Below are 72,089 nucleotides of genomic sequence, written 5' to 3'. Positions count from 1 at the left end.
TTATTTGGTAAAACCCCTGTTTGGTCTCCTGCTGCTTCTGCTGTGTGTTGGGGAAGCTGATGTGGTGGGGTGTGAGGGAGATGATGGCATCAAGAACCTTGGGAAGGAAGGTGGAGAATGAGGGCTGTGAGACCCCAGCAACCAGGGCACCAGTAGTTTGAAATGAGCCACTTGCCAACATGTGCAGGACAGCTAGCAGCTTGGTCTCCAGTGGAATAATGTGGGGTGCTGCAGGCTGGCTGTTAACTGTGGCTCAATTTGGCACAGCAGCTGCTCTATGGCTTGCCAGTTGAGTCTGTACCTCTGGATGATATCCTGTTCCCTGAGGCCCAGGAGGGTTGTCCTGGTCCTGAATAGCCTCTCTGGCCCTCTGCATTGACTTTGGGGTCTACGTTGGTGGGGTGGTAGCTGCTGCGGTTGGTTTTGTGCTCTGCATCATCTGGCATGCTGCAAGAGTAGCACCTCCATGTCGTCCTTCTTGAGCAATGATGTTACTTGTGTGAGTTTTTCTTAAGTAGTGGTGTGTTTGCCCCATTTTAATGCCTTCTCTGATCCAGGAGTTAAAATTTGATGCAAATTGGGCTTTGAGTCATTTTTCGGGTCCGCTTCCCAGCCGTGCGTCATTTTTGCCTGGTTGGATAAATATGGTGCAATAGTGTTTAAGTCCTTTTTGGACGGGAACGCATACCCTGCATCTCATTGACGCAAGGTGGTTTCACACATCCACAAAATGATGCAAACTCTGAAATTATGATGCTAGACGGGTCTAGCATCTAAATATAAATATAGTGTTCAGTTTGCGCCGGATTAGCGTAAAAAATAAAGACCCTAATCCGGCATCAAAGGGAGTATAAATATGGGCCTAAATCTTCTTCCAGTTCTCATCATTGACTCATATAAAATGTCACTGATAAATTGTGAATTGTTAATGTTCTAATTTGCATTTTCTCCCTGTCAAAACACACCTTCAAGGTCTATTGCAGAGGGTCCAGTAGCAAAGTGGGAAGCTTTAAAACTATTTATTGTGAATTTCCCCTCTAACATTGCTGACTGCCTTCCTTGCACTTTTTAGTTTTTGACTGCATGGCACATGCTTGCGCAATGTGCTTGCGAAGTATTTTGTTACTAAAAAAATATATATTAAAGGGGGCTCAGATCACCCATTACTTACCTCTACTTACCATTGGCTGGCTTCCACGTCACAATACTTATGATTGTCTGGCTCCCAGATTGTCTGGTTCTCATTAACTTTTTATACCATTGGCTGGCTCCCATGTGGGTCTCCTTTCCTTGCTCCTGATTGGTCAGCGCTCCTCCAGGCCTCGGCTTCGTGCGCCTGGGCTTGGAGTCTTCATCCATGCAGTGGCACTTGCACAAAGTACTCCTTCTGGTGGTCAGTGTCCTTCCTCTGACTACATTCTTCCCCAATTCCCCAAGGTACTTTTTTCACTTTAACAGATGCACTCTATGAATACATGTGTCCGCCGAAGCCCGCTAGATATGTGTTTCCTGACTTTCTTCTTCCACCCCGTTTGTCCAAACCTCCCTGATCCACCTCTGTTGTGTTGCTTCCCTGTGAGCCCTACTCCCCTCTCGCTCTGTACACCATCAATAAAGCACCCTCTGGCCGTCCTGTCACCCACCACCCCTCCACCTGCAGCTCACAGGAACGCTTTGTCGTGGCTCCCTCGTTTAAACATGTTGCACAGGAGCACAAGCTGCTGTATAACATGACTTAAAGTAAATAAAAACAATGGCGATGGCGAGCTCAATGCTTGCCATGCCATAGCACTTTGCTTTTATATTTCTTTTGTAAGATTCATTGTTTATAGTTCTTGTGTACCGTTAGTAATCTGGGTCTTCTGCAAACATTATATAAGAACGGCATTTAACTCTTCCCCTGGCATTGATAGTGGTTAATATATGGGGCCTCTGCCTGCTTCTTGCCCCTGACCTAGAAAGCAGGTATGTGTGGCGGCACTATTCTAAGCTTTCTGATTGGCTGAGCCTGTGTATGCTTTCAATACCAGTGCCAAATATATACAAATGGGCTGACAGCCTGAAAAAATTACGTGGATCCGCTACTACATGGGGTGAGAATGTGATCACGTTTGTAAACATGTTCTGTGCCAAGATAATCGACCCACCTAACAGTTATAACAAATAAAGTAATTTCCTGCTGCGTGCCATACTCTGAAAGTCAACTGAGACATGGTTCCAATCGTATCACAGTTTGAAGTGGATGTATGCAATTAAAACACTTATAGCTTTCACTAGCAGGAAACAATGTCATTAATATCTTGAACATGGGGTGTTTAACATTGCTGTTCTCACACATTTATCGCTTCACATGCAGCACCAAGATGCCAGATAGAAGGCACTTCTATTTTTGGCAACAGTATAGAAAACAAACTAAACAGACATGTATACCCTAGATAGCAAGAATGGGCCCAGTTCACGAAGGCTTTTGCACTTTTAAGTGCTGAGTGGCCAGAACCCGACATCTGCAAATGTCATAGTGGTTGGATTAGTGGACTTTAATGATTGCAAATTGCAATTGTACTGGTAGAGAATACACTTAGTCATTTTGACCAGTTCACAAATTGCAGCTATCGCAAATTACCCAACACTGTTTTATTCCTGTAGTTTTTCAAACATTAGGTGACACACAGCAAGGATTGGCAAAACCGATAGCCGTGGCTTTTATTATGAGTTCAGATTAAAACATTTAAAAAGCATGCTGTATTAAAAACCAAGCAAAACAAATGTTTGTTTTCTTTGCAGAACGTATCTATGGGATAGTGACTTCGTGAGTGATGATTAGGTGTACTGCTGTAATGTTAAATAGTCCCTCATTCATCACAAATCAAGTACTCCATAGGAGGAAAAATATATACAATAGCAAACCTGGAGCAACAGACCACTCTGTGTATATTTTGAAGGACTGTGTCTGCCAGATAGCTGCTTTGTCTAACTAGACTTGAAATTACCTCGCTGCAAAGATACCAGAATGGAAAAGGGGAACTGGAAACTGCACCCTTAGCACAAGAATAGTTGGTCTCGGTTTCCATTTTCACTTTTCTCTGAACTCATTCTGATAGGCGAGCCCTTGAGTCAACTCACTTCAGGAGCTCATATTTATCATTTAATGTGCAATTTGGTACATTTGTATTAGGTTTCACTTGTAAAGAAAAAAAACATTGGCAAAGCCAATAGATTTAACCTATGCGAGAACTATTAGCTTTGCCACTTTTTTAAGACATTGTACACAGCAGCACCACAGCTGCTGTTTAATATGGCTTAAAGTTTAAAAAAAGCTAAAATGACGCAATCAATGTTGGCTGCGTTATAGAGCTTTTTGTTCTTAACAAGCGTCACCTCATTTCCAATTGGCATGTGTATGCGGAATTGCACCCCTTCCCCCCTCCCAACTACACTTCTTATGCTCCCGTCTGGCTGCAGCAGCACACAGTGCTGTAAAGCTTCAAATACCTTCAGCAACTGCCTGTCACCCTGCACTGAAATACTGTATTTGTTCGACATTTCCCTTCTCGGGGTGACCATATGCAAAATGTGCAGCATCTTTAATAAAAAAGAAACATTGACAGTAGGTATCCAACAGGCGGAACCTATTGGCTTTGCCAATGCTTCTTTTTTCTTTTACTTTTGACACTGATAATAATTCTGATGGTAATAGTAGCTCTGTTATCCCTTTGTAACCATTTTGCGGTAATCCCACGATTTTCATGCAACTGTAAAAGTAAACCTAGTAGTCATCCTATTTTAGGGCCTTGTTTTAAAGTATATTTTACACTATGAGGCGAATTATCCCTTTCATCTCAAATACCCCTAGTATTTACTTCCCCATTTCTCCAGGCACAGTGAAATAAAAACAGAAATCGTACTGAATATATTTGTGTAGCATCTGTGCATTATGGTGGCACATCGGTTCTAATATTCTCTCCGGAGAGGCTGCATTCCAAAAAGAAAAAACATACATTATTCAACAGACAAGACCAGAATGACTCAGTTCATTAAAAAGCAATGGACTAAAGAGAATTACAGAAAATAAATAGAATACATTTAAACTGAACTATTAATGAATGCGTGATCACGCAAGGTGTGAATAACGATCCCACATGCCGCGTTCTGCAACTTGTTTCCACGAGCTGCGCCGCATTATTCATGTCGGCGCCATAACATATTTTAACACAGTGGTCTGTATTCAGATCTGACGGTGAAAGGCCCCTGTGCTTTATGCAGCCACAGCATTTGAAATGACATTCTTTTATGCTATAAGACAAAACAAACGCATGCGTCCTTTATTCAGTCACTAGTAATTACGTCTTTGTCTGAAAGCTTTTCATAATCCATGTGCATCCTGTAACTTCTGTTAGTTCCTTGAATCCCTCCAGACATTAAACCATGACAGGAACTAATGTAGACCTATCCGTTGCTTTATTCAAACACGCAATGACATTTGGCAGTTCATACCAGAATGAGTTTAGCGGAAGACTTGAAATGCATCCAGTCGATTTACGTTTTTATGACCTAAGTGATCTTGTAATATTTGACACAATCGCTTCTTAAGAGGTAAGGTAGCCCACAAGATGCACCACTGCTTTTTGTCAAAAATCTTGAAATATTGATCATTATTGATTGTTTGATCCAAGGATTAAGACAATAATCCTGGAGTTCGCCTTAAAAACTGTTACAGTTGTGGTTTCCCAAGAGTAGTTAGGATGTTCTGGTGCGAATTCCCAATTGCACATAGAGCATGACAGAGTTTGGCGGAAACAAAAGCGTGACGAATATCTTGTCCGCTTATTACAATTGCATTATATCCTACAACACTCGTAATACTGCCGACGGGATAATCTTCACATTTGTGGCAGAGTAACCCATCCCTCATACTGGAAATCATGGATATTCTGGAGCATTATTGCCTGTGTAAATCTACGTTCTAAACATTTGTGTGTAAGTGTGCAAACCGAAAGTAACTTCACTTGATAACTTTTCATTTCGGAAACATATTTTCCCCAATACTAGAACTTTTCTCTGTCACACTGGCCGATTTTGGGGATATTCACTCCCCATTTTCATCAGAGATATGGTTTTACTGCTGCAGTTAACAGGAAAAAATCTCCAGGTGTATCAATATTGCAAGTTTGTCCTAGAAACGTTTCTGTTTTGTTACTAACTCAAGAAATTGAGGGTGTTCACTGAATTTCCAAGAGCCCCTGCTTTGAGAGCAGATTAATTCCTACCTAATATTACACCATAGTACTCAAAACTGGGTTGTGAGTGGCGCAACACAGAAGTTGGTGCCCTGTCATGGAACGGGGTGAGGCTAGCATCTTGAGGCTAGCATCTTGTACTTCAGATCAAAGCTGAGAAGACAGAGTGGGCTGTCTACAGGAAACAGATTTGTGAACTCTTTGGCGAGGGACCTTGCTAAAGGACATAATGCTCCGTAGTGATCAGTGAACTGGAGAGGTAAGGTAAGACACACATCTCCCCCAGTTTCCTTGAAGGATCCTGTTTGATGGAGGATGCTGTTGCACCACTTTCATTTGGCAGATGACATAATATAGAGATGCTTGGCATGCCTTGGGCCAGCTGGTCATTCCTTGCTTGCAAGTAAACAATCTGGGTGGGAGGACTTCAGAGTGAATTGGCCACAACGGATTCAGTGGGACTAAGGCAACAGCCAGTGAGTGTAAACAGTAATCCATAAGAGGACCAAAAATAGATCACAGAAGAAGGTGCCAATCCATTCAACTGGACTGGATTACGGCAACACACTCTACGCAGGAATCAACAAACAATTCACCCGCAAATTGCAAAACATCTAGAACGCCTCCACAAGATTAATCCTCAACCTACCCTGACACTGCCACATCCCACAAGACCTATGCACACTGCACTGGCTCCCCATTGAGAAAAGAATCCCTTACAAAATCCTCACCTACGCACACAAATCCCTCCACAACACAGGATCTGCCTACCTTAACCAGCGACTCAACTACCACGTACCCAACAGGATCCCTACGCTCAGTACAAAGCATCAGGAAAACCAGAACAGGAGGATGCTCCTTCTCCTTCCTCCCCCTCCACCACCTGGAACGCCCTACCCATCCACATCAGACAAACCACCTCCCTCCCCTGCTCCAGGAAGGAACTGAAGACATGGCTTTTTTTAATCCACCTCTGGTACATGCTACACCACCCCACCCAGCGCCTTGAGACCCTAACAAGTGAGTGTGAGAAAGTAGCCTCTTTCTAGCCTTGTTACCCCCACTTTTGGCCTGTTTGTGAGTATGTGTCAGAGTGTTTTCACTGTCTCACTGGGATCCTGCTAGCCACGGCCCAGTGCTCATAGTGAAAACCCTATGTTTTCAGTATGTTTGTTATGTGTCACTGGGACCCTGCTAGTCAGGACCCCAGTGCTCATAAGTTTGTGACCTATATATATGTGTTCCCTGTGTGATGCCTAACTGTCTCACTGAGGCTCTGCTAACCAGAAACTCCGTGGTTATGCTCTCTCTTTACAAATTGTCACTAACAGGCTAGTGACCAATTATACCAATTCACATTGGCATACTGGAACACCCTTATAATTCCCTAGTATATGGTACTGAGGTACCCAGGGTATTGGGGTTCCAGGAGATACCTATGGGCTGCAGCATTTCTTTTGCCACCCATAGGGAGCTCTGACAATTCTTACACAGGCCTGCCACTGCAGCCTGAGTGAAATAACATCCACGTTATTTCACAGCCATTTACCACTGCACTTAAGTAACTTATAGGTCACCTATATGTCTAACCTTTACCTGGTAAAGGTTGGGTGCTAAGTTACTTAGTGTGTGGGCACCCTGGCACTAGCCAAGGTGCCCCCACATTGTTAAGGGCAAATTCCCCGGACTTTGTGAGTGCGGGGACACCATTACACGCGTGCACTATACATAGGTCACTACCTATGTATAGTGTCACAATGGTAACTCCGAACATGGCCATGTAACATGTCTAAGATCATGGAATTGTCACCCCAATGCCATTCTGGCATTGGGGAGACAATTCCATGATCCCCCGAGTATCTAGCACAGACCCGGGTACTGCCAAACAACCTTTCCCGGGGTTTCACTGCAGCTGCTGCTGCTGCCAACCCCTCAGACAGGTTTCTGCCCTCCTGGGGTCCAGCCAGGCTTGGCCCAGGAAGGCAGAACAAAGGACTTCCTCAGAGAGAGGGTATTACACACTCTCCCTTTGGAAAAAGGTGTCAGGGCTGGGGAGGAGTAGCCTCCCCCAGCCTCTGGAAATGCTTTGATGGGCACAGATGGTGCCCATCTCTGCATAAGCCAGTCTTCACCGGTTCAGGATCCCCCAGCCCTGCTCTGGTGCGAAACTAGACAAAGGAAAGGGGAGTGACCACTCCCCTGGCCTGCACCTCCCAGGGGAGGTCCCCAGAGCTCCTCCAGTGTGCTCCAGACCTCTGCCATCTTGGAAACAGAGGTGCTGCTGGCACACTGGACTGCTCTGAGTGGCCAGTGCCAGCAGGTGATGTCAGAGACCCCTTCTGATAGGCTCTTACCTGTGTTGCTAGCCTATCCGCCTTCCTAGGTAGCCAAACCTCCTTTTCTGGCTATTTAGGGTCTCTGCTTTGGGGAATTCTTTAGATAACGAATGCAAGAGCTCATAAAAGTTCCTCTGCATCTCTCTCTTCACCTTCTGCCAAGGAATCGACCGCTGACTGCTCTGGACGCCTGCAAAACCGCAACAAAGTAGCAAAGATGGCTACTGCAACCTTGTATCGCTGATCCAGCCGCCTTCTCGACTGCTTTCCTGGTGGTGCATGCTGTAGGGGTAGTCTGCCTCCTCTCTGCACTAGCAGCTCCGAAGAAATCTCCAGTGGGTCGACGGAATCTTCCCCCTGCAACCGCAGGCACCAAAAGACTGCATCACCGGTCCTCTGGGTCCCCTCTCAGCACGACGAGCGTGGTCCCTGGAACTCAGCAACTCTGTCCAAGTGACTCCCACAGTCCAGTGACTCTTCAGTCCAAGTTTGGTGGAGGTAAGTCCTTGCCTCCCCACGCTAGACTGCATTGCTGGGTACCGCGTGATTTGCAGCTGCTCCGGCTCCTGTGCACTCTTCCAGGATTTCCTTTGTGCACAGCCAAGCCTGGGTCCCCGACACTCTAACCTGCAGTGCACGACCTCCTGAGTTGTCCTCCGGCGTCGTGGGACCTTCTTTTGTGACTTCGGGTGAGCTCCGCTTCACTCCTCTTCGTAGTGCCTGTTCCGGCACTTCTGCGGGTGCTGCCTGCTTCTGAGGGCTCCTTGTCTTGCTGGGCAACCCCTCTGTCTCTCACGCAATTGGCGACATCCTGGTCCCTTCTGAGCCACAGCAGCATTCAAAAACCCTAACCGCGACCCTTGCAGCTAGCAAGGCTTGTTTGCGGTCTTTCTGCATGGGAACACCTCTGCAAGCTTCGTCACGACGTGGGACATCCATCCTCCAAAGGGGAAGTTCCTAGTCCTCTTCGTTCTTGCAGAATCCACAGCTTCTACCATCCGGTGGCAGCTTCTTTGCAGCCTCAGCTGGCATTTCCTGGGCATCTGCCCACTCACGACTTGAGTGTGACTCTTGGATTTGGTCCCCTTGTTCCACAGGTACTCTCATCTGGAAATCCATTGTTGTTGCATTGCTGGTGTTGGTCTTCCTTGCAGAATTCCCCTATCACGACTTCTGTGCTCTCTGGGGAACTTAGGTGCACTTTACACCTACTTTTCAGGGTCTTGGGGTGGGCTATTTTTCTAACCCTCATTGTTTTCTTACAGTCCCAGCGACCCTCTACAAGCTCACATAGGTTTGGGGTCCATTCGTGGTTCGCATTCCACTTTTGGAGTATCTGGTTTGTGTTGCCCCTATACCTATGTGCTCTCATTGCAATCTATTGTAACTGTACATTGCTTGCATTGCTTTCTATTGCTATTACTGCATATTTTTGGTATTGTGTACATATATCTTGTGTATATTTGCTATCCTCATACTGAGGGTACTCACTGAGATACTTTTGGCATATTGTCATAAAAATAAAGTACCTTTATTTTTAGTATATCTGTGTATTGTGTTTTCTCATGATATTGTGCATATGACACCAGTGGTATAGTAGGAGCTTTGCATGTCTCCTAGTTCAGTCTAAGCTGCTCTGCTAAGCTACCTTTTCTATCAGCCTAAGCTGCTAGACACCTCTTCTACACTAATAAGGGATACCTAGACCTGGTGCAGAGTGTAAGCACCCCTTGGTACCCACTAAAAACCAGGCCAGCCTCCTACAGTGAGTAGCTGCACTTTATAAACTGATTGATTGATTGATTCAACTTGTTTACACACCAATGTCCCCAAACTGCATTTATAAGACTCAGAGTACATATAAAAGGCAGACCCACCAGATCCACTCACAAACCTGAACTCAAATAATCAACAATATGACATGACGGAGAGCATCCAAAAAAAGACACACTAAATGGGAAATTCAAGTGGTTACTAATTAGCTCCCAAACAACCAGGCACATTAATGATAAAACTCAACAGAGAAGGCAAGCAATCGCTTAGACTAACACTCAAGCGTCACACACAAACACTCCAAGACATACCAACAACTGGATAGACAGACACATTAGACAATAGATTAACATTAAACCAGAACTAAGAAGAGACAAACACTGCACAGGACAACAACTAAGCAGGCAATAAAGTCGGTTCACCCAAAGTGGGATGCATCACAACCAACCCTCCATGTACACTGAAAAAGAGGCAGCCCTCAACAAACACACATTAAGTAGCAGAACATGCCATGAATCCTAATGGATCACAACCCAGGCAAAATGTTCCTAACTCATAAGGCAGCATAAGTAGCTGCCTTCCATTATTCTACACCAGAAACATGTTACATGGGTGGAATGTAAGTGTTACCACATACTTACCCATGCTTTTTGGAGCATTCCCAGAATAACAAAGAAAAGTAAACCTTGGAATGCATCAAAATTGTGCAACTTCTCATTAGAGGTACAACAAGGGGAAATATCTTTATTTCTCCTTGTTTTTTTCTTCTTTTCTTCTTTGTAAGTGTTCTGCATTCTGCAAAGTGAAAAGAATTCTCTAAGGATTGTTTTTGTGCCACATGGTCTCCCTTCCTGCACAAAACAATCCTTCCTGCAACACAGGAACACTTACACCATGGCACAAGGGTGCCTGCATTGGCACTAGGCAGCACACAATACACCATTGCAGAGAGCAGGATTGTGCCGTATGTTAGTAAATATGGCATATTCCTGCTCTCTCTATTTGACACGGTGCAGCAAGTTGTCTTGCTGCATTGCACTGCATCAAATATTGGTAAAACTGGAAGTTAAGATATCTCATAACACAGATGCAGCTGAATTCACAAGATATCAGAGACAACATGTCAAACCACTACACCAATCGACTGACATCAGGACTGACACTATAGCAACAGAACTACATCCAGACTAGATTACAGATACAATGACTACACAACCCCAGCCCGAAAAAAGCCCACACCATTATAGACAAGACCAACAAAAATGAGTAAAGAACCAGAAATCAAACAAACTAATCCTCCCCTCACACCATGCTCATCACATACAGGAACACAACATACCACTACGTCTCAAAACCACCTCATGAATTCTTCTACCTATACGATCAATGGCATCACAATACATGTGGAAGAAACATACTGAAGTGAATGATGAATTAATCCACATGAAATGAAGCTCGGATGGCAGAGATTGAGAATGGTGTGAAGTTTATTCAAGTTACAGTTCAGGCAAAAGGAAACTTCATCCACAACAGCAAAATCTGCCCTCAAACGACCATCTCAGTCAGCCTGGAATGTTAACACATTCCGAACCACTGAAACAGTGAAAAGAGGGGGGAAAGGAACATACCACCAAATACAATATAAATTTACCAGCAGAGAATACAATAGGTAAACAACTATTAATAAAAATAATACACAATGCCACACTACCCCCTTCCCCAAGGAAAACCCTCAAAAAACAGACACAACACAGGAAAACAGAGAAAATGAACAGTAAATAAATAAAAACGCTATTTAGTCTTGAGTTTAACAACTCTGTTCAAATTCCAAATACGTCCATCATCAACCTTGATGGCTCCTTTGAACACTTTAATGACCTGGAAAATCGTACTGTAATGAGATTGTCCACTGCTTATTCTACCAGGCAATTTTTATTTTAACAGAATCACCCACAGCCACAACAACTTCCTTCACAGATTTGCGAATATCATATGTGTGTTTCCTCTTTTCTAGCACAAGTTTCTCTTTTGTCAAGGCAATGTTTTTTAGATTTTCACAATACTTCAAATCTTTAACATACTCCTTGATCCACGGCCGACTAATCTTTGTGTGTGGAACTCTGTTTCTAAACAAAACGAAAGGAGATTGATCAGTAATGGAGTGAGGAGTATACCTATAATTTTACACCTTAGTCCTGATAGCATCCATCGAGCTCACTTCCATTTGCTTAGCCAATTGGATTGTTTCTTTCAACGTCCTGTTGAAATGCTCAACCATACCATTAGATTCTGGATGGTACAAAAGTACAAATCACACTTTTTACGCACAATATCTCTTGATACCAAAAAATTACACATTAATTTAGATGTAAATTGAACCCCCTTTTCCGTCAAAAAACACTGGGGATTCCCTTCAGTAAGAAACTTAATGATCGTCAAGGCCGTAACATCGGAAGTAATAAAAACCTCAAGCCAATGGGATTTGACATCCATCAAGACTACAACATACTTGGGAGAAGAACCACAGCTTACAGGACCCATAGGGGGTCATTCCGACAGGCCGGCGGTGCCCCGCAGGGCATTCTGACCGCGGCGGTAAAGCTGCGGTCAGACCGGCAACACTGGCCGTCTCCCGCAAGTGTACCGCCGCCCCTTTGAATCCTCCAAGGCGGCGCAGCTAGCTGCGCCGCCGAGGGGATTCCGACCCCCCCTACCGCCATCCAGTTCCCGGCGGTCCGCCCGCCGGGAACCGGATGGCGGTAGGGGGGGTCGCGGGGCCCCTGGGGGCCCCTGCAGTGCCCATGCCACTGGCATGGGCACTGCAGGGGCCCCCGTTTGAGGGCCCCTACGTGTATTTCACTGTCTGCTTGGCAGACAGTGAAATACGCGACGGGTGCAACAGCACCCGTCGCACCTTCCCACTCCGCCGGCTCGATTACGAGCCGGCTTCATCGTGGGAAGGACGGTTTCCCCTGGGCTGGCGGGCGGCCTTTTGGAGGCCGCCCGCCAGCCCAGGGGAAACCTCAAAATACCCACTGCGGTCTTCCGACCGCGGTACGGTATTTTGGCGGCTCCCGCCGGGCGCGCGGTGACCGCGCCCGGCGGGAGTCAGAATGACCCCCATAATGTCTAAAGAAACCTCTTCCCATACTTCTTTGGGAACTTACCTCATTTCCATGGGATGCGTCTTTCTCTTCAAAGTCTTATCAGAAATTTTGCACTCCACACAGTCTCGAACCCTCCTTTCCAGAGCCAAATCCATACCTGCCCACCAATACACAATCCTCAACCTCTCCTTGGTCTTGCAAATGCCATGATTACCTGAATGCACAAGGGACACCAAGCGTTCATGCAGACCAGAAGGAGATATTAATCAACCAGCTCTCAACACTAAACCATTCTCTACGCAGAGTTCATTCCAGACTTTCTTGTAAAAACACAACTCCATTCTCATGACACAACAAATCATTGCCAGATAACAGCAAATCCTTAATTTTTACCAATTCCTCATCCTTGTTCAATTCTTCCAACCATTCTTTTTCCAAAGTGCAACCACCAGTCACACTACAAACTTTGACATCATCATCAACTCACCACGAACCCAGATCATCATTCTTTTTCCAGCTCACCGATCTCAACTTAGATAAAAATCAGCAGTTTTTTTTCTCACAAGAATACAATAGATAAACAACTATTAATAAAAATAATACACAATGCCACACATACCATCACAACATTCCACAAAGCCAACGAGATTACCAAACACCTGATATCTTCCCAGACACAAAAAGAGGAACCACCAATATAGTAGAATCACCCAACTTAGCATGTGTGCAAAGTCCCCAAAGGAACTTTCCCAACACAAACATAACCAAAATATACAGACCATCTCTAAATAAAAGTTAGCACAACCATTATGACTCTGTACCACACATAAATACCTTGAAGACCTCTTCAATTGCTTACCCACCTGAAACACATATCCATCCTGTCACCTGCAGAGACACAACAATAGAAGTTCCCAATACAACATCACAAGATACCCCACAGATAACAAAATTCAGATCACAATTAAAATCTAACACTAAATACCTCATCCCAAGACCACACACAAAATCGCACACTAATACATATCCTTCAGCGAAGAGAATTAAATCATTAAAATCACATCATGGCTAAACTCAACAACTCACCCGAACACCATGCAAGGAAACAAATACACAGTGTTAACCCCCTACATAACCAAGGAACATACCTACACACCCATACATCACAGGCTTCATAAATGCCTACACAACCCAAACAGCATATGCAATAACCCGGACAAAATCACTACATCATCACCCACACACCTTAAGCTGCATGTAATCCTTCACCCTCTAAGGAGATCAAAGCCTTATTCAACAACTTAAACAACAACAGGAAGGTCTACAACAATACGATCACACCTTGGAAAGAGAAAATAGATAATCTAATTCCCATCAAGAACCAAAAAGATCACAAACTACCCATGCATACAATCCCCTCCACAACAACTCTACAGACTAAGCAGGGACAATAACAGAATCTCACAACAAAAACGAATTCCTCAACATAAACCTAGAAAGAAACAAATACACAACGTCACCCCAAGGCAGACACTACACTGGTATGAGACACAAACAGGTTCATATGGGAAAAAAAACTAATGGAGAAACTCTACAAACAAGCCATCAATACATCAGTACAATTAGACCAAGAAATCAAAATGACCAAACCAACAGTAAAATGCATGCTCCACAAAAGTGAATTTGATTTGAAACATAGCACCAAAACAGCCAAATAAATCTTCTCACAGGAAACAGACATAACATGCCTAATGGAAAAATGGCTAAATGAAACCATGACACCCATGACACCCATGAGAGACATAGTGGTTCCTCCAGGTTTCACCTTAAATGATCGAGACAAAGAGGGAAGAAAAGGATGAGGACTAGTGGTCATCAATAGATACATCCTGCAAATTGGATCATTCAAAGCAGAAAAATATAGCACATTTGAATGTCTAGGAGTCAAACTCACTAAAACCGGTCCTACAATAACCACATCCATGTACTTTACCACCCAACTGGATATCAGCAACTTTTCCCAGAGCAGCTGATAGACCTCATAACAAAACAATCACTCCTGGAACCCAACAACATAGTCTTGTGATACTTCAGCATACACTGGAACAACACCATTGACATCCTTCTTTCAATCTTGAAACACTTTATAGAAAACAGCAACCAAACACAACACTATGCAGACCCCACACACATAAATGGAGCAACACTTGACCTGATAATAGCCAAAGATGATGCAATAGGACTACAAAATATTTAACCAGTAGACTGGTCAGACCATCACAGTGGTGTACTACTTACAGACCTAAAAGGTGGATAAGAGATACAAAGCTAATTAACACCGAAAAGCTAGCAGGAAAGAGAAACCCTAAATTCTCAAAGAACACTGAGGTCCACTGGGTAGAAGGCTTAACAACATACTACAACAATATTGCAACAATACACTGTCACACATACTCAATCAAGAACCCCCTCTAAAACTCAAGAAACTAGGAAACAACCCCTCATGTCCATGGATCAACAAGAAACTCAAAGACAAAAGAAGACAGCTCAGATGAGTGGAAAGAAACTGTACACAAGATCCATTAACCTCAAACTGCTGCTTCTACAGCTTGAGAGAAACAGATACAAAAACCACATAGTTAGAACCAAAGCTTCATTCGTCTTGCCGACTCGGAGGTCACCAAGGAAATGCCAAGAAGTGGTAGCGCATAATGAACACCGTGATTTTAAACACAAGAACCGAATCGTGCGTATTGCCGATTCGAGTACCCCCAAGTAAATGCCAGGAAATGGTAAAGCTCGTTGAATAGCATGAGTTCAACACAAGAAATGAATCGCGCGTTCTGCCAATTCGAATGTCAGCCAATAAATGTCATGAAATGGTAACACACAATGAATATCATGAATTAGACACAAGAAATTAATTGCGCGTCTTGCCGATTCGAAGCCCACCATGTGAATGCCAAGGAATGGTGGCGCACATTGAATATCATCAATTAAACACAAGAAAAGGAATCGCGCGACTTGCCGATTCGATGACTACCATTTGAATAACAAGAAATGGTAGCATACAAGGAATAACATGAATTACACACAAGAATTGAATCGCGCATCTTGCCGATTCGAATGCCACCATGTAACTGCCAAGAAATGGTAGCGCACAATGAATATCAAGGGTTAAAGCACGAGGAACGAATTGCGCATCTTGCTGATTGGAATGCCACCATGGAACTACCAAGAAATGGTAGTGCACAATGAATATCAAGGGTTAAAGCACAAGTAACGAATTGCGCGTCTTGACGATTCGAATGCCACCATGTAACTGCCAAGAAATGGTAGCGCACAATGAATATCAAGGGTTAAAGCACGAGGAATGAATCGTGCGGCTTGCTGATTCGAATATTAACATGTAAATGGCAGAAACAAAGCCCAGCCTGACCTCCGTCTTACCGCCCTGATCATGGATCACCAATGTAAATGAAGGGCAAAGGCCTGGAAGATCAAAGTAGGCCTCCGGAACAGGAGCTCAGGAAGTTGCTGCTGCTCTGCACCCGGACCTCTGAATAGTGAGCACGTGGAGCTGGGCTGGCTCCCTTTTATAGAGTCTTAGCCCAGCCCACCAACCACACCCAGGCATGCTGCAGGGAAAGCTTCTAGAAGGCCCTGGAAGGAGACCACAACCTGACACAGTCTGAAAGCCTGCAGCAGTACATTGCATGTGAACAGTATTTATATGCATGCTGAACATAAGTCTTCAGGATTAAACTCTGTAATACAAAAGGTTAAACAACATCACATCACCACAATGCATAAATTATGTTAGCTTGAAATTGTTAGGTTTTTGCATTCTAGTCGCCGTAGAGTGCGCACTGCCCTGATGATGACAATAACAGCCCAAAATAATAACAAACATCACCAGACTCCACACTGCAAACAATTTCAATAACCGAACAATGTGAAAAATTCTTACATTTGTTTACTGGAAAAAACTTGAGAATTGAAGAATCCCTGAACAGCAATGGAGACAACAACCAGCGCTCGCTGACTACACACGCACACCTGAATCAAAAGATGAGGAACGAAGACCACATCAACCTCAGCTATCCCGTAAGAGCAACTCACAATGGCAGGAATTCAAAATACCTGAAGATAATGAAATCATTACAATCATATAAGGGCTAAACTCAACACCTCATTTTACAGACCCTCCCCCATCTCTATTAATCAAAGAACTCAAATACACAATTTTACCAATGTGAACCAACATCATCTACCCCTCACTAACACAAGGCAAAATGTTTAAATGCCTAAAACTGGGAAAAATCACTCCTTAATAAAGAGTGCCAGACCCTAAAGTCCTAGTCCACCTGGTAACCAATCTACTTTTCTTAGCAAAAGCCATTGAAAAATGCATGCAATCCCAGCCCAGCCAACACATGGAAGGCCACAACTTTCTCAACTTTTTTCAGTTGGGATATACAGAATGCTTGACACAGGTAACTTATATCTGCTGATTCTTCTAGATCATTGCTCCGCCTTTGAAATGGTTGACACACAACACTACTCAACACTTTGAAAGATGCTTGGAAATAAAGGATACTGTCCTGTACTGGTTCTTCTTGCAGACAATACACAATTATAGCTTAAAATCTCATCACCGAATAACATTCTTTACGTGCATAAGACACCAATGAAAGTTAAAAACTTTAAACAACTTAAAACTCAACCACTAAAAGACAGAAGTCCTACTGATATCTACTCAAAACAACACATTTCAGATACAAAAATGGATTGCTCAACTGGAAGCCCTCAACTGTTAAGTGACAGCAGAAGACTACACTAAATCACTAGGGATGACATTTGGCAAACAATTCAGCCTGATGTCACACATAAGCACCTAAGCAAAAAATGCACTGTACAATCTCAAGCTCATTTAAAAGATCAAAGCCTTCATTTCGGAGGTAAACCTAAAAAACGGGCTATAAGTCATTGTGATATCCAGACAGGACTATGGGAACCAACTCTCACTGGGACTCCTAAAATGCACCTAGCCACTGTGAAAGCAACTCTCAATGCAGCAGCCAGTCTCCTGTCTGAAGAAATGGTCATTTTATAGGCTCCTATCCCATTAGGTCGAGTCATAGCCAGCACACCATTATTATCTCCTAGGCACTAATAGTAGATTAATGGTCCTCACATCCTACTATATGCTCAATTTGCACATATCAGGATTATTATGTATTTGCATGGGATGAAGATCTATTTATTTATTGTTGCATGATCTGCTCTGCCCTTTATGCATTTTTGCACATGTCTGTTATTGTGCAGTTGCACAAGTATGATTTTGTACAAAAGGAAATATGGGGTTTGACCGGCCTAGTCTTGTTTTCATCTTAATTTTATTTATTTATCAACAGATCAAATGTTCTGTTTTTTATATCAATTCAGGTGTTTTGGATGTCTGATATTTTACTTTTGATACTGATCTTATTGTATGTTGTTTAATGCACTTTATGTATGTTTGCACATCCTTCACTGCATGCACTTTATGTGCAACTGCGCAAGTATAACTCTATGCGTTGTTTGGTGAAGGTCAAATATGGGGTTTGACTGGCCTATTCTAGTTTGCATTTTTGCTTATTTACTCATTAGCAGGTCAACATTTTTGACTGTTACACAAATTTATGCTGCTCTGGATGTCCTACATTTTTCCTTTGATATTGTTTTTATTGTATTTTGATATGATGTATGTTTATAGTTTAACTGACTAATAAATATATATCTTCAGGGAAGAAAAAAGATATGATCATACCACACCCACTCTTTTAATACTTAAATGGTTCCCAATAGAAGCAAGTTGTGCTCTCAAAACAGCCTGCATCACACACAAGGCTCTTCACCAAAATACCGCAAAATATCTTTTAAAAAACTCGAAAGACCAGGAAAAAGTTACACACTCAGGAGCACTGATTCACTGCTTTTGGTACCACAAAAATGTAAATTAGAAACATTTTACACGAGCTCAATCACAGGTAATGCACCCAGAATTTGGAACTCCATTCCACCGGAAATTCGAGCAAACCCATCAACAGCTAACTTCAAGAAAAGCATGAAAGTCTTCCTACTAGAAAGACACCTTGAATACAGGAAGGAATGAGAATATAACCAATACAAGACGCCGAACCGCAAGGCCATTATCACATAATGTCAGAGGTCAGAAAATAGACAACAAAGAAAAACAATAGCACCATGTGTGTACTAAAAAGCTACAGAACCCAAAGAACAGCTAGTAAGTACCAGGAACACCCAGGCAACTTTTCACATAAGGATAACTTAAAGGCCACACAATGACAGACCTATATATGCATATAACAAACCAAGTCCTTTTGTATTGTTTTCAATGTGTTACTGTATGTGTGTGTGTATGTGTGTACAAATACTTTACACATTGCTTCAAAGATAAGCCAGACTGCTCATGCTAAACTACCAAGGGGGTGAAAAGGGGTTATCTTAGCTGTGTGACTTCCTTACCCTGACAAGAGTGAGGGTCCCTACTTGGACAGGGTGAAAACCACTGCCACCTAGAGACCCCATTGCTAACAATGCACCACACATACAGGAAAAGTACACACATTTTTGGTTTGTTCAGTGCAAAGGCTTACAAGTCGTTGTGTCTTTAGCAACAAATTGTGGCAAGATTACTGACATTGGGTGCTCTTCATTCATAATACAACACCCTCTTAAAACCCCCTAGATATATATTTCTACCCTGGAATGTTCAGGGCGTGGGTCATTTATCCATGTAACAAAGGGGACATGCATGCTTTAAGAAAAGGGAGCACAGTTCGCACAATTGCAAAAGATGCCCCTGACTCAACTGGAAGGTGAATGATTGAAGATATGGAGAGACCAGACACACAATAGAGATAGTCAGCACATGTAAAGGGGATTTTGATATTTGTCAGATCAGGAGTTCCCTTTCTCCTAAGTAAGCAAACTAGAGATGACAAAGAAAATTACATTTGGGTAGATCCTTTTACAATTCTTGTATTTATACACCCATTATGCATTAGTTGGTGAATCTTGGGATAGAGTTAGGCCTCTTTTATCAGACATTGTTGACTGTAGACATGCAGTAAAACAGCTTGATGGTTTAGAAACGGGAATTTGACAAATATGATGAGGGAAGATTGCCCAACAAATAGGGAACATGCTCCAGTCTATGACCTACACCAAAGAAAGTACGTTTCTCGGTATAACACAATTACAAGGCTGAGACTCTCTTTTTGGATGCTTTTGTAAAATGATTTCAACCCACAATCCCTTGTTGATGGCCATAAACAGTGCCACTGGAATTATACGGCAGGGGAGCACCAAATTATGTATCAGGGTTGACTATATTATGGAGCAAGAAAAGGGAAGTTATACGACATAATGCACCACCTTTTTTATTGTATTACCTCATTATTTAGTCATTTTTACTTATGGTAATACTGCCTTGGCAAAGATGTCACCTCATTAGCACCAGTTTAAAAAAACAAATACAGAAATAAGCAACTGAAAGATGACCCGCTAACCTTTGTGGAGGGACTTCCACTTGCACGAAAACATGTTGCCACGTTTTTAGTAACATTTGATCCGTTTAATCTAGTAAAATATATATATCTTAAATCTGCATGTTATGCATCAGATGATGGATTATGTGACAAATGAGATATGATTAAGCATATGATCGAGCAACTCTAACCCAAGCCTCCGGAGCAACACTGCTACAGTTATCTCCAAAATAGAAATGTGGCCCTTCACAGCCCTCTGCACTGTTATATACTACATTATATACTCCCCACTGATAATGTAATTTGGACTTTTATTTTTGACTCTGCAGTGTTTCTCGTCCTCTCTGTGATCTACCACCTGTGTTTTCTGGTCAGATCAGTCTGAATGTTAGGTCATATCAGTCTGTTTGTTAGAGAGGAGATTCTCATTCTGACTAAGCTGTATGACTACAACCTAGGGAGCTATTGAGTTGGAATGAAGTTTGTACGGAAGAATTGAGCAGAATATAACAGGCAACATTTATGCCTAGCTGAGGACTTCGAATTCCAAGATTCTTGGGGGCAGGAGGAGGCTCTACATCTTCAGACTCTATAAAGCATACTGACTCTTCTCTCTGCACAAGATACATTTTGGCAGCTGGGGACTTCAAGTCCCAGGATTCTCGAGGCCCTCTCTCATCACCACACCTGCTCTGCAACTTCAGGCGCTATAAAGCGCAGTGACTCTTCCCACTGGGTGGGGTGCACTCGGTTCTCACAAAGGTAAAGCTGAGAGGAGGCTGAGCTGGGCCGGGCCACCCCTCTTGGCCTAGGTTTTTTTGAGGTACTGTGCTCTTTTACTGTTACTGAACCTCAAGCACTGTCCTGGGCTTTACAATATTTCCTATTAGCACAAGCCGGTTCCAGCTTATTTTATTATTAGTCTCGCCCAGCAGTTTGCGTTGGCTTTGTAATTCTACATTCTTTAAATGGATAAACTCAAATTAGGTGCTAATTCTGAAGGGGCTGTTGCTAAAAAAATCTGGCACATATGACGGATATAGCTAGAAGGCTGTGTGTGCACTGTACAAACAAATTATCTTTGCTGAGAAACGTCTCCTCTTAGCCTCCCTACCACCTGATTGTGAAGCCCCCACTAGCTCTCCCAGTCAGACGAGCATGGGTACATACTGTGCTTATATAAGTGTTTCTCCTGCTCATATCCAGGCTGAAAACCAATTTCCGTCGCCACACACCAAATGGAAAAGAGGGCCTATTTCTAAAAAGCCTGATAATCTAACTGGAACAACATCATCAGAGACTGTAACGTCGAATGATCATCCTAATTGCAAAGAGGTTATTGGAGGATAGTTTGAACAGTTTGGCAAGTATATCGTCAACCTTATTGAGTCCCAGTTATCAGGGTTGTGTGATTGATGCTAAATTAAATGATATGGATGCCAGAATGGACTGTGGTGTGATTTGAAGGAGGGCAATATTTCTGGGCAGAGGCCCCTTAGTTCTACCGAGGAGCAGAGATTTTTGGATGTTGGGAGGGGACAGGTTTCCTCCTGTGCAACCAGTCTGGCCCCATTACCAACCCTGTTATATCCCTTACTCCGAACTCAAGGGACCCCGAGCTGGCTGACACACTAGTAGGGGGCCACCGCTCATTGGTTAACCTTATTCTCCCACCTAATACCAACAGGCTAATCCTGGGTTTGTCTTTAGACGTGACCACCCGCTGGCAGTGTGCCCCTATGTCATCATTATGGCAAATGTTCCGATTATGCGTCCCAAATCGAGCAAGTCATCCCTGGAACTTATTAACAAAGTCATACTTTGGATAAAGGGGAACACTAGGTTCCAGGGTAGTTCATTTCATGATGTCCTTATGGCTAGAAGAGATGGATGGGTTGAGAAGATGTGTAAGGTATTCCAGGGGGTTGTATCAATGTCACCCTTAGGAATCCCACGCTGGCTAGGGAACTAATTTGGGCTTCCCAGCAAGGTCCCCTCAAAAGTGGTAATATTAAGTTCTTGCCCCTTGGGTTTTTCTATAGAGATCTGGCAAAAAAGACCGCATTCCTGGGACTGATCTTCCCTCCCTACTTCACCCCTAGTATCTTCTTTCAGCATTTCTGTTCAAAATTGCTTTACTTCTCTTGGAGCTCTGACAGAAAACATTTGACTTAGTTTCTGTAAAAAGATTATTTCTACCTTCTCCGGATCAAGTTTTTTAGCTGTTTATCTCTGCACTGCTCCTACTTTGGACTCCCACTGTAACCATTTTTACCTTGATTATAAAGAGATATCTAGGCCATTTAATGAGGATAATTGAACTACCCCTGTGGATCCTGCCCAAGCTGTGAATATTCTCTCCTGGAATATTGCTGCCTTGCCAGCAAAACAGGCTGTGATGAATGGGGTCATTATATGTGCAAGTTTGATGTTATTTTTCTCCAAGAGACTTGGAACTACTGAGGACATTAGCATGGATGGTTGGTATTGATATATGGTCCCTGCTGTCCCTTCCTCTTCGGGCAGGGCCAGGGTAGGTTTAACAACCTGAATTAAAGTCTCCTTGGATTATAGCATCTCCCCAATTCCTTTTGTTATATATTTAATTCATGTCCTTTTATCTACATGGAGCAATGGATTATGCATTGCCTAAATCAATTATTATAATCGGTACTTTGATTTAGATCATATTGCCAATCTTAAGGTGCTGTCCGGTTTTATCTTTGGTCTTGAAGCACAACTATCTTGTTTGCACAAAGGATTGCAAATTATCCTAGGCAGGATTTTAATGTGCAAATAGGGCCTTCTGAAGTATGAAGTGACCAAACCATGTTTAACAGTCTCAGTATTGGGAGTGGCAGGCACCCCAGGGACAAGGGCACCAAGCTTCTATTCAAGTAATTAAAAGACTAGGACATGACGAGAATAATTGGATTGACAAATCCTGTAGAAAGACTTCATCGGGTTTACATGAGGCCCTGAATGAATCAACCAGGGATACCCATAAAGTACATCACTGTAGGCTGGAGTACAAGGCGGCCCAAGATATAGGGACCTGCAGAATATCTCTGGGGAAAGTTGGTCATGACCTGCAGGATGAAAGAGTTGAGAGCCTTCTGGGCTGTAGCTACAAGACAATGGGTGCAACCCCCAGCACTAATATTATTTCCATTAGCCAAGAAGCCTGGGTTAACCATTTTAAAATAGTCTATGGGTCCAAGTGTGCATCCTTACCTGCTGAAGAGGGAGTGGTATGCTCCTTGGCTCCGCAATTCACCTCAGAAGAGGTGATAGAAGCGATCAACAAAAGCAATCAACCAAAGCTCCCCTGTTTGCTTCAAAGCAATTTGTGAAATGGGTCTTCCTCAATTATGGCACACAGCTGTTATTGTCCCAATTTTTTAAAAGGGCAACCCCAATACCCAGCGCGCTATCAGCCAATATCTCCTTTGGATTCTGAGGTCAAACTAGTGGGGAGAGTGGTGCTTGAATGCCTCATAGTGTGGTTTGATATTTTGTCGGAGGTGGATTATGGGTTCTGTGAGGGTCTTGACACAGTAGAGTAATGCCTCAATTTGCACCTGCTGATCAGCAAATATACTGTTGCTAAGCAGGGTACCCTCTGCCTGGCCTTCATGGACCCCTCATGCACCTTCAACAGTGTGGTGAGGTCTAATGTTTGGGAGATCCTGTTCGATATGGGGATGGAGGGTGACCTAGTTCGGTTTCTGGGAGCCCTACACTATGGCTTGACCGCATCATTTAGGTTTGGCCTTCCAGGAGAGAGGACAGTGTTAACATTCTGTTCCCTTGATCTGGCCATCATCAAACTAAAACTTTCATCATGGCCTGTAATCCAAGGCAAACCAAGATAAGGGGGATTTTGCTGCACGGTCACCACTTGGCCTTCATTCAGGATTTCTCATGCCTGGGTGTCATTTTTGATGCAAGGGGTAACTGGGGTCCTTGTACTGCTAAAGTCTGTCAGAAACGTGCAAGTTCGGCTGGGTATGTTTTCAATCTTGCCCGACGCTTTGGCAAAAAACAGGTGGCCCCTCTGTTAGAGATTTACAGAAGAAAGTGCTTACCTATTTTAACATATGGGTCAGGCATCTGGGGATACATTAACACAAACCCTTTCCAGGGTGAACAAAACAGAGTATTGAGGAGATTATCTGGTGTTCCTTCGTCGTGTTCCACCTTTATCTTGCACCACAAGCTTGGGGTGGATTATGTGGAAAATTCCATCAAACTGGCTCCCCTTCCTCTGTGGTGCCCAGTATGGATTAATCTCCATGCCTCCTTTAAAAGGGAAATTGATAAGGATTGTTTATCCTGTTAAAGTGGCATGAATATTCCCTGGTTTAATTATGATATGACCATAATGACAGATCCGAGGAAGCCACAATTATTTTAGGAGCCTGAAACTCTGACTACATCTGACATGACATGGGTAAAAACCTCTTTTAAGACGAGCAAACACCATTTTAGAGAGGACCATGAGGTTACTAAGATCTCCATTAGGGAGTACGTCCCACTATGCAGTACATCTGCTCTGGAACCATATATGTAGTGGATCGACTGCTCATGGGATAGAATGTTACTTACTAGTTTCAGATGGTGCTTTGTGAGATTGCTTTCCCCGTGGACAGTTCTATCCATCTAAAATGTTGCTATGTCCATGTGATGAGTCTCCTTCCCAGAGGCTTTTAAATTTTACATTATTTTGCAAATTTTATCTAGATTTTACTAAATGGTTTTTAATCACACTAAATAAGTTTTCGGGCATTAAAAGCCCAGGGATGGCCCTGGTTTATCTTCAGCCGCTGGACTCCCCATCTAATTGTGTGAATATATGCTCCTTTTTAAAAGGTGCTGTTCATAGAAGGAAATTATTGTTGTTCTAACTGTTGTAGACCTCCCTTTTTGGTGGCACGCTCAGCCCTTCAAATATCATATTACCTGGTCGACGTATAGTTATTGTTATTATGTAGCTCTGTAGTGTTTACAGTCTTGGTGCTTGCACTTTATTTGAACTTTTTATGCCGGGGCAAGGGACACTTAATAAGCGGGTTGTTATAATTCCCTGGTAATATGATGATCGTTTCTGTTGTTACAGTATATTTGTCATTTGAGTACAGTTGTTCTCGATGCTTTTATCCTCATGCTTTAAGCAGCTGTGAGCTATTTTATTGATATGTTTCTTTTTCTGTTTTTTTTCGTGCCTTTATGGTTACGCTGGTAGTCAAAATAAATTTTGCTGATGATGACGATGTCACAAATGCGTCAAATCTATAGTAATGCGAATAAAGTCTCAACCGCAGAATGGCATAATTACTGTTGCCCTAAGCATGACGCTGGGAAGAACTAGCACATGTTCTCAGCTGGCTATTACAAGCAGATGCATTGTACAGATCAGATTCAGGAGGACACAAAGAGACTGTATAATTCTTTAGTTTGAGTTAAATGCTAGATCAACGGTAGATGCACACTTCGGGTAGGAGGCATTTAAATCCGTAATGAGAAGTGGTTTCGAATGTTTTTTACTGGGTCATATTATCTATCTATATGTGAGACAAACTGTTGTTAAACATAGGCAATGTGTAGACAAGTGTGGAATTTATGATAAACAAATTAACTACCTTCGGTATTATAAAGTGACGAATGCCTAAGAGAGACAAATTGTGCCTCTTCCCCTTACATACACAGACAGTATCTGCACAGTCACAAATGCAAATAGGTTCACCACTGAGATGCAGGCTTTAGGCATGCAAGGTCGGTGTTGCCCCGACAAGAATCCAGAGCAAAGGGACAGGCTGTGTACTCACCATGATGGTGCTAATGCTTAGACTGTTGATTAACGTATTTTAATGTGCCAATGATTCTTCCGCACTGATGTTCCAAAAATTACATTTTATGTTGGTTGACCTACTTTCGGGGGTAAGTCATATGACATTATGTCGTTTTTGTTGAAGCAGATATGCTAATTAAGAAAATTATTAATGATCTATATGTTATTACTAATGAGAAAATGTGTAGAGAAAATCGTAGAAAAATAATGTGAATGTTTGAAAAATGTGCCCTCAGGGTATGATCACCATGTGTACTAAAACGACTGAAAAATGTGCAAAATAACGATAATATATGAGAAAATGTAATAATATGTCATAATGAGATATATAACCTATGTTTTACATTAATTTATAGTACTAAGTTAGCTGAACTAAAGGCCTAGTTCCACTTGGCCTCGCTCACACTCACCCGTTCGAAGTTCAAGTTACTTAGCTAGAATTTTCTGCAAAGTACCGGCAGACAGGAGATGATGAAGTCAATTTGATACAATTATGTGTAGAGCAGGCTAAATGTACTTTCCCAGGACTTGAACAATAGAGGCACTGACTGAAGAGCCATATGCAACAATTTTGATACCTGATGAGCCGGATGATAAGGGCATCACATGAAGAACCAATCCGCTTCTTGTGACTTGGGTCATTTGAAAATTATTAAATTTGGTAAACAAAAACTATAGGTTAAAATCATATCTGCTGACTGAATGACCAATTAGCAATTAGGGGGATGGACTGAGAGACCCTAATAAAAAGTCATGACAAGGGGCTAGGAATCAGAGTTGCAGAAAGAAAATTGATGACATCAGGAGACGCTGACCGAGGTGCTGATATTGGGTTCATACTCTGTGAGCCTGATTCGTAGCTGACTGATTGATGACCTGAAGATAAGGACTGACTTGTTGCTGATATATCCTGGATAGGTAGCTATGAAAATATGACTGATGATTTAATGCCTTTTCTTCTAGGTACCAACTGCGATGTTTATAGAGATTCTCACTTAGGTAGATTTTTGCAAAATGATGTTTTCTCTAAATTGTTTTAGCATGAAGACCCCCATGCTAATGCTAATCTTGGTTAGGTAGCCTGAGAGGGGTGAAGTTGACGGTGACAAATGACTGACAAACTTACTTGCTGAATTTCATTATTAATGCTGGTATTCATAGCTTATGGTATTACATTGTGCATTTGATTTCATTAGGAAAAAATGTCTTCTATTAATGAATTAATAAAAAGGTTTTGATTCGAATAAAGATAGAACTAATGAGTGATCTAGAATTCCAATCAATAGGGAAATAAAAATTATTAACTTCTCTCTGAGTAGTGGTTATTCTTGAGTAAGCTGTTTTTCATAGAATGTTTCTTGTTTATGATGTTAGCTATCGACTCAGTGGTCATTGCATGACTAGGATACTCCATGTGATTCAAAAGGTTCATCGACATATACGTGCCCCCTTGTAAGTTTATTTGCTAAGGACCAGGCGCGCTAGCATTTTCTACAACAGTAACAGACCAAATCATACAACTGATGGATAACTGAAATGTATGCAGAAATGTGTCTGGTAGGTCTACTGATGCGAAAATAATAAATCACATTGTAAGTTTATATACCTAGCTCTATTATTGGTCAAACCAGCTAACAACAAAGCCTTTGTGATCATCAAAAGCAGCTCAGATTAACAAGCAGAGGGTAGATTTGCTCAAATAGGTGGCTGCCGATGGTGAAACAACAAAAATACAGATTACCGCCAAAGTCTCACTTGTCACATCCAGAGGTTTTGCCTTTGGACTTTTTCACTCCTTGCGGGTCCTTCCAGAAGGCACCAACTAATATGTGCTACCTAGTGTCAGCGACATTGTGGATTCTGAAATGGGTCACCCATACCTCTGTCAGATTAAGTGATGTGAAGACCTGGATGCCCAGACCACGAATCTCCTAGCTGTCTAGTTTATGACACTAAATTAACATGAGCTCAAACCTTGGTAGCTATGGCACCTGACAGTCAGGATTAACTTAGGGCGATGTGTGAAGTATTTATGCAGTACCAAATAAAAAATACAGTAAAATCTACCAAAAGAAGAAAAATGATTTTAATTTTTAAAGTTTTAAGAAAAACGAATAGAAAATACTCTAAGCTGACATATGAATTAATTATTTAAGTTTTAAGTAAAAATAGTGTGAAAAAGCATTAAGCGACAATGATATTCTATGGACTCAGTAGACTGGGACCTAGGCCGACTGGACCCGCCAGATGGAGACTTGGTCTGTTATACCAAGTTGATTGGTCCTCGTGAAAGTATGGAAGTCAAAAACTTCAAAATATTTTCTAAGTCCTACTTCAGAAAGTGACAGTCAGTTTTGTGAAGAAAAGTGCTAAAATTTCTTCTAAGTCCTACTGTAGAATAAGACTAAATCATTTTTCAGAAGTATGGAGACCTTTGAGTGGGACAAAGCTGAAATTCAGTCTGATGTCTTCGAACTACCATTGGGATACTTTTTTCAGTTGTGTCCCACTGATGCTCCAGAGCTGTGGATGAAAAGTTTTTAAAAGTTTCCATATTTTCTTCTGATGTTCAAAGAACCTCAGGATTACACTTCTAAGGCCCCTTGGGCCTCAGCGGAAGATCTTTGAGACTCTTCGGGTATTAGGCAGAAGCAATAGCAAGGTCGAGTCCAGGTCCAGTTGCAAATGGTCAGCTGGGCAGTTCAGGAAAAGGTCCCTTGTAGCTTGTTGTGTCCCTGTAGCATACAAGCAGTCATCCAAGTGCACTTCTTTATATTGAGCACAAAAGGGAGGAGACCCAGTCCTTCATGGTTCTCTCATGTCACAGACAGCAGGCACAGTCCTCTTCTAATCTTTCTCAGGTCCAGTAAGTATTCTAAAGATGGTGCCTTGGGGTGCCACATTTATGCCTGGCATTGGCTAGAAGGTATGGGTGACTCCTGGGCATGCAGTAACTAATGGGGAACAAGTTCTGAGGAGCAAACCCTACCCACTTTTTATTCGGTTTCTGTTTTCCCTACAGCAAACAGTCAAAAAGTGCCCCTCACTCTCAAACCCCAAGATGATCACTCAAAGCCATTTCTGTGAGTAGCTTTCCTACCACTGGGCTTGTGACAGGGCAGGTCTCTTTGAAGTTAATACAGGTCCTGGCTCCACCCTAAGTGGCCTTCTTGCAACTGGAAGAGAAAAACCCTCTACCCTCCCCCGCACATACACACCCAGGTCTCTGCTCTGTGAGGGGTTTTCATACCTCTTTCACACTTCATTCAGGCCAAATACACACTGGGCAGTGGCTGGACCGCTAAAGCAAATGAACCTCTCATGCCGGGTGAAGGTAGCTTACTTAAAGTTACACTTCCAGGGCATTTATTAAAAATCAAACTTTACAATTAGATTGGAATTTTATTAAATATAAAATAAGTCTTTGAATGGAATCTTGTACAGGTCAAATATTATGGATTAAAGTGTATAAAGTGTATAATCTATACTTTTACTTTTTCTATGTGCCAGTTATAGCCTAACCAGTGCCAATGTTGTTTTTGGACTAGTTACTGGGAGACTATGCCATTTAGAAAATCACACATGTTCTACTCATAAATATAATGCACCGACCTTGTGGCCAGCAAAGTTCCTTAAGAGTGACTTTTTAATATTTAAAATCAGGTTTTACTAGGTATCAAAATTGAGATTTTGACAGGTGTGTGCAGCAGGGATCAAGCTGCTGCTCTCATGCTACACATGGTAGGCCTGAAGCCATGCTTCCAGGCCCACTGTTTTGATGATGCAATAGGTGCTGCAGTCCACAGATGCCATTTGGCTTTCAGACCCTGGTGCATTTTCTATACTATACATTATGGTCCTGGAGGCAAGTTAAATAAGTCAATTAGGGATAAGTCAATGTAAGCATATTGAGACTGAGGGCACAGGTACTCTACTCCTGGTTAGCTGTGGTAAAACGTACAGAGTTCTCAAGCCAGCAAATATAGATTCCAGAAAAAGGCATAAAATCTGAGGTGACCATGCCCAAAAGGTGGATTTCCTACTATTGTTCTATAAATAATATTTATAGCATGAATTAAATATGAGAAGGGGCAGGTTTGTTGATGGTATAACCCCCCTGCAAATGTATATGTACCAGGTAGACCACCTATTGATTTCATGTGTATATAATGGTAATAGACTAAACATTCATGTAAAAATTCAGCAGTTATATAAGGCAGTCAAAGTGGCATGCTTTAGGATTCTTTCATGCCATGATCATAATTATACGCCCTCTTTGTCCACACAAGGTGTAATCTCTTTCTGAAACACATGTTCAGCACAGTTACTAACAGCTAATCAGAACCCCCTAGAAATTGTATTGATCTTGATTGGGATCTTGTTGTTCTACCATCATTCCCATTCTTCTGATTGTTCATCTCAAATGCAATTTCCACTTTTGTGCTAGGACAATCCCAAACCCCAAAACCATCTATGTACCATAGTCATACCTAACCATTTTCAAAAATCACATATGGCAACATTGAAGTTAAACTGCCTTCACTATATAAAATCACACGGTTTGAAAGTGCCATTAACACCTCGGGTGCCTTGGACGTAACAGTTGCGTCCCGGGTAGTATCGCTCAGGTGCCCAAGACGTAACTGTTACATCTGGCTACCGGCCCTCGGGGGAAGCACTAGCCCTCCCCCCAAGGGCCTGGCACCCCCCTCACCTGGGCAGGGATGGAAGGGGAATCACTTCCCCTTCCACCGCCACCCCCCTGAGCCCACCGTGGCGTCTGATGACGTTAGCGCGCAATTGCGCGCTGCCTTCTTCAGATGCTGCTCCAGCGCAGATTGAGAGAGAAATGCAAAAGCATTTCTCCTCCAATCACGTGGAGGGGGAAAGAGAGGCATCAAAGAAAAGGAAAGACCTGTCCCTTCCTTTGATGTCTCTCTCAGCATTTCTGCTGCCAGCAGAAATGCCCACTAGACACCAGGGAGTTTTTTTTTTTTTTTATATGCATAAAGGGAGCGGCCACTTGGGCAAGGGCAGCTCCCCAGGGTGGCAAATTTTTTTTGGGCATTATCAGCCTATTCTAATTAGGCCAATCTGCCCCGGGGGTGGGTTCAGAAACCGCTAGACACCAGGGATTCATATTTTTTGGTTCTTTTATTTTTTCAGATGTGAGGAGTGACCCCTTAGGCAAAGGTCACTCCCCTTTGGGGATAAAATGTCTTTAGGCCATTTCTGCACCACTTGGGGACAGATTGGCCTATTTTTATTAGACCAATCTGCCCCCAAGGGAGGCAGAAACCACTAGACACCAGGGATTATTTTTTGGGACAATTTCACGCAAGGGGAGCGACCCCTTAGGCAAGGGTGGCTCCCCTGGGGGGGGGGGGGCAAAATGTCTTTAGGCCATTTCTGTCCCCCTTGGGGAAAGATCAGCCTATTCTTATTAGGCCAATCTGTCCCTAAGGGGGGCAGAAACCACTAGACACAAGGGATTTCTTTTGGGGGGGCAATTTCACGCAAGGGGAGCGACCCCTTAGGCGAGGGTTACTCCCCTGAGGGGGGGGGACAAAATGTCTTTAGGCCATTTCTGCCCCCTTGGGGACAGATACGCCTATTTTTATTAGGCCAAACTGTCCCTAAGGGGAGCAGAAACCACTAGACACCAGGGATTTTTTTTTGGGGGGGCAATTTGACGCAGGGGGAGCGATCCCTTAGGCAAGGGTTGCTCCCCTAGGGGGGGCAATATGTTTTAGGCCATTTGGTCATTGCAATTAGGCCGATCTGCCACCAGGGGGGGCAGAAACCTTTAGGCACCAGGGATCTTTATTTTTTTTTTCATTGTTTTAAACGTGGGGAGCGACACCTTACGCTAGGGTTGCTCCCCTGGGGGGATAACTAGTTTTAGGCCATTTCTGCCCCCTTTGGGGCAGATCAGCCTATTTTTATTGGGCCAATCTGCCCCCAAGGGGGGCAGAAACCACTAGACACCTGAGCTTTTTTTTTTGGTCAATTTTATGCAAGGAAGCGACCCTGTAGGTCATTCCCAGGGGGGCAAGTTTATTTTAGGCCATTTCTGCCCCCTATCGGCCTAGTTCTATTAGGCCGATCTGCCCCCGGGGGGGCAGAAACTACTTAGGCACCAGGGATTGGTGTGTGTGTCTGTGTGTGTTTTGTTTGGGGGGCAGCCCCATGGGCAAGGGTCGCTCCCCATGGGAGGACATTACTGTTGGCCATATCTGCTCTCCTTGGGCCCATCTGCCCTCAAGAGGAGCAGAAAGCCCATCAGAGACCAGGGAAGATTTTTTTTTCAAAAAAAGAGGGAGGAGGTATGGCCATACCCCCACCCCAAATAAATGGGGCCAAAGTTGTTCTGCCCACCAGTGGGCAGATGGGGCAATAACCCCCAATCCACTCCCATGGGGGCAGAAACCCTACTAGATGCCAGGCAATTTAAAAAAAATAATAATAGTGGGTGGTGGCTACCAATCAGAATGGGAATGGTTATGCCGCCATCCCGACTGAAGGGGGTAACTGTCTTTCAGCTCTCCCCACACACTAAAACATCTTATCAAACAGCAAGCTAGAAGACATTTGATTATTTGGGGTTTTGGATTTACATCTGGGCCAGGAGAGCTTGCTCAACTCTCAAAATCGTCCCACTTGGAATGGTGAGGGCTGCACTTTTTGGACTTTGGGGAGCTGCCATGGAGAAAATTCCACAAGACCTAGACACATCTGAAAACTAAACATCTGAGTAAGTCCAGGGTGGTGTGCTTCACATGCACCCAGCACCATTTTCTTACCCACAATGCCCTGCTTTTGCTGGAAATCACACATTTTTCCACATTTTTGTGATGGAGCCTTCAGAAATCCCCAAAATTCCTATCACCCAGCATTGTCGCATCTATACCGATAAACATTCTGCCCCATTTGTCAGCCTAAAAATGTTTTTTTTCAAACTGCCCTTTTGGACCCGCTTTGGTTTGACATGCTTTTGGCTCTTCCCTGTCGCAGGCACTTGGCCCACCTACACAAATGATGTATCATTTTTACTGGGAGACTGAGGGGAACGTTGGGTGGTAGGAAATTTGTCCCGGTGTGGTGATCCCACACAGGTATGTGGGAAGAATGTGTTTCTTTAGCTAAATTTGAGGTTTGCTGAGGATTCTGGGTAAGAAAACACTGGGGGATTAATGCAAGTCACACCTCCCCGGACTCCCTCGGGTGCCTAGTTTTCAGATATGTTTGGGTTTGGTAGGTTTCCCTATATGGCTGCTGAGCCCAGGACCAAAAACGCCGGTGCCCCCCCACAAAAACAGGTAGTTCTGTTTGATAATTTTGATGTGTCCACATGGTGTTTTGGAGCATTTCCTTTTGCGGGCACTAGGCCTGCACTCACAGGTGAGGTACAATTTTTATTGGGAGACATAAGGGAATGCTAGGTGGTGGAAGGAAATGTGTGGCTCCTCTTAGATTCCAAAACTTTCTATCACTGAAATGTGAGGCAAGTGTTTTTTTGCCAAATTTTGAGGTTTGCTAATTATTCTGGGTAACAGAACCTGGTGAGAGCCTCACAAGTCACCCCATCCTGGATTCCCCTAGGTGTCTAGTTTTAAAAAATACACAGGTTTGGTAGGTTTCCCTAGGTGCCGGCTGAGCTAGAGGCCAAAATACACAGCTAGGCACTTTGCAAAAAACAGCTCTGTTTTCTGTGGGAAAATGTGATGTGTTCACGTTGTGTTTTGGGGCATTTCCTGTCGCGGGCACTAGGTCTACCCACACAAGTGAGGTACCATTTTTATTGGGAGACTTGGGGAAACGCTGGGTGGAAGGAAATTTGTGGCTCCTCTCAGATTCCAGAACTTTCTGTCACTGAAATATGAGAAAAAAGGTTTTTTTTAGCCAAATGGTGCGCTTTGCAAAGGATTCTGTGCAACAGAACCTGGTGCGAGCCCCACAAGTCACCCCATCTTGGATTGCCTAGGTGTCTAGTTTTCAAAAATGTGCAGGTTTGGTGTATTTACCTAGGTGCCGGCTGAGCTAGAGGCCAAATTCCACAGGGAGGCACTTTGCAAAAAACAGCTCTGTTTTCTTTGGGAAAATGTAATGTGTCCATGTTGTGTTTTGTGGCATTTCCTGTCGCGGGCACTAGGCATACCCACACCAGTGAGGTACCATTTTTATCGGGAGACTTGGCTTAGGGAAATGCTGGGTGGAAGGAAATTTGTGGCTCCTCCCAGATTCCTGAAATTTCTGTCACCAAAATGTGAGGAAAAGTGTTTTTTGGCCACATTTTGAGGTTTGCAAAGGATTCTGAGTAATGGAACCTGGTGAGAGCCCCACAAATCACCCCATCCTGGATTCCCCCTAGGTGTCTATTTTTCAAAAATGCAACGGTTTGGTAGGTTTCCCTAGGTGCCGGCTGAGCTAGAGGCCAAAATCCATAGCTATGCACTTTGCAAAAAACACGTCAGATTTCAATGTAAAAATGTGATGTGTCCATTTTGCATTTCCTGCCGCAGGCACTTGGGGTATCCACACAAGTGAGGTGCCATTTTTGTTACACATTGTCTTTCTCTACATTTTTTCCTTCCAAATATAAGACACTGTGTAAAAAAGACGTCTATTTGAGAAATGCACTGTAATTCACATGCTAATATGCGGACCCCGGAATTCAGAGGTGTGCAAATAACCACTGCTTCTCAACACCGTATCTTGTGCCCATTTTGGAAATACAAAGGTTTCTTTGATACCTATTTTTCACTCTTTATATTTCAGCAAATGAATTGCTGTATAGCCGGTATATAATGAAAACCCATTGCAAGGTGCAGCTCATTTATTGTCTCTGGGTACCTAGGTTTCTTGATGAACCTACAAGCCCTATATATCCCCACAACCAGAAGAGTCCAGCAGACGTAACAGTATATAGCTTTCAAAACTCTAACATTGCAGGAAAAAGTAACAAAGTAAAACGTGGAGAAAAATGGCTATTTATTTCACCTCAATTTCCTTTTTATTTTTTATTTCAGCTGTTATTTTCTGTAGGAAAACCTTGTAAGATCTACACACATGGTCCCTTGCTGAATTCAGAATTTTGTCTACTTTTCAGAACTTTTTAGCTTTCTGCTATCCAGCATTGGTTTCACACCCATTTCTGTCACTAACTGGAAGGAGGCTAAAAGCACAAAATATTGTAAAAATGGGGTATGTCCCAGTAAAATGCCAAACTTGTGTTGAAAAATTGTGGTTTTCTGATTCAAGTCTGCCTGTTCCTGAAAGCTGGGAAGATGGTGATATTAACACCATAAACCCTTTGTTGATGCCATTTTCAGTGAAAAAACACAAGCCTTCTTCTGCAGCCCTTTTGTTCCCCTTTTTTTTAATGAAATTTTCACTGTATTTTGGCAAATTTCTTGGTCTCCTCCAGGGGAACCCACAAACTCTGGGTACCTCTAGTATCCCTAGGATGTTGGAAAAAAAGGACGCCAGTTTGGGGTGGGTAGCTTATGTGGACAAAACGTTATGAGGGCCTAAGTGCGAACTGCCCCAAATAGCCAATAAATGGCCTGAAACCTGAGGGGGGAAAAGGCCTGGCAGCGAAGGGGTTAATCTATTTATTGTTTTTTGAACCTGTGTTATCCTTTAAAATCTCTGTTAATGTAACCATCAACTTTTCTGAATCTAATCAGCTTAAAGTAGAATTCAAAAAACATTCATTCTGTTAACTTCTTCACTGACCCTATCCCAACATAACAAAAATCTATCTTTGAGAAAAATATCTTGCACATATATTTAACACAAAAATATAGATTATTTGCTTTTCTTATGTATATTGTTCAAGATATCTCATAGTTCTGGATCATCAGTCAAACATCTGATAGGCCTATCTCTTGTGAGGTGATTAAAGAACAGTTTAGCAGCCTTGTTTAAATCCGAGTCTGGTGGTAGATTGAAATCCATAGTTAAGATAATGTTACTGTAACATTGTACCTCTGAAAACAGTTCAATACCTTTTACTCTCATAAAGATTAGGGTCTTTTATAGTTACTAGATTAAGATGGACCCTTTTAAACATCAGGCCGATTTTGTAGAGTCATCTATTGAAGTTAAAATGTCTACTTCTCATGACATTTATAAAAATAGCTTTCCTCCTTCCCCTCCACGTCTGGTTTCGAAATATTCATTCTTTTAGCAAGACCTTATAACCCATTGATGTTTCACAAGATGTATCTAGCTGTCATCCCTCACACAAAAGATAGAAAAAGCTAAAACGCAATTTTGTCCATGCTCCTACCCAAATGCTGTGGCACTTTATTCTGCTTCCTAAATTACTACAGTAACTAAACTCTTGGTAAAAAAATCCCCAACTGGAAAATGCTACGCTGATGAATATCCTATCCCATCAAACAAAACCTACCTGCCCTAATATGTCCCCACTTCACTTCGGTAAAGCCATCTTCTTTTTAAACTCACTTGTCTCTAAGACCAAAGTAGTCATGCAGTCAATCTATTAAGCCATATGAAATAGAACCCAATTGAAATACTCTGTAGGCCTAGCACCCAAGCAAGATGAAAAACAATCCATATCCATGTTTATAACGGTGAATTTTTGCAATTTATTACTATTCATTACCTTCAATTTTTCAAGAACAAGCTTTTGGGTGTAGTCCAAAATTGCTCTATTAATTTGTCCTTTTGCCATTGCCTCTCACCAGTTTGCAATTAGTACCATATTATCCAACTAAGGTGGTGCAGCAAGCATTATTGTGGAGTTTCCTAGAACACCTTTTCTCTTACTTCTCATAGTACTGAGGCTTGAAAACAGACCACAATCCTTATAGGGTTATTTTCTATTAGCCGACGTCTCAGGTGATACATGATGCTTCCAACATGTTTCTTTAGATTAGTCTACAGAGTAGTAATCTTGGTATCAGGGCCAATCTTCTGTTCCAAATCAAATTCTGAAGTGCCAGTGTACCACTAAATGTTTTCAGGAGGGGTGGTCGGTTTTTATTATGGGATTACCCTAAAAAGAAGCGCTAGAAAGTTTCTATTATCATTATCACCCACCTTCACCACAGAATGATGCAGTTCCTGAGAATACTGGTAACTACAGATGCATAGAATGGTTTGTGCTGCACGATTGAAGATGACAGAGGAGCATTCTTAAGTTAAGGAGATTTTCTGCCCCTCTCACTGAGCACCATTCTGAGACGTACACTCAATTTCAAGGGAACCTGCTGGTTGTTAGGGAGAGAGTCTGGAATGAATGAGACCCATTTCTTGAGCAAAAAAACTAAAGCCCAAATTTAGTAAGAGTTTGCATCAGGGTTCCATCATATTTGAGGCACAGCTCTGATGCAAAATCCATTTTGGCATTTACTAAAACACGCAAAGTCATTTTGCATGTCTTTGTGTGGTTTAGCAAACATGCTGCCTCGTGTTCCTTTGTGTGGGTAGGCATTACATGGGTAGAGCATGAGCGACCCAAGTATTTTTATGCAAACCCAGATTTACAAAGACTGAGGGGCATATTTATACTCCGTTTGCGCCGAATTTGCGTCGTTTTTTTCGACGCAAATTAGACGCAAAACTAACTCCATATTTATACTTTGGCGTTAGACGCTTCTAGCGCCAAAGTTCATGGAGTTAGCGTCATTTTTTTGCGTGAACACCTTCCTTGCGTTAATGATATGCAAGGTAGGCGTTCCCGTCTTAAAAAATGACTGCGATGCATATGCGTCGTATTTATACTCCCGGGCAAAAATGACGCCCGGGAGTGGGCGGGACTAAAAAACCCGCAATTGCGCCGGATTTTAGCGCCTGGGTCAGGGCAGGCGTTAAGGGACCTGTGGGCTCAGAATGAGCCCAGAGGTGCCCTCCCAAGCCCCCAGGGACACCCCCTGCCACCCTTGCCCACCCCAGGAGGACACCCAAGGCTGGAGGGACCCATCCCAGGGAAGAAAAGGTAAGTTGTGGTAAGTATTTTTTTAAAAAAAAATTTTGGCAAAGGGGGGCCTGATTTGTGCCCCCCTACATGCCACTATGCCCAATGACCATGCCCAGGGGACAGAAGTCCCCTGGGCATGGCCATTGGGCAAGGGGGCATGACTCCTGTCTTTGCTAAGACAGGAGTCATGTTAATGGCGTCTGGGCGCCAAACAGAAATGGCGCAAATTGGGTTAAGACGATTTTTTTGCCTCAGCCTGACTTGCCCCATTTTTGGACGCCCAAACGGCATTTTTCCCTACGCCGGCGCTGCCTGGTGTACGTGTTTTTTTTTCACGCTTACCAGGCAGCGCCGTTCGGCTAACGCCGGCTAACGCCATTCAATAAATACGGCGCCCGCATGGCGCTTCAGAATGGCGTTAGCCAGTGCTAATTTTTTTGGCGCAAAACTGCGCTAGCGCAGTTTTGCGTCAAAAAGTATAAATATGGCCCTGAGGGCTGTATTTATAGGCCCCTAGCACCACAGGAGTGTCACTTTTAGTGACGCTCCTGTGGCGCTAAGCACAGCGCCGTATTTACAGTTTGGCGTTAAGCCACTTTTTGTGGCTTAACGCCACGTTGGAAATACGGCCCCTTTTCACACAACACTGTGCATGGAAGGGTCGTGCAATGGAAGTTGCTGTGGGCATGCCACAGCAACACCCAGTGCATTTTGACACTGCCTCAGATTTATGAAATCTCGTAAACCTGAGGCAGCGCCAAAATCTAACGCCACCCCCAGGGGTGGTGTTAGGGTGCAACGAGGAAGAATACCTTTATTTCTCCGTGTTTTTTGTTTTTTCTATGTGTGCTGCATTCTGCCACATGCATAGAAAAAAGCAAAATGCCAGAAATGATTGTTTATGTGCAGGAAGGTGTCCCTTCCTGTACATAAACAATCATTTGAAAATTACGCTTTGACACTACTGTGTGTGCTGCATTGTGCAGCACACACAGAAGTGCCAAAACGCCATTGGTAATTGTTTATGTGCTGGAAGGGACACCTTCCTGTACATAAACAATCACACCCCTCAACACTGACATCCTTGCATGATGGTGCAAGGACACCTGCGTTGGCGCTGGTAGTTAAATTTTGAGCCAGTGCAGGGGGAAATACAGGGGTGCGCTGTCTTCCTTAAATACGGCACATCCCTGCGTTTCTAAAGTGACGCAGTGCAGAGTTGCCAATTTTGGTACAGCACTGCGCTGCACCCCTTTTGTTTAAATCTGGCCCTTAGAAACTTAAGGATGTGTCAAAATGATGCCCCTGCCATACAGAAGCACAACGAGTAGAACTATCTTAGTTTATCCTTGTTACTTCTTTCGTCCATGTGTGCTGCCTTCTGCAGCACACATAGAAAGTGAAATATACCTCTAATAATTGTTTTTGTGCAGGAAGGTAACCCTTCATGCACAGAACAATCCTGCCCACAACGCAGGCTGCCACAAGTGAGCCAGTGTGCAGAGGCAGACGAACATCACCTTAGCATGGTAAATGTGGTGCTGTTCATCTCTCTCCCTTCCACTCAATCCAGAGCAGCAACTTGCCTTGCTGTGCTGCACTGTGTTGCACAAACTATTAGTAAATATGCCCCAACGTGTGGCAGTTCTTTTTACCATCAAATGCCCAAGTGCGAATCCATTTCAGTTCCTCTTCACTATTCTTGGCTTTCGCAGTGTTCTCTAAAGTAAGCATCTTCATAAGCCACTGTAGTTGAAAAACTCTCAAAACTTGCAGCTCATTTGCGATTACATAGTGGATTGTTTATATGTTGATTTATCTGCTTATTGCACATTCCAAACACGAAAGTTAAACTAATAGTAAAGTAGCATTTTTATTTAAAGAATACTTATGTCTACTGAAAACAATAGTCAGATACCCTTGTTGGACATGCTGGTTCATAAGATTGGAACTGGGGAGACTCCTAGACCTCAGCTTTCATAACTAACCCAGCAGTAGAAAAATATGTATTTACAAGGAATGAGGTATGCATATTTTATCAGGCTTCCATGACTGGCTATGCCAACAGCGGAGGGAGCTGTAATTGGGGACCAAATCATATATTTGTGGGGAATACCTGGACCTGGTCTCTGTTTAGCAGACCCCAAGCCACAACAGAGGTCAACAATCCAGAGTTCCGAATACAAAAAAGTGACAAAAAGAAGTAAAGCCGGTGGATTTCCTCTCACATTAAAAAACGCAGTTCTCGTTGTGTACATCAGGCATTTCCCTGCTGGGCTGGAACCCCTGGATGCCTGTTTTCAGTGTAAGTTGCTGCTCCTGGAGCCTCTGTCACTTTACCCAGCTCCCTGAGGTTACTTACAGCAGGCATGAGGGGGCTTCAAGGGAGAGATGGAGGGAAGGAAGAGACAGACACAACGCGATCAGAGAGGGAGAAAAGAGGGAGGAGAGAAGGCGAACGAGAATAGATGGATGGAAAGAGCGAGTGCGCACAGAGTTAAAAAAAAAAACGCGGCTGGTTTGAGCATTTGTGCCAAGGATGTTTTTGTTCCCAGGCCTGACCCTACCTGTTTTGTAATTCTAAATATATGCACAATGCTGGTGATGGAACGTGGAAGGCTTCATTTGCATGGGACAAGTTATGTTCAGACAGTAAAGTTGTGCCAGAAGGGCACACTTCAGCTTTCAGTCCAGTTCTGAACAGGATGAGTACTGAAGAACAATAGCAAAGGCTAGAGCGCAACCAGAATTATTATACTCTCTTGAATGTAGTTTGGGAATTTGCTTTTTAGCTGCAGATTTACCTTAGAAGTTCAAAAATAATGAATGGTTTGTCCTCCGTTTTCCTTTCTACATTAGAAGAATGGGAACAGGTTTTTACAAAGTCACAGGAGCTCCATAAACCAGGGAATATTTGAGGATCTGAAACAAAGAGATTGCGTGGATATTAAAATAAATACGAAACACTTATAACGCTGATTTTCAGCTGGAAAGAAAATTATGTCGTTTGAATGCAGGCAAGAATAGCTGATGTTAAATGAGCCTGGTGACTGCAATTAGCATAAAAACAAGGCATACAAGTATGGCACTAGACACAGTCTCTCTCTCTCTCCCCCTACACTTCTACTGTTCATTCCGATTAACGATATATAACATTTAAAGAAATACCTTTGACGCTCTTTATATGATTATCTTAAAGAACAAAGGTTTGTTTGACTATAGACAAGACACATAAACATATCTACTATTGAGCTTTCTGTGAATGGAAATGTGTTCACAACCACATTTTCTGTGGAGGTCATGTTGAGGAACATGTTTTACTGTGCAAAAAAAATCAAACATTATGACCCCGGCTGCCTAATGGTTTGATGCTGGGGTTATTTTACCCAAACGCGGTTTTAAATCGGTCCAAAAACATTCAAAGAAAATAACGAGTGCACAGTTAGCTGTTGAATCTCGGATGCAATTATTTCCCTAGCAACAGAGTAGGAAGAATAAATAACATAGGCTTCATTGTTGACTTTCCTACAAATATAAATCTTTTGGACATAGGTTGCTGCTTTTTGGTAGGAGACAAGAGAAATCAAAGATTTATTCGCTTTTAGTAGGAGGTATAGTTTTCTAAATAAAAATTTAAATAAGACTAATAATGTTAAAACAAATGAAGAAAGACTATTAAAGGCAGGGTCGGGGAAAGAAAGAAAAAAAAAGCAGGTTCTGTGTGTGACAACGTATTATGTGATTTGAAAGTACGTTTTATTTGTCAAGCTAGTGTTTTAAGAGTAGAGTTGGCAGCAGCATGCCTCCGCACCTTTTGGACATAACGAGTTTATGTCAGGCTGAGAAAAGGCCAGCCTGATACTCTTGTTTTTCGGGTCAGGCAGCCAGGAGCGAAACATGCACTAAGCCCCATATTTATACTTTTTTTAGTGCCGCATTTGCGTCGTTTTTTGACGCAAAAGCGGCGCAAACTTACAAAATACAATTTTATTTTGTAAGTTTGCGCCGATTTTGCGTCACAAAATGACGCAAATGCGGCGCTAAAAAAGTATAAATATGGGCCTAAATGTTCAGGCTCCTGGCAGCCTGAGTTGAACTTTCCTGGGCTGAGTAGATCACAGCTCCTATGGGTGTGGCCTCCTCAGCTCAGAAAAGGTCCTTGATTCTCTCATGAGGAGGGAGAGCGTCAGTGATCAACCCGAACCTGGGCGCTTCAGTTTTAAGCCCTGAAGTGCTCAGGGCTGAGAGCCTATCACTGACACCTCACCACACAGGGGTGGGGTCAGCAGTCTCTCTGACCTCATCCTTACCTTTTGACGAGTTAGGGACTGCTGCCTCCCCTTATTGGCTGACTTAAGGTCAGCCAGTGAGGGGAGGCAACAGTCCCAACCCTCTTGGCACCATCAAGGCTTCTTTTCCAGAGAGCTGCAACAGGTAAGTGTTGTTTATTTATTGACCGTTTGGTGCAAGCATGTATGAATGAATGTATGTTTTTTTGTGAATGAGTGTTGTGAACGAGTGCGTAGGCGCGTGTATGCATGTGAATGCATTGGTGTAAGTGAATGTACATGCATGTGTGCGCCCTCCCCACTCCCACCCCCCTCTCATTTGTACTCACCAGCCGGCACTGGGCGTTGGTATATTGTTGATGGGTCCGCCGAAAGTAAATCTGTAAGAAATGGGCTTGGTCTCCCATATACACCTTCACTCTAAACTGATACAGTCTCTGCACCCAGAGGCAATCATTGTTTTGCTTTGTGTTTTAAGACCCAAGATGGTGCCAACAGTTCTGGGGGTTCATGGCTGTAACATGAATGTGCATTTTGCACTATTTGCAGTAAGAAAATAGCACTAAACGCCAAAAGTAAGTTGTAGATGAATCCTAGCCAAAAGAGCACATTTAGAGAGAATGAGCAGCTGCTCGCTATTTGTTCTCCATGGCATTTGGCATTATTTCATATTACAACAATGCCCCCTTGCATCCAAAATTGATGTGAGGGGACATTTTTGCACTAAGAAGTAGCACTAAATGCAGAACTACTCTTCTCTTGTAATTCTGCATATTCTCACTGAATTCTCAGGTAACTCCACACAATTGCTTTATACAGAATTACGTGAGTTACGGCCACCACTAACATATTTAACCCAGACTTTTTCTGAGTTGCAGCATGAGATGCAGACAACACTACTTGGAAACAGCAAGGGGCTTTTTCTGTTTGTTTGCTTTGCTGTGTCCAGCTAGCTTATGCAATAACTGGGAGAAATTAAGAGTTCAATGTGTGCTGTATGCACTTCAAACCCTGCATTCATATAAAAACAGACTCCGCGCTATGCTCTATCTAAGAGTACACCTTAATGATACAGCAATAGCTTTTTTGTCCCTCCCAACTCCATCAGCTTCCCAGTAGTCCAGCGCATCGTATATTCAAATGTTTGGACCCCCTATATTGCCCAAAGAGATTTCACACATTGAACTCAGCAAACAATACGATATGCAATTTTAGACAACATTCTTCAGAAGTTCAAAGCTGTGAAATATTGGCAGGGGCGACCCTAAACAAAAGGTGTCATGCATTGAGATGCACAGTAAGGGAGAATATCATTCAGATATAGGAGCACAATATTCTCCTAGATCTCCAAACTTTAATCATACACAGCAAGGTGTGCTTTTAGTTATGGACATGGGCAGTTTAGGAAAACACATCTATTTCATGATTTGTCAAACATTTTTTCCCTCTCTGTTCATTTTGCTGGATAAATGTGCAGTTTACCACTCCTAAACAGGAGTCAGGTGTTTGTGGTTCCCTCTTAAAAATAGTTGAATTGGCTTACCTATAAGTGGCATGTTTAATTTTCCTGTAAGGGCATAGTATATCTTGCAGAAAATACACCGATGGCATGGAAAGTGCATGGAAGTGCCACTTGTGGACTGCAGTAGTTAATGTGCCAGCCACTAAAGTGACAGCCAAAACATGGATTCAGGCCTATGCTACATAGCCTGACAGTTTCTGCTTTAAAACCTGTCAAAGTGTCCCTTTCTGACAGACAAGACACTTTGCTTTCATTTGTAATTTTAAATATTAATAAGTCACTTCAAAAAAAAGTACACCTTCTTGTCCACAAGTCAAGATGTCTGATATTTAAAAGTAGAATCAGTGCAAAATTTTAATTATCATCTTCCTCCAGGGAATAAGCCCCAAAATTAATTTTCAGAGGTGTCAGAACTGTGACTGAATGCTAGAGAATGTCAAGGTACCGGCTATAAACTTTTATCTATACCATTTGACAGGAACTGGTTACAAAAGTCATTTAAAACTATTTAGAATGTTTAGAAAATGCAATTTATTGGTAAAGTCATTTTCACTAAATATTTAGAAAAAGTACATTTTAACAGGTTACCTTGCACCCACCGGATGATTCAATGACTAACTAGCATTATCCTATTGATAGCTGATCTGTCAGGGCTTGTCCTTAATTGTACATGAGAATTACTCCCAGAACAGGCACAATAGCCTGTCTGTGAGGGCGCATTTTGCGCACTTGTGGAAAGACGTTAGGCTGCACCCAGGGACTTCATTAACTTGTAAAGGAGAAAGGTGAGGTCTGCCCTTTCACAATTAAATGTAAACTGAAACCTGGGAGAAGGCAAGCCTTTGTCTCCCAGGACTTCACCAGGTAAAATGCTTGTAGGAGTTTAGAATGAGGAGTGCTGTGCCACACCATACTTCCCATGGTGATGAATAAATTGAATTAATCCCTGGTCTCTGTTCATTATGGAACAACCCTTGTCTATAGGGCCTCCTGCCTGAGCTATTTAAGCAAATAACAGCTCTCCTGATAATACACATGGGAGCTATGTTAGAATATGCTTTTAATAAGGGAACCTACTCAGACAAACTCTGTACAGTGCTATTGTGGTTGTGCCCATATCTGATCACACCACATATAGATCCAAAGCTTTTGGATAGGTTTCCCTTAATAATGTAAGGTATTGCCTAAAGCCCTTCTGATGATGATGGTGGGGACACTCTTGTACTCCCTTATCAAAATAGTTTTACAGCAGTCTATAAAAAGTTGTGGATTGACTGCTTGAAATAGTCTCAGCCACTGATAATTACACAGGCTGCATCCCTGTCCATTGTTATTTTGCACACCACATCTCCTTAGTTTGGAGACAGCCAAATGCAAATCAGTCTTGATCCTGCTCCAATGGGAACAGTTCAGCCAAAACTGAGAGAATAAGTCCTTTTTGACCAGAACACAAGGAACCCAAGACCGGTTTCATCCTTATTAGGAATTATCCGTTGGGTATAGCTAAGTTCATGTGGCACAGTGTGCCCGAGACCCACATATAAGTATAGCTGTCCTGCTTAGGACATTTCACTGAAGCATAAAAAAAGTGATGGATGGAATGCTTGAGGTAATTTCAGCCTCTGGTAATTACTCAGGCTGTCTCACAGTCCATTGTTATTTTGCACACCATGCCACCTCAATTTGGCCATTTTTTTTTCATTACCTAGAGAGGCTGCATTGAGTGCTTAGCTATGCACACAACTATCTATCCTAGGGATATTTTCTTAGTCGGTTTCAGACAATCCTTTTTCTCCCTTTGGGGCAGATTTAAGAGCTTCCAGCACCACCTTGCGTCACATTAGTGTCATTTTGTTTTTATGCTCATGTGACCCAAAGAGGCCAAAATGACAGCATCAAAGTTACAAAGTGGCGCAATGCATGCATTGCAAAATTTTGAAACTGTTTGCGCTACATTATGCCTGCACCAGGCATAATGTATGCAAAAGGGCCGCTCCCCTCTTAGAGCGCGACCAAAAAAATGGCACAAAGAAATCTAAAAGATTACAGTCAACATTTTAGATGCTAATCCTGAAAATCTCCAAACTAGCGTAAAAAAATGTTGACGCTGGTTCCCCTAACAACCGCCATGGTGCACCCTATCTTAGATACGGCGCATACATGGTGGTGTTAGGGGGGCGCTATGGGGCTGCAGGATGCAGTTCTACTTTTCTTAAATAAAGCCCTTAGTTAATACTACCTCCTTAACTTGCTTTGTAGAATGAACCTAGGCCTAATTTCTACATTTTGCAACACGTTTGTCTACCTTAAATAGACACGATTGTTCAGCAGAGGGTTTTTGTATACAATGTGGTGTTATTAGGGATATCTCCTTTCACCACTTATTTTTGCTGTTACTCCTCTCACCACTAATTTTTGCTCTTACCATCAAGCTTCGTGCAGCCTGGATTTGTTTTAACAGACTTCTTCAGTGTCTGAAATGGTGTAGCAAAGTTGATGAACGAGTTCCCCTTTATGCAGATAATCTAATCTTGTTTGCCAAATGCCTACACTGAGTGGGCTAAGTCTCAGGACTGGTAACCAGCTGGCGCAAATTTGTGATTTATCCTGTACACGTTGGAAGTCTGGCAGTTACTTGGCAGTCCCAAATGAGAATGGCTAATAATAGATTAAGGCCACAATTTACTGATATTTTGCTTTATAGATGCACCACTTTTTTGGGCGCTGCCACAAAGCAATATGGGCCAGATGTAGCAAACGTTTGCGACTCGCAAACGGGCAGAATCGCAATTTGTGACAGTGCAAAATCGGAAATGGGATGCAAAAAGCCCATTTCCGACTCGCAAAAAGCGATGGGACCCGTTTGCGAGTCGCATCTGTTGCGACCCCATTGTGCGACCCGCAAATTGCGAGTCGCAATTTGCGAGTCGCAACCCATATGCAATTGCAACTCGCAAATTGCGACTAGTCGCAAAAAGCCCAGTTTGCATGTCCCATTTACCACTAACTCAGAGCAGGTGGTAACCATTACCAAAGTATAAAAGGAGACCCAGAAGCCATCTGGGTTACTCAAGATGGGGGAGATATACCTGATAGCAGTGAGGAGGAGAGTCTACGCAGCCCAGCAGAGGAGGAGGAGGGGCCACAGACAGGAGAAGATATATAGAACAAGGCAGACCCTTTTCCAGCAAACTGAAGAGGAGATCTATGATAAATACCGCCTTAGCAGCGCATCCATTCTAGAATTAATAGATTTACTAAAGCCACAGCTAGAACACAAGAGCCTGCGTGGCTGCGCCATCCCTACGCATGTGCAAGTACTATGCGCACTGCACCTCTTGGCCTCAGGGAGCTATCAGGGGGTCATTGCCGTGGCAGGTGGGGTATCCCAAAGTGCAGTGTCAAGGTTCCTCAGGGCATTCCTAGATGCCTTAGTCACGCACAGGTCTCACTTCATATACTTACCAAGGAATGAGGCAGAAATTAACAGCACCAAGCTGGACTTTTACCGCATTGCCCACTTTCCCCATGTCATTGGATGTGTAGATGGGACACACATTCAAATATGCCCCCCTGCTAATCTGGAACACATTTTCCGCAACAGAAAGTGTACCCACTCACTCAACATACAGGTTGTTTGTGATGCCCATTACGTCATCACGGACATCGTAGCTAAGTTTCCAGGCAGTACCCATGACTCATACATTTTTAGGCATAGTGGGATACATCAACGCCTGGAACGTGGGGAATTTGGAGACGGATACCTCCTAGGTAGAGCCACAGACACTTGCAGACATACACACAGGTCACTGTGCACGACTATCTGGACTTCCTAACAGTGTACTTTTGTGCCCAACAGGTGACAGTGCATATGCTCTAAGGCCATGGATCATGACTCCGTTTTTAACACCAAGAAATGAATCTGAGAGGCAATACAACAGTGCGCATAAGAGGACCAGGAACCTGATCGAGCGCACCTTCGGACTCCTGAAGGCAAGATTCAGATGCCTCCACCGCAGTGGAGGCGCCCTCCAATACACCCCCCTTACCGCATTCAAAATTGTGGTCGCATGCGCCATCCTCCACAACATAGCCACCCGAGGTGGGCTACCTCTCACCCCTGCAGACCCAGATCCTGATGATGAAGAGCAAGAACAACCACATCGCCATCATGGGGATAGGAGTATAGCTAATCAAGGCAGACAGAGACGGGACCACATTGCAACGCAATATTTTGGACGGTACGTGTAAACTCCCACCATACTCACCCATTAACCAAACACTCCTTTTGTTAAGTGGAAGTAAAATAACTGTTTTAATAATGTAATGAATGAACTATATACAAGATGAAATTGTCCATGGGCAGGGAAATGCCAACCAGTCATGTGGCACATTAACGGCATGTGCCACATTTATTTCTCCTGGCTGTTCTCTAAGATCTCCTGCCCCTCCTGCCAGCCTGGCTGGTCCCTGCTGCGTCCATGGTGCTCTGCCTACCACTCCTTAGCACCCTACTGTCAGTGGCAGATACACTGCTCACTGTGGAGCCCTCTTCACTGTCTTGGGGTGTTTCCCCGGTGGCCATCGACATCTCCCGTGTCTCCATTAGTTCTATTATGTGTGTGAGACGTCCCAGGCCCCTGGCAACATCCCCAGCAAAATGGCCCATCTCTATTTGCAGGCCAACTGTCCTCCTCGACAGGCCTGTTGTGTTGATGGCTAGCCTGCCGATCGATGTGGCCATCCTGTCCAGTCTTAGCATTATCTGGCGATCTCTGCGCCGCCCAGCCTCTGCCTGGCCCAGCAGTCCGCCCGCCAGTTCCCTGATGGCAAAGGCAATGTCCCCAGTGTTCTGGCACATCAGGTCCATGCGTCTGTTGAGGTGCTGCATGCTTGCATGGTTGTGTCTTACAAAGTGGTGCAGCACCCCACTAATCCTGCCCAATATTCTGTTCTGCAGGCGCTGACCCCGCAGCAGATGTGCCTCACTGCTGGTTGGAGGAAGTATCCGGGATCCAGATGCTCTTGCCCTGCGACGCCTGCGCAGTGGTGGCTGCCCTGTGCTCCCACCTGTATCCTCCCTGGCTGTTGCTGGGGCAGCTCCTGGCGTTGTTGTTGCAGCAGGCGTTACCACTGCAGGAATGCTGCTGACTGTGCAGGTTGGGGTGCTGGAGGGTCCTGGGGTGTCCTCCTGGGCCTGGGTGCTTGGGGTGTTGGGGGTGTCTTGCTGGAGACCTGTGGGACATGGGGAACACACTGTCAGTGTCTAGTATCTATTGCACAATTCCTAATAAACATTTGCCTATGAACTGCCTATTTGACTACATTTCCCATAATGCATCATTCTGGCTTTTTCTACCCTGAAATGGAGCTAATTTGGTTGTGCATGCACCTGTGTACATGGTGGGTGGGGTATGACATTGATAGGGGTACAGGCTTATCACATGGTACTCACCGGTTGATGTGCTGGGCTCTGAGGTGTCCAGGTCCCCAAATCCACACACTGCCTCCGGCTCAAATGTTTCCTCAATCCTTTCTTCAAGGGGTGTGGGTGGTGGCACAGATGATGGTCCCCCTCCAGTGCCTCTCATCTCCCGGAGCCTTTCTGCCACCCTCTCCTTGGTCCGGGAGCGGAGGTCATACCACCTCTTCCTTATGTCCTCAATTGTCCTGTGGCTCACACCCAGGGAATTAATTTTTTCTTGCATTTCCTCTCAGATTTTCTTTTTGGTGGCCTCAGGAACAGTGAGGGCTGCTCTCCCAAAGAGCTCATCATGGTGCTGACAACATTCCTCGGTCAGCACCTCAAGCTCCCTCTCAGAAAATTTGATTTTCCTTTTTCGTGGGGTTCCCTCCATGGCTGCTGCTGCTTGTTCAGTGTGAAGACTGGCAGTTATAAAAGGGTGTGGTCCAGCCTCCTCCCAGGTGTATTAGTAAACTTCCTGGCTGTGATGTCATCATCATGTGCCAGGAAGTGTTTCCAGAGTGTTCTGGTGTGCTTTCTGGAGTGTTCTGCTGCACCTGCAAGCAATTTTGAAGGTACTCGCAATTTGCGACACCCACTTGCTAATTGCGAGTTCGTTTTTTGCACACTCGCAAACAGCGACCTCGCAATCTGCGGACTCGCACACAGCGTTGCGAGTCCGGCTGCGAGTCGCTAAATCGGACCGGTTTATTTCCTGGCATACCAAATTGCGACTCGCATTTTGCGAGTCGCATCGACTCGCAAAATGCGAGTCGCAATTTTTATTTTTGCTAAATCTGGCCCTATGTTATTTGTGATTTATAAAGCCACGCAACTCATATTTTTGTGGCTTTGCATGAGCTTGTCTCCAAAAAGTGACACAAGACAGCGCATAGAACTCTCTGTTACTTCACTTTAGTGAAAAAGTACGTGGGTGGAGATGGGTTTTCCCGGGCATCCACTGATGGACTTTGGCACAATCCCACACTTACTAAGGTGAGTAAACCTGGGATTGTGTCTCCCTGAACCAGATGTCACATAGAGAAATGTCTATATTGCTCCTTGTTACTTCCTTTTCTATGGGCCTGATTCCAACTTTGGAGGACGGTGTTAAACCGTCCCAAAAGTGGCGGATATACCACCTACCGTATTACGAGTTCCATAGGATATAATGGACTCGTAATACGGTAGGTGGTATATCCGCCACTTTTGGGACGGTTTAACACCGTCCTCCAAAGTTGGAATCAGGCCCTATGTGTGCTACATTCTGCAGGAGACACAGAAAGAGGGAAATGCCTGTAAGGATTGCTTATCTGCAGGAAGTTATCCTTTCCTGCTCAAAAACAACACTGCCTGTAAATCAGGCACCCTTGCACCATAAAGCAAGGATGCCTGCGTTGGCGCTAGGCAGCACACAGTGACAAGAGTCATTTTTTGCACTGGAACGCCTACCTTGCATCTCAGTAGGCAAGGTAGGTTTCCACTTGCAAAAAATGACTTTAACTCCATAAATTTGGAGCTAGATGGGTCTAGCACCAAAATATAAATATGGAGTTAGTTTTGCACTTACCTTCAGTGCAAACAGAGTATAAATATGCCCCTTAACGTCAAAAAATTACGCTAATCTGGTTAGAGTCATTTATTTTGACTCTAACCTGCCTCACATCATTTTTTTTTACGCTAGCCTACCCTTTGCACCAGCTTGCACCATTCCAAAAATATGGTGCCTAGCTGGTGCTCAAAAATGGTGCAAGCCGGTGCAAAACATTTTGGTGCAAAACTGCGTTAGTGCAGTTTTGCACCAAAAAGTATCAATAAGGCCCTTAATTTTGAACGAAAATGTTACTTGTTATTGAAAGAGAGACGTTGATATTGTTGTGTGCGCAAACATTGTAAATAGATCACAGTTCTTCGAATCATATTCCATAACTTGTCGCCTAACGAGGTTAAAAGACAAATTAAAAATTCAGGGGCATATTTATACTCCGTTTGCGCCGAATTTGCGTCGTTTTTTTCGACGCAAAACTAACTCCATATTTATACTTTGGCGTTAGACGCGTCTAGCGCCAAAGTTCATGGAGTTAGCGTCATTTTTTTGCGTGAACACCTTCCTTGCGTTAATGATATGCAAGGTAGGCGTTCCCGTATTAAAAAATGACTCCGATGCATATGTGTCGTATTTATACTCCCGGGCAAAAATGATGCCCGGGAGTGGGCGGGCCTAAAAAACCTGCATTAGCGCCGGATTTTATCGCCTGGGTCAGGGCAGGCGTTAAGGGACCTGTGGGCTCAGAATGAGCCCAGAGGTGCCCTCCCCTGCCCCCAGGGACACACCCTGCCACCCTTGCCCACCCCAGGAGGACACCCAAGGATGGAGGGACCCACCCCAGGGACATTAAGGTAAGTCCAGGTAAGTATTTTTTTTAATTTTTTTTTGTGGCATAGGGGGGCCTGATTTGTGCCCCCCTACATGCCACTATGCCCAATGACCATGCCCAGGGGACAGAAGTCCCCTGGGCATGGCCATTGGGCAAGGGGCATGACTCCTGTCTTTGCTAAGACAGGAGTCATTTCAATGGGGGATGGGCGTCGTAAAAAAATGGCGCAAATCGGGTTGAGGCGATTTTTTTGCCTCAGCCTGACTTGCACCATTTGTGGACGCCCATACGCCATTTTCCCCCTACGCCGGCGCTGCCTGGTGTACGTCGTTTTTTTTAACGCACACCAGACAGCGCCGGCGGCTAACGGCGGCTAACGTCATTGAATAAATACGGCGCCCGCATGGCGCTTCAGAATGGCGTTAGCCGGCGCTAATTTTTTTGGTGCAAAACTGCGTTAGCGCAGTTTTGCGTCAAAAAGTATAAATATGGCCCTCAGTTTGGATACATTTGTATTTGTTGGGCAAACCAGTACACACTTAAAAGTTTAATCGATAAGGGTGTAGGAACAGAGCAAACTAAAATGTTTTTTTCAGGTTTATATCACCATATTAAAAAATATAACAGTTGCTCCGTGGGGCCCATGTGGCCATCATAAATTTAGTATGCTGTTTGAATGGAGTCTTCTGTGCTGTCGTAAACTTTCCCTAGTACACAAGAAATTCTCTAATAAGGGATTTTTGTCTCAAAATCGCAGGAGTATGCAACACCCAACAGAGCGAAATTAGTGGGCGCCCTTTTTCAGGTGTTACTCAAAGACAACTACTGACACATTCATTCATTTCTATGTACTTTTGAGTAGTCCAAAACTCCTTCCAAATAGATTGCCTTTCAGCCGTTGCTCAAAATATGTCAACACATTACCAGGCTCATCTTCATTTCAACCGCATAAACCCCACTAATGTGAAACACATGCCAGCCAGAGCACTGCCTGACGACATCCATCCTGAACTAGAGTCACAGAAATGAAATACCCTTTAAAATAAATTCTGTACACACAATACGGTACATCATACGGAAAGGACTGCAACTAACACAGATTAAAGTACTAAGCATTGGAGACCTGTAGGTCGTGATTCTGATTAAGCCATCTTGTGCCTGTGAGAAAAGACTTCAGACATATATAATAAAATAATAATCAGGAGACTTCAGAGCACTGGAAATTTGCATTTTTGAAGACCTAGTGCAGTGCTTTCAATAAGTGTCTCTACGCAGGGTGCAAGGAGAAGAAAAAAAGGAAGGTGCTTCGACAATTGTCCTCAGGAGGCATAATAAATAAGGAAAAACCAAAATGTATTAGCACCTTTGGCAACTAACCCTAAAACAAAGAAATGGGTGAACTATACCTATGACAAATTAGACAATCAAGAATGGTAAAGTTGCCTCGAGTGAATAATGCCCCCACTTTACAGTTAGAACATCAAATATTAATTGATATTTTGCAGGAAAATGTATTTGAAGAAAGCCAAGTGTTTTTCGTGGTAATGCATTCGAGTGAAGAAAAGGCTGGGGGTGGTCGCGAAAAGTCGAAAACGCATGGCGAAATGTTTCGCTTCTCTGGAAAATGCCCTACGTTTTGGAGTCTGAGCACAACTAAAATGGCTTCAATAAATTCACACATTGTTTGGAAATGGCAATGGCCATTTGAAGGCATTTGGGTATAAGTTTCTTCACGGTTCAGAGCGTCCTTGCTAAACAATTGCGATAGTTCGTTGCAGTAGTCAGAACATTCTTTCCAGTTCCTATGTATATTTTACCTATTGTGGCTGGGATTCTCGAATCCCAAATATCCACAGGACAGAGTATTGTTACAATAATATCGATGTGCAAAATATCTAAAGATAAGTGCACAGAAGGAAGTAAGGATTTACTATTCTTAACTCCATATGTACATACCTTAAGGATTATATATATCACCAAGGTATGCACATATGGAGGTAGGTAAATAAAATGTATAGGCCCTCATTCTGACCTTGGCGGGCGGCGGAGGCCGCCCGCCAAAGTCCCGCCGTCAGGTTACCGTTCCGCGGTCGAAAGACCGCGGCGGTAATTCTGACTTTCCCGCTGGGCTGGCGGGCGGTCGCCTTCAGACCGCCAGCCAGCCCAGCGGGAAAGAGGCTTCCACGATGAAGCCGGCTCGGAATCGAGCCGGCGGAGTGGAAGCTGTGCGACGGGTGCAGTTGCACCCGTCGCGTATTTCACTGTCTGCGCAGCAGACAGTGAAATACATGTAGGGGCCCTCTTACGGGGGCCCCTGCAATGCCCATGCCAGTGGCATGGGCACTGCAGGGGCTCCCAGGGGCCCCGCGACCCCCCCTACCGCCATCCGGATCTCGGCGGTCCGACCGCCGGGATCTGGATGGCGGTAGGGGGGGTCGGAATCCCCGCGGCGGTGCAGCAAGCTGCGCCGCCGCGGAGGATTCAATGGGGCCGCGGTACACTGGCGGGACCCCGCCAGTGGTGCCGGTCCGACCGCGGCTTTACCGCCGCGGTCGGAATCCCCATTGGAGCACCGCCGGCCTGTCGGCGGTGCTCCCGCGGTCCTCCGCCCTGGCGGTCAAAGACCGCCAGGGTCAGAATGACCACCATAGATACTTAGGGCCATATTTATACTTTTTGACGCAAAACTGCGCTAACGCAGTTTTGCGGAAAAAAAAATTGCGCCGTCTAACGCCATTTGGATGCGCCATGCAGGCGTCAAATTTATACTTTGACGTACAGTGGCGCAACCAACAGGTGGGAGTCATTATTTCGTGACGCAGACAGCGTCGGTCTGTCGTAAAGGAAACCAACGCAAATGCGACGCACATCACTGTGGGTCGATTTACGACAGCGCAATCGTGAAAACGCCGTTTTTTTTCACGCTATTGCGTCACATTTTTGCGCGAAAACTGCCCTTTCAGGAGAGGAGACCCAAAATGGATCCTAGATGCCCCAACAGACCCCAGGAGGATGAGAGCAGACCAGGAACCAGCCAGGAGGAAGCATACAGGAACCAGGACATTTAAAAAAAAAAAAGAAAGTGTCGCTTCAGTGCAGAGGAGCAGGAAATCCTGGTGAAAGAGGTGACGGAACACCAGGTCCAACTTTTCATCACCTCTAAATTGCCACTCAGTAGGAGAGAGGCCATCTGGAAACAAATTGTGGACAAGATTAACAGTGTGGCTGAAGAACGCCGGACAGTCACAGAGTGTAAGAAACGCTGGCATGACTGCAAATGTAGGACCAAAGAGAAAATGGCCAGGAACAGGAAGGCAGCAATGCAGACTGGAGGGGGGAGTCCAGCACAACAGGAGGCCCTGGACCACATGGAGGAGATGGTCGCAGCCGTCATCCCGGAGGAGATCGTCACAGGGATTCAAGGACTGGACAGCGCAGACTACCACGACACTACGCACATGCAGGGTAAGTCGCATGGGGAATCATAATACAATAATGGGGACTGTAAGCAGGGGGGGATACCTACTACACAATGCATGTAAGTCAGCACATATATGAAGTGGCATGGGGAAAGGGGCACGGCAGGGGGGCATGCCCAGTACTGACCGAAGCTGGGGCACGACAAAATACAGCAACAACAACAGTCCCACGGGGACATCCTGTAATTACAACAAGAGAGCCAAGGGAAAGCAGTGACAGGTGGGAAGGACACTACCTCAAATCCACATCCAGGCACTTGTCTTGCAAAATCTATTCCCCATCAACTAGGTTCCTACCTGTAATGCAGTAGCAAATACAACAACTGTAACTTAACTGCAACCACAGTTGACAATAACACCTCTCATCTCTGTGCAGCTATAGTACCAAATGGCAGGAACCCCACCCTGGAACATACATACCTAAATTAGGGGGTGAGGATGACATTTGCAATTACTCCTAGAAATAAGACAAAGGTACCAGTACACTCAAATGCCGAATGTCCATAACTGACACATACATAAGCCTAAGTAAACAGCAATAGGAGCCACACAGCACTAACGATACACACATGCTGCATACGTCAGGGTCCCTCACGTGCCTGGCTAACAAGGCTACATCACTAATGTCATACTGCTCAGACAACAACATTGAGGAGGGGACACAGGCAACTGGTCACTGAAACACACCTGCAAAGTCGGACAAACAAATAGGACATTCATACGATAAACAGGCCAATCCAATTAAATACACATCACCCAACATCATCTCAAAACATCAAGAATGTTTACATCCATACCACATCCTAACATTGACATGCATAGGTAATGCCACGTGACATGTACAGATCATGCAATGTGAATAAAAAGTGTATGGGGCAGGGCCTGAGAGGCAAGTGTGCTGCCAGGGCAGTCACAACACCCACAGTCAGTCAAAGTGTAGTGTTGTAAGTGTAACGTATACTTTGCGCATTAGCTTCAGGCTTTAGGCCTTTGTGCATCTTACCCTGATTGTACTTATACTCATTTGCTCACATCTAAGTGCCTCAGAGCAATTTGCACTAAATGATTCTCATTGCCCTTCCTATCAGTTAATGTAGCAAATAGTCAGTCCTAGGGTGTTTTTAATTAGTCAAATCACACTGTTTTGCCTACTTCTGCACTGGAGTTTGCCAGAACATATTCACTCTGTGCCCCAGTCAAGGATACCGTCTGGTACGTTGCTGATAGATGTGGTAGGGGTTAAGGTTTGGCATTCCTGCGTAGGGAAACTTTGTCATCACCATGACATATGTCTTTTACATTAACTTCCTTGTCCCAAGACACGCATGGGGGAGTTTTCAAACAGAAAATCACAACTAGATGCTGCCTGCCTTGCTGCTGATGCACAACCAGATCCCAGCCCATTCCTCTGATATGAGGGATGATGTCTCCCCTGTGATTCTGACAGGCAACCTCCAAACTTAACATGCTGTGCTATACATAGAACATGCAGAGGGAGAGTAGAAACTGTTAGGCACCATGAAAGCTGTGTACTAATGTATTACTCTCCTGCGGACTATTTCAATTCTAACAGTGTGTATTGTTTGTGTAATTGGGGCTCACACATAAATTCCTACAAGTCAGTTGTACAATGAAACTTCATATCAAACTAATACTGTCTTTGTCATTTGTGTATGGGAACATACCGGAAAAGATAGAAATGTGTAGGACCTGAGTGACCACCACTTCCCTGAGAAGTTCCAAAGATGTCATGCGCTCGGATGTGTAAACATTCCTTTGATGTGGGAGACCAGAGGCACTGCTAGTTAGTCTTAGCTAAATTGAATATCTGGGTGACAGAGTTATTTACAAGTGGGTCAAACTTAGTCCCCCACACCATTAGCTATCCTGCTACCTAGAAAGCCAAGACTCACATGTTGGATAATGAGAGCCCACCCTACAAAATGTCCCTCCATAACAATAGTGAAACACCGAGTGAGGAGTAGGAGAAAAAAACGCCTATTCCTAAATAATTACAAAGCAACAGCTAGAGGCGATCAGGCAGACATGTCTGATAGCTCCATATCAAACATGTGACACACAGGTGGGCCATAGGCCTACAACAATGCCCTATGACGGACAGCAGATACCTAGACAAACACAGAGTACAATGTTAAGGCATCCAAAGGATTGTATCTTACTGCAAAATTGTCACAACACAGACACACTAATTGTACCCTGTTTCATTGCAGAGGAACACGGATCTCCTGCTGATCTGCCTGTCCATGAGTTCCCTGATGACATGGATGACGAGACCATCAACCTCCCACAAGAGACCCTTGACATGGTCCTTGAAAGCCTCCAAACCCCACCTTCAGTCACAAGGAGGAGCACAGAAGAAGCAGCCACCACAGTAGAACCACCCGCCACCCCAATTGTAAGACCTGCCAGCTCCAACACAGCTGAGGACTCTGACGACACTGGCACCAGCTTCGAAAGAACTGTCGTTGGGGTCCAGCGGGAGCTGGCAAAGGAGGTGCGGGTGGGGATGCAAAATATGGCAGCCAGCCTTGAGGGGGTGCGTTCGTGCATGTTGTCAACTGCTGATCAGGCAGCTGCAATGCAAGCCAGAACTTTGCTCTTGGAGGACATTTCAAAAACACTGAAGGAAATTGGCACAGCTGTCATCCAGTTGACACAACAACTCCAACTGCAAGCGTGTGCACGAATGCAACATAGAACCCCTCAGGGCCGACCTGGCTGCCTACCATCGGGATGTGGCTGCCATTCTGAAAAACCAGCAGGCCCTCCTTGCTGCAGTACTGCCCTTCCTTACTCAACAGGGATCAGCCCCCGGGATGTCTGCCTCCATGTCTTCTAACACTGAGGTGTGTGTTGCCCCTTCACAACCAACAACAACAAGGACACACCAGGCAACACACACATCAGAAGAAGAAGACATGGAACAGATAACATTTACACGCAAGAGTACCCGGAAGCCCTAGTCCCTGCACCATGCCCTACTCTGACCAAGGTCCTACGTTTTGACACATGCCAGTCTCACTACAACTAACCTCAATGACTGTTCGGCAATCCACTGTATAACTTGTCCACCTTGCCAGTGAATGTTTCTCTCCTACCAATTGGCATTTCATGTTCCTCTGCACTGTCTGTGACATCACCCCAGCATGTCAGGAGCATCATCCACACCCCTTCTGTAGGATCACCATGTAACAATGCACCAGAAAGGAGTCAGCAAACATGGTGAATGGACATTTTGCACTACACCACCTATAAATAAATATCACTTGCACACCTATTGTGTCTCTGTGTCATTTCAAAATTCAACTGTGCAGTAGATAACTCCAAAGTGGCTGTGTGGCAACCATGTCGATTCTCTATACTACTGTCCTGATTTCATGTATACTGAAACATCTGTGCAGTGGCCAGGATTGCATCATAGCTTTACTATACTGAGGAAAATAACTGATGAAGGGACTAAGCACACACAATCATGCTGTGTTGGACAGAATGATGCACCATCTATAGCTATTCTACACAACTAATGGTGGCTGAGAAATGTAGGCACCATGCAATACTAACATTTGAAATTATGCTGTAGAATGAAAGGAATGATAAACAAATTACACAGCATCAATCACCCTTACGGCGTATACTTCCATGAAGGAAATTAATGCTGAATCAGTACACACATGATGTAGGTCAGCAATGACAGCAACAAGACAAGAGTGTGAACAAATCATCATCTATAAAGCTCTCCCTGAACTTCACAATGCTGTCCGACCTATCTATTTACCTACAATAACAAGTCTGGAAGCACTCTTTGTGAAGTAGGATACATACCAACCCCAAACCTTGATGATCAATGCACACTACCAATGGTGGCTCTCCAACATGGTGGATACTTACCAAGTTAGCACACTGGTAGCTGGCATGTTAAACCTCATAAGCCTGGGGATAGCGAGCATGGAACACAAATGTCATACTTAAACTTTCTGCTACACTGATGTCAAGGCCATGAAAAGGTAGCACCTAACGCATCAGGTAAAGGGTTAACAATTTTTTTATTTAAAAGTAGTAATAAAAGAGGCAACTAAGGGAAAGGTAAACCTACACTAATCTAACCTGACTACTACTAACCCACAACTGTCCCTAACTACCCTAAGCTAAACTTACTCTACACATGTAACGAAACGATCTAAACATCAACCCCCCACCCACCATTAAGAGACAAGACACATGCAGGACAACACTTACTAACCTACACACATACTATACTATCCTAAACAAACATATATTTTCTTGTATTTTTTTTTTTTTTTTATTAAACAGGAATCCCAACATTGCCCCCCACCCACCCACCCACACAAAAATATTAGATAGAAAGAATAAGGACCCCCCACCCTCTTACCTAACACTAACTAAGCTAATTTCCTATACTTATCCTATAACTAACCCCCCAAACCCAACTAAAAGTATGAAAAAGGAAAGAGTTGAGAGGGGAGGGGTAAAAGTTCAGGAGGGCAAAATGACTAAAGATTTGCCCTCTGAAGTGTACGCCGGATGGAGCGCACCTTCTTCTTCACCTCAGCCATGTCCTCCGTCAGGTTGTCCACCTTGCGAATTAACCTGTCAAATTTTCTAGACAATGCCTGGAAGGCTGCAGGGTCAATAGGAGGGTCAGTGCTGGTCTGCGTGCCGGTGGAGGTGGAAGTTGGTGCTGGAGTGGAGTGGCCACGGGACAGCCCTGCTCCCAACACACGGCTGGGTCCAGGTCTTGATGAAGATGCCTGGTCCGTCGCTGGGTCCCCTTGGGCAGACCTGGTGGTTGTAGTGGCAGTGGTTGTAGGTGGCACCGTTGGGGGAGCCTGTGGTGTGGCATACCACGCCCCGGAGGCCCGATCCGAATTATATCTGCGGGCCATCCTCCGATACCCACACTGCACCTGCAGGATGTGCCTGTACCTCACTGCACGGCGCTCAAAATTGTTGCGCTCTGCGGCACTCAGGTTTGCAGCTGTGAAGAGAAAAGGGAAATATTGAGCATTGAATTTACAGTGGGTTGAATACCACAATGGGTCATTTGTCCATTACTAGAAATGTAATGTTTGCAGCAATTGTTACAACATAGTTCACGGAAAGGCTCAGAGGAAGTACATGTGAATCATGCATACCTAAGGTCATATCACACATAGCATATCCATGTCTCTACATGATGGATGACATCACCCTAAACTACTCATCCAAATCATACCTAAGGCATTTGACATTATGGCACCAGCTCTTCCGCATACTGACTTCAGTACATATGTCATTCTATGTGATAACACTCACACTCCTCACTCAATGGCATTTGGAATTAGTTGTGTGCTAAGATTGAACCCCTGGCCCAGAATCATATGTCCACACTGGGGTCATATGTAGGAATTTAGGAAAATCAACTAGCAATTTGCAAAGCAGAACGGTGTCTCTGACACCGTCTGCGAGTCGCTGTGGGGTCCCTAAAACCCACCTCATGAACATCAATGATGTGGGTTCCAAGTTGCCCCACCTTAGCAACATGGGCACTCACGGGGATGGAGGCCTGCTGGGACCAGCAGAACTCCATAGACGTGACTGCTTTTAAATTAAGCAAGTTATTTTTCCCCAAGTGTATGGCCGTTTACCAGAAAGGAAAATGAGCTGCAATTAGTTTTAAATCACAACAATTCAACTTGGAAATTTTAACGGTAATTATTGGTCCCTTAGACCACTGGCTTTTTTGTGCAGGATTATTTTAGTCCACTCACAAAGGTGAAGCTTTACAATGAGGACCCCTTCCAGTCAGTAAGTTGGTTACCATCCACTTCAAGTGGATGATAACAGCTACTCACTTTGCAACCACGTACTCGGTTGCAAATGGGATTGCCTACCACTGTGATTTGCAAGTAGGTCTGGTAAAACCCTTTAATATTTCAATTTTGAAAAGCATTTTGCTAATATGTACATGACCACCAAATACATTTTGGAATAGGAAACAGACGTTTGCAAATCCAACACATATATTTATGCCATTTGCAACGTGTAGACATTTTTCTCACTCTGGCCCAAGGTACTAACTCAAGTCACAAAAGGTGTTAAGGACGTGTAACATACTGGTTGCTACAGTCCTAGGTACCCTGTTTCACAGTAAGATCCCAGTCTTTGTGGGTGGTGTGGGAAGAACAACCAACAATCCCATGTTCAATGCACACCCAGGAGTGTACAGAAAGTTCAACAAGTATGTGCCTTCACACACAACACCTATGAAGGGCTAGCAACACGTTGTAGTCAGCCCAACCTTGTCACATCCCAGGTCCACACATGTCAAACTGGCATGACTTAGCCCAACATAACATACTATTAGTGAGGCATGTTTAACAACACACACAGAGGAGGTAGTACACCCATTCACATGATTCTACTGAACACCTAGGGCATTGCACTCAAGTCACACACACTTCGAGTTCACCTTGTGGAAGTACGTGCCCCCGGAAGATCCAACCTACAGTGTACACAGTCCATCCTCAACTAGGAAGAAGCATTTGTCATCAAAGCCATGTGCCTAAGCTATCTGGGAGACTGTCAGTCTGATATGCAGACTCAGTTGATGGCAAGTCCCTGACCAAGTCTAACATTGACCAGTGTATTAAAAATGAGTCATACCATTCCCAATTGCCGGCCTAATTGAATGGGCTACAGCCCCTCAATCTGAGAGAAGACTACGTATTGCTTTGCAGAAACATAATTTAAATTTGATATCACACTAAAAGAACAAAGCCAATGAACGGCCAGCACATCAAATCATGAATTCTCTTTAACACACAGTAATCCATCATGCGTCATTACCAAACAATGTAAATAGCACTCAGGCGACACTCACTGTAGGTATCGGGGTCGTCAAAATGGGCCACCTCTCCCACGGTGTACGGGGCTGGTCCACCTGTAAAGCATGAAACAAAGATTATACTCAGACTGGGTGAACGGACAAATGATTTCTGTTACAATGACACTGTGTGAATATGACATGGTAATGATAGACTTTCACACATGCTCATCCTGCATGGATAACTTTGTATTCAACATTATCATTGGATGAGTCTCCTGCTCCAGTGTCACACCCTACTACACTCATGCAGTGGCCAGGACAGTCATGTGTCGTCCAAGTTAATCCTCCTTTAGTATGCCCCAACAATAATGTTAACCATACATCTCAGCATGTGCATCCCAGAGAGACATTCCAAAACTGGTTCCATGAGGACTGCATGACCACTCACAATCAAACAGGCTATGTGGACAGGTTCAACACACAGCAACCAGACACACATGTGACATATGTGTGAACAACATGACTAACTTCATGTGACGTGAAGGCAACACACATGTAGTGCATCATCATGTGTTTCCAATTTTCTGTCTAGCTATGGCGTCTGCATATGTAGGTATGTTGTTTCTACATGACGTACTCACTGGCCATTATGACCAGTGGAGTACAAATAGAGCAGTTCACGTGTTGCTTTTCTGACCCAAATGCAACACTACATTACATGCAGCTACAGGCATCTGGTATGTGTTGCAAAAATGAGCCATCGGACTGGTAGCATAGGTCTTCATACACATTCTGCAACAAATACACATTAGGACACATATGTATACCTTGGTAGCGCAGCATTTGCAACATTTTGTGACGCAGAGAGGGGGCGACTTAGCAAAATACAAATAGATGTTGGATTTTAATGCTGTTATTGCGTGTACATGTGTTGCAAAATATGGGGATTTATGTGTATAACCATGGGCCTAGGTTTCCCTAGCATTACACACAGTCAGCTACTTATTTTGCAGATTGGCTAACAATCATAACATGTTCACACACAGATTTCTATCATTCCCATTTAATAGATTTTTACTCACCAACATGGCCACCAATCCGGAGTCCCAGGTGGTCCAGCAGGTCCTGTTACCAGGTGACCAGATCTGCCCAGCGGTGCTTGAGTTGGTGTACATTTCTCAGACTCCCGTAGACCCGGACCAGGTGATGGCGCACCTTCTCCCACCGGATTTTCCTCGCCTCCGTGTGATACCCCTGTATCACACGGCCCCCAGCTTCCAGCATTAGTGGCAGGAAATGGCTTACTAGCCATAGGAACCCCCCCAATTCGTCTTCACCCATCCTGGACAGGCGAGGCCTACCTGACATATTGAGAGGACTAATGCTGGACAAAATAAATATGAAAGTAAAAGTGGGAAATGGGGAAAGGTAGAGGTGTGAAAGAAAAAGAAGAAGGAGAAAAATAGCCCAAATAACCCCCCAAACTATGCTACCCACAACAGACTCCCACTGACAATACAAACTATCACAGGTATAGACAAAATAACACTAAACAGACTGAGACAATGTTAGACAACAATAATAGATTGACACTAAGACAAAATACAAGGCACACAGGACACAAAAGCAGTAAAACACAGGACAACACCTTTCACACAACCACACAGTCTAGATAAATCTGAGACTGCAAAGTGAAAGTGAAAGTTAACTCCCAGTACAGATTTTGTAAACAGGATATCCTATTACATCCCTTCCTGCAGAAAATGGCCGCCGTTTTTATTTTCCCGTTTTGCGTCATATTTTCACGCATACACAGTTGTGCGTCATTTTTTTTTGACGCATTACAGTGCACATGATGCGGAGTGAAAAAATATGATATGAATATTAATATTTTATAATGTACATGAGATGACCAACATATTGTCCATGTAGCGTCAATTTTACCACGCATACAGCATGGGCGTCATTTTTTTTACACGTACAGTAGTGCACATGATACGGATTTAAAAAATATGATATGAATATTAATATTTTATAATGTACATGAGATGACCAACACATTGTCCATGTAGCGTCAATTTTACCACGCATACAGCATGGGCGTCATTTTTTTTACACGTACAGTAGTGCACATGATGCGGAGTGAAAAAATATGATATGAATATTAATATTTTATAATGTACATGAGATGACCAACATATTGTCCATGTAGCGTCAATTTTACCACGCATACAGCATGGGCGTCATTTTTTTTACACGTACAGTAGTGCACATGATGCGGGGTGAAAAAATATGATATGAATATTAATATTTTATAATGTACAGGAGATGACCAACATATTGTCCATGTAGCGTCAATTTTACCACGCATACAGCATGGGCGTCATTTTTTTTACACGTACAGTAGTGCACATGATGCAGAGTCAAAAATATTGTGGATGTAAATTATACTTTGAAGGCAAAATATTAAGACACTTTTGGATACATTTGTATTTGACTCTGCATTGTGTGAACACATGTACGTGAACAAATTATGACGGCCATGCTGTATGCGTCGAATATGGAGCAAATTTGTCCTTATGTCTTCATGTTTTTCGCTTTGGAAAGGGGATTTGTCATGGTCAAACGGTGCGATGTGATACACATATGTGTTTGTATATGACACATGTCCATTGTTTTATGTATAGAAGGCATTCACACTGTAATGTTTGGGATACGTTAACTAATGTATTGACCATATTTGACGACATATTTGGTGTAATTGCTGATGGCTATTTTGAAATGATGGATGGGATACCATTATGTATTCCGTCTCCAAAATGTGTCCACATTTATGATGGTGATGCTTTTATCTGTAGTCCTAACAGGGAGTGGGAGAGTCACTTTCAGTTTTTATGGGGCTGAGCATGTCCCATTATGATTTTGTGTTTCAGATTTGTGTTGGACTTGTGACATGGAGGCCACACATGTGCCTTATGCATGTGTGTGGTTCACAAGTACATGATTCTTGTATGTTTTGGGGGCGGTAGAGGTGGACTTAGGCCACCAGCACCCTAGGATTTGACCATCCAGAATAGCTACTGTATCCATGGAGTATATTTATTATATCATGGCAAACCTGCAGCAGCGGGCTAATGTAAGGCCATATGGTATGAATGACTGTTGACCATTCATTCATCTCATTAGCCCATTTGACGTTTGCAGTAATGATGAATTGGAGCAAACTTGCATACCATTTTACTATGACTATGTTTGCAAGACTCTCAGCGTTCCCGATGTGATAATGAGAAGAATATTTTGGTTGTCTGTGTCCCTTTCTGCATAAACTGGTTTTGTGTCATGTTACAATCTTCCTGCTAGGTTCAGACTGGGACACAACTGTGATGGTCTACTTTCAAATATTAGATTGATTGTATGACATATGTGTACATGTGTGTTGGAATGTGGATCCACTATCACCTGTCTGGGTGTCTGTTGTCACTGTAACTTCAAGGTCTCCTCCTGAGATAGTGGCAGCTGATGTTGTAGCTATTGTGTATTGCTCATATCACACACTTGAGAGTAGCCATTGATGACATGGTCACGTACACATGGATGGTCCCACCCAGTCTCTGAACACGTGTAATGTGACTTTCAAATGATATCCAATTTTGGGCTGGATGAGAGACTGTTTCAGTTGTTTGGATCCGGCATGTGTAATTGTCACATTTGTACTCTTGTTGGGCTCTGTGTATGGTAATGTATCATGTCACATCCTACCCTCTGTGCATACAGTTGTGATGTTTATTTTTGGTGTGATGAATTTTAATGCCATTCTTGATCAATGAGACGACATTCATCCTCAGCTATTTCAAACTAAAGGTGGTCAGAAATGAATAGGCCAAAGCATGATGTGGTGTTTGTTATCTGTGTTTATTTACAAGTGTGGAATACAAGTGATTATAATGACTTAAGTAAAAAAATTGTTCACAAGCTGTTGGCGCCTACTCACTCCTGCTGCGGTGTTAGGTTGTTCCCCCTCCTGTTGCAGGCCAGCATCCTCCTCATCATCATCCTCAGGCATGTCTGGGTCCGGTTCAAGGAGGGGAATGTTCCTTTTTACACAAATATTGTGTAATATGTCACAAGTGAGTATGATCTTGCAGACCATCTCTGGGGAGTATAGTAGGCTTCCGCCAGTGATGTCAAGGCAGCGGAACCTTGACTTTAGGATCCCAAAGGTCCGCTCCACAATGCTGCGTGTCCTCTTGTGGGCGTCATTGTATGCCCGCTCAGCAGCAGTATTTGGGTTCCCATATGGTGTCATTAGCCAAGGCTGGATGCCATACCCCTGATCAGCTGAAAGAGAAACACAGAATGGTATCAATTAGATGTAGGAGGCACTGTTGTACGTATCTTTGATGGAAGTAGTTGTGTTGTGTTGTCTGTGACTATTTTGTGTACTAATGTGACAACCTATGGTTGTTGGTGGAAACTTTGGCATTGTTTTTTTTCCTTGGCTGAGCAAGTGTTTGTTGGCTAACTGTTTGTCAGCAGGATGTATCGGTTTCTCAAGTACAATGTGCCCTCCCTTGCATTGTGACTTGTGACACAGGTGTCCGTGTGTCCTCACTGGGGGTGTGATGATAGTTCCATGCAGAGTTGAAACATGAAAGGGTATTAGAAACGTTCAATTGAACATACCCAGGCCATCCCATCCCTTAAAAGTTATGCATTGTATTAGTGTACAGGTTATTGTGAGACTTCCAATTTGCAAGGTGACATTTAGGCAACCACAGTCATGAATGTCTTCACACTAAGCTGTGGAGTAAATTCCAATGTGTGAGAGGTTCAATGGTGACTTGTGAAACATGGCTAGTGATGTGAGTACCTCAGTGTGTTCCTGTCTAGGTGTTGCTATTGTGGTGTGTGGGTTTGTTTATCCTAGAGGGTTTCTGTGCAGTGAGTATATAAGTAGATTTTTGTCCTTACCAACAAGTATTCCATTGCCATACCATCCATCCTGGAAGTGTTGGTTGATGGTGCAGTGACGGAAGATGAATGCGTCATGTACACTCCCAGGATATTTAGCCACAATGTTGCTGATCAGTCCTTGGTGATCGACTATGGCCTGCACGTTGATGGAATGTGTGTGCTTCCTTTTGCGGTAGAGGTGTTCGCTCGCAGCAGGTGGCACAAGGCGTACGTGTGTGCAGTCGATTGCACCAAGGACGTGCGGAAAGCCACTGATGGCGTAGAACCCCTGTTTAGTTTCCTGCTGCTTCTGCACTGTGTTAGGGAAGCAGATGTGGCGGGGTGTCAGTCCAATGATGGCATCCAGTACTTTAGGCAGGAATGCGGAGAAAGATGGTTGTGAGATTCCACCAACCAGGGCACCAGTTGTCTGAAACGAGCCACTTGCCAGCATGTGAAGTACGGCAAGCAGCTTTGTTTCTGTTGGGATAGTGCGTGGAGTCACTAAAGTGGGGCCAATTGCTGTTCAATATTTGTCAGCAGCTGCTGAATGGCCTGCCAGTTCAACCGGTACCTCTGTATGATGTCTCGTTCCCTGAGGCCATGCAGGGTTGTTCTTGGGCGGAATATCCTCTCCTGCCTTCTGCGCTGTCTTTGGGGTCCCTGCTGTTGTTGTTGTGGCTGCTGTTGTTGCTGCAGGGCTCTGCGTCTACGTGCACGTTGAAGAAAAATCACCTCCATGTCTCCCTGTTGCTGCTCTGCTGCTCTGCTGCTCTGTTGTTTGTTCTGTGTGTTCTGATTAAGTACAGGTGTGTTTGCCCCATTTTAACGCCTGCCCTGACCCAGGCGTTAAAATTTCACGATATTCGTGCTTTGCGCCATTTTTTTGCGCCGCGCGGGAGTGATTTTTGCCCTGAAGCATAAATACCACGCACCGCTATGTGCGTCTGTTTTTGGACGGGAACGCCTACCCTGCATGTCATTAACGCAGGGCGGGGTGCCGCTTCCAAAAACTGGCGCACATAGCGCCATTTTCCTGGTGCACCGGATCGGGCGTCAGGGTTTAAATATGGGGCAACGTTTGCGCTGAAAGTGCGTCAAAAATTTTTACGCACATTCGGCGCAAACGGAGTATAAATATGCCCCTTACTTTTCAATATTTTTTCCTCAATGTTGTTGTAATGATATTCTGTTCCATCGATTTTCGGGATTCGATATTTCCAACCAACACCTGCTTTACTGAATATTTACCTTTTCCTTAGTGGCGTGTTTTGGAAAATGGAATCTGAACAAAGAGCAGTATTTTAAGGATATAGTGACCGTATTTGGGGAAACAAACCTTGATAGTTTACAGAACTGAATATCAACTATCTTGAAGCAGTAGCGAAGGGAATTATTTGTTGAACGTTACTGGATCCTATAACGTGATGCAACGGAAGGAATTGTTCTTATTTTTAACAGACTTGAAATATTCATTACGGACATAATGCATTTAAGATGGAGGTGATGTTTAGGGAAGAAACCAAATTGTTATTCATTGTGAGATACCTTATTCTAATAAAGTTCATTGTATCACAATATGCCCAGGGGCGGCTCTTCCATTTCGGCAGAGGAGCTTCGCCCACCTCCCCCCCCCCCCACCGCCAGCAGTGACAGCTGCAAAACCTTTCAAGAAAAAGGATAATAAACAATGTTTATTATCCTTTTCTGTGAAAGGGGCAGGGCCACTGGGGTGACATGCACTCCCCCTCAGAGGACATGTGTGTTTGGCCTGCCGCCTCAGGCCAGCCAAACACACACGCGCACAGGGCTCTCTCCAGCCCAGCAACTGTACTGTTCGGCTGGAGAGAGCCTGCACAGGCTCCCAGTCTGCCATGAGCGCCCAGCCAGGGTGCTCCCAGCCAATCCTGAAGCTGCACAGTAGCGTAAGAATTGGTGCAGGGCAGGCTGGGAGTCTGTGCCTGCCTGGAGCGACGAGTGAGAGGGGAGCAGCGCAGAGCAAGGTAACTGTTTTTTTAATATATTTTTTTATTTTAATTTTTACCCGAGCCACTACCCCAGCGCCGCACCACCCCGCGTCCTTCTATGCGGCGCAGGCCACGACTGAATATGTCAAAGGCTGTACTGAATATATCACAGCAGCAGAGAGCATGAACTTACAATTAGAAGGTAGTTGCATAATTTTAGAGAGAGAGAGAGTTTATGCTCAAGATTGTATAAAGGTGATTACAAAGATAGGATTTATGTCTAGTTTCCAGGAAATGCTACGTTCCACCAAAACAGTCTAAAAATTAGAGATATTCTGAAGCTATATTTGTTTTGTAAAAAGTGTTTGGTGATGCTCTGTGGTGATAGGGTACCACAGGGCATATTTACAAGAAAGTGGGGCATCATAGATGATGCGCCACTTTTCTTGCCCCCTCCCTACGACACTATGGTAGCACCATGGCGGTCGTTAGGCCAATAACGTCATAATTTTTGATGCTTTGTTGCACTAGTATCAACATTTTTTACGCAAGTGCAGCAAAGTGCAAGGAAGCCCATAGGTTTTTATAGGCACATCATTTTAACGCCTGATTTGAGAAGGCATTAAAAATGACGCCAAAAATGGTGCAGTGAAATCTTGTAAATTTCACTGCACCATTTTTATGGGCCTCCTGGTGCCTCAACGCCCCTCTTTCATACATTATGCCTGGCACAGGCATAATGTGGCGCAAGGAGTTACAAAGTGGCGTTATACATGCACTGCTCCACTTTGTAAATATGGCGTGACAAAAATGCCTCCTTAACGCCACATTAGCGTAAACAGTATGATGCTAATGTGGCACAAAGAGGTGCTAGAGGGTTGTAAATATGCCCCTAAATGTTTATATTGCCTTTGATGTCCACTGCGACCCAAAGATTTTAATGTCCAGCAGAGTGGTGATATACAATGTCTTTGTTCCTCTCCCTTTTCCTCTTCCTCATTGTAGGAAAGTACCATCTTGCCTGGCATGTTACCCCCATTTTCACTGTTTGTATGTTTGTTTTTGCCCATGTGTCACTGGGATCCTGCTAGGCAGGACCCCAGTGCTCATAATGAATGCCCTGTATGTGTTCCCTGTGTGGTGCCTAACTGTATCACTGAGGCTCTGCTTACCAGAACCTCAGTGTTTATGCTCTCTCTGCTTTCTAAAATTGTCACTGCAGGCTAGTGACTAATTTTACCAATTCTCATTGGCACACTGGAACACCCATATAATTCCCTTGTATATGGTACCTAGGTACCCAGGGTATTGGGGTTCCAGGAGATCCCTATGGGCTGCAGCATTTCTTTTGCCACACATAGGGAGCTCAGGCAATTCTTACACAGGACTGCCACTGCAGCCTGAGTGAAATAACGTCCACGTTATTTCAAAGCCATTTTTCACTGCACATAAGTAACTTATAAGTCACCTATATGTCTAACCCTCACTTGGTGAAGGTTAGGTGCTAAGTTACTTAGTGTGTGGGGACCCTGGCACTAGCCAAGGTGCCCCCACATTGTTCAGGGCAAATTCCCCGAACTTTGTGAGTGTGGGGACACCATTACACTCGTGCACTACACATAGGTCACTACCTATGTGTAGCGTCACAATGGTAACTCTGAACATGGCCATGTAACATGTCTAAGATCATGGAATTGTCACCCCAATACCATTCTGGTATTGGGGGGGACAATTCCATGATCCCCCGGGTCTCTAGAACAGAACCCAGGTACTGCCAAACTGCCTTTCTGGGGTTTCCACTGCAGCTGCTGCTGCTGCCAACCCCTCAGACAGGTTTCTTCCCCCCTGGGGTCTGGCCAGCCCAGTCCCAGGAAGGCAGAAAAAAGGATTTCCTCTGAGAGAGGGTGTTATACCCTCTCCCTTTGGAAATAGGTGTGAAGGGCTGGGGAGGAGTAGCTTCCCCCAGCCTCTGGAAATGCTTTGATGGGCACAGATGGTACCCATCTCTGCATAAGCCAGTCTACACCGGTTAAGGGATCCCCCAGCCCTGCTCTGGCGCGAAACTGGACAAAGGAAAGGGGAGTGACCACTCCCCTGAACAGTACCTCCCAGGGGAGGTGCCCAGAGCTCCTCCAGTGTGTTCCAGACCTCTGCCATCTTGGATTCAGAGGTGTTGGGGCACAATGGACTGCTGTGAGTGGCCAGTGCCAGCAGGTGACGTCAGAGACCCCTCCTGATAGGTGCTTACCTCTTTCAGTAGCCAAGCCTCCTTTCTTAGTAGCCAAACTTCCTTTTCTGGCTATTTAGGGTCTCTCCTCTGGACTATTCCTCAGATAACGAATGCAAGAGCTCACCAGAGTTCCTCTGCACTTCCCTCTTCGACTTCTGCCAAGGATCGACCGCTGACTGCTCCAGGACACCTGCAAAACCGCAACAAAGTAGCAAGACGACTACCAGCAACATTGTAGCGCCTAATCCTGCCGGCTTTCTCAACTGTTTCCTGGTGGTGCATGCTCTGAGGGCTGTCTGCCTTCACCCTGCACTGGAAGCCAAGAAGAAATCTCCTGTGGGTCGACGGAATCTTCCCCCTGCCAATGCAGGTACCAAACTTCTGCATCACCGGTCCTCTGGTCCCCTCTCATCCTGACGAGCATGGTCCCTGGAACACAGGAGCTGGGTCCAATTGTCTCCCACAGTCCAGTGGCCCTTCTGTCCAAATTTGGTGGAGGTAAGTCCTTGCCTCCCCACGCCAGACAGTAATCCTGTGTACTGGGTATGCAGCTGCTCCGGCTTCTGTGCACTTTTCCAGGACTTCCTTTGTGCACAGCCTAGCCTAGGTCCCCAGCACTCCGTCCTGCATTACCCAACTCACTGAGTTGGACTCCAACGTCGTGGGACCCGCCTTTGTGACTCTCAGTTGACCACTGTCCTCAGATCTTCTAAGTGCCTGTTCCAGTACTTCTGCGGGTGATGCCTGCTTCTGCGGGGGCTCTCTGAGTTGCTGGGGGGTGACATCCTGGTCCTTCCTGGTCCCCAGCAGCACCCAAAATCCTCAAACGCAACTCTTGCAGCTAGCAAGGCTTGTTTGCGGTATTTCTGCCTGGAAACACTTCTGCAACCTCCAGCACGCTGTGGGACATCCTCCATCCAAAGGAGAAGTTCCTAGCCCTTTTTGTTGTTGCAGAATCTTTGGCTTCTTCCACCCGGAGGCAGCTCTTTTGCACCTTCATCAGGGGTTTAGTGGGCTCCTGCCCCCCGGACACTTTCGTGACTCTTGGACTTGGTCCCCTTTCTTTACAGGTCCTCAGGTCCAGGAATCCGTCTTCAGTGTTTTGCTGGTGCTTGTGGTCCTTGCAGAATCCCCTATCACGACTATTCTG

The sequence above is a fragment of the Pleurodeles waltl genome, chromosome 8 (assembly GCF_031143425.1).
Source record: "Pleurodeles waltl isolate 20211129_DDA chromosome 8, aPleWal1.hap1.20221129, whole genome shotgun sequence".
NCBI lineage: Eukaryota > Metazoa > Chordata > Amphibia > Caudata > Salamandridae > Pleurodeles > Pleurodeles waltl.
Note: the sequence above shows the minus strand (reverse complement) of the source record.